The sequence below is a fragment of the Haemaphysalis longicornis genome, unplaced genomic scaffold, assembly GCF_048455015.1.
Source record: "Haemaphysalis longicornis isolate Haplotype H1 unplaced genomic scaffold, Haemaphysalis longicornis Haplotype H1 scaffold_5, whole genome shotgun sequence".
In the NCBI taxonomy this organism is placed as follows: domain Eukaryota; kingdom Metazoa; phylum Arthropoda; class Arachnida; order Ixodida; family Ixodidae; genus Haemaphysalis; species Haemaphysalis longicornis.
Window position 1 is genome coordinate 69022136 of NW_027526385.1, and position 71730 is coordinate 69093865.

Sequence of the window (71730 nt, forward strand, 5' to 3'; positions counted from 1 at the left end):
TACTTCAAACACAGTTCTGTTCTGCATGGAGTTTTCTTCTAGCCATGGCCACGACCGCAGAAAAGAAAGTTCCTGTAGTCTGGTAATGAGCGACGAGCATTATCGACACTGAGCACTTGAAGACCTTTTTACACAATAAAAGCCCGGTATCACGCATGTAGAGTCGTCCTAGCGGGTAATTGTCACGTAATTTGTTTCGTGATACTTTTGATAACACAAGAGTTAGAGCCGCTTTCTGTAATCCTACTGCCTCCGTAGATCGCCATACTTCTCTGCAGAACAGCCAATGTAGGGAAGCCAGCTTACAAAGACGAAGCTTACACGGTAGTACACCGATACTTCGGAAGTCGGCTTCACCTCTGTACACAAATGCATTGCTGGGAAGAAATTTTTTTAGGAGCAGTTTAAGCCGTTTTGTATCAAAATATGAAGGCCCTAGTACATTTACTTTCTTATGAGAGCTTTTCGGTCGACCGACCGGTCTATGGGGAAATGCAGTAGTTTTTTGACGGGGCGCCATCGTTCCCACTATTAAAAGAAATTCAGTGTCCTTCCGCTCTGTGAAGAAGGATGACCAACGAAGCTGTCGTGCCGAGCCTCAACGTGAGCGACAATTATATGCTTTTACCGGGGCGCAGTCCAAGGAGTACACAAAACAATAAACGTTTGTTTGCAATTTGGGATTGAGCATACTTATTGGTTAATTACATGAACGCAACTTGGACGGACTGGAGTTTTATTCCAGCGGACAAACAAGGGCCGCCCGTTTCCCTGCCATTGAAGCCTATATGTACTGACAGCAAACGGGAATACCCAGTATTTACAACTTAACTGTGAAGTATGTAATTTTGAAACGTAAATAAAATTTCGCGTAATGATAGAGCCATCTTAGCCCTTTCGGCCCTGGTGTCCTATATTTAGGACATTAATCGAAATTCTTCCAGCAATTTCAGAACAAAACAAAAACAGCTAGTTTTCTGGGAAACAGTTTTTTAAGAATCCCTCTTTCGATAGATATCCCTATTGTTAGTTTTTTGCTACAGCTCAACGCTAGAGAGAGGAAGGCATTGCAGTGTGGACCAAACTGACATCTGGGTGACTCCAGGGACTGAAGTCCTAGTTTGATTACACGGCTGTAACTCAAAGGATACTTTCAATGCCAGCTTTATTTTTTGTACGTTGGCTCAGTGTTTCTGAAAATTTAGGGAAACAAGCAAAAAAAAAAAGACTGTTTTGGAGTTGAGAAGTTTAATTGCCTAATGACCTAATCAGATTCCGCGCTCTAAATCGCTAATTACTTGCACCACAAGCTCGATTTTTGTTTGTAAGTTCAGAGGATCGCAATAATAAGGAAAATGCACACAAAAGCTTTCTGGTAGAAATAAAGAATTCAGAGCTGAAAGGGTTAGCGGCTAATTGTCATAATTTATTTCGGGATAGTTCCTATAAAACAGGAATTATAGCCATTTTCTATTGTCATACTCCTTCCGTAGACGGACGTCCTTGAGCGTACAGCAATGTGGAAACGCTGGCTTACAATTACAGGCCAATTAAAGTCGTCTTCACGTCTAAGCACAAATGCGTTGCTGAGAAGACATCTCTGCAGGGACAATATAAGCCCAGTTATATCAAGATAGAAATACCCTATGACATTTTTGCTAATTTTTTGTTACACTGAAGGTGTGGCACAGTTTTACGATTATAGGAATTTGAGTGGGCGTCTCGAAACGGCGCTACGCTCGCGTGGTATTCTTGTCTACATCTCTAGCCTGAGACGGTCTGCTGGATCGTAGCCATAGACAGCTGCACTGTAAAAATGAGTTTGACGAACGGGGGGCGTGGGGGAGGGGGTGCCTTGGCAGCAGTTCGCACAGCGCGCCGAATGCAGCAAGGCCGGCCCTGCTATGATACAAAGCGGGACGTTTGTTTCCGCGGCCTCGCACCGGTGGCGGCCATTTTGGCACCTCTCGTGTTGACGACGCAAGATGAGGGTGCACTGAAGCGTGGCCAGGGTACTAGTTTTGTGTACGTTACTGACCACCCCACACAGGAAAACCCCGCATGGTTACGCGAACACTACCCTCGTAGTTTCTGCCTGGAATTTACACGTACAGGTGCCGCCATAAGTAAATGGAGCGCGGGTTGGCGAACATATTTGCCTCGGCGTGGGCCTTGCCAGGAACCTTAAAGTGACCGTTTAAGTCCTAAACTAGAATCCGCCGTCTCGAACAAAATTTGTGCCGATAGCCACATACGGCAGAATGCATTTCAGCCACGAAGCCGTGATCAGTTTACTTCGGATTGAACCTGTGCTGTAGAAATAGAAAAGCCTGCTAGATTCTAATTACTTTGGTGTACATTCATGGTTTACAATGGTGCACAATGCGCGGTAGATGAAACGGGAACACGAAACAATGAACCGAAACACAAATAGCGCGGTTTCTTTCTATACAAGCCAAAACGACGCAGGGCTTGGTTACAAAAACAGTCCGGTAATGTGGCTTCCCGAATATACTAAGAGCGCCATTAATAGACCTCAACGAACAGTTTTTCAATTTTGAGGGTTCTGATTCACATTTTCGTGTTCGCGTTTCATTTGCCGCGTATTGTACATGTGGCCGCTGTCACTTACGATGGCGTGTACGCGCTTAAGACATGAACTGAACCACCAGCAAAATTTATAAAAACCAGATACACACCAGATAAACCAGATAAAACCAGATAAAACCAGATAAAACCAGATAAAAACCAGATAAAAACCAGATAAAAACCAGATAAAAACCAGATAAAAACCAGATAAAAACCAGATAAAAACCAGATAAAAACCAGATAAACACCAGATAAAGAACATTCATGCAAAAGTTGTTAACTATAAAATAACACTGCGATGTTCAAAGCCAGGACGTTGAAGAGAGAGACCACTACAATAGAAACACATACTTTTATTTGGAACCTGAATTCACTGTTTGCGCCATCTTGAGATTAAACCTGGCAGCAACAGCATGTTAAAAATACTAAAGCAAAAGAATTAGTAAACATGACAGTCAGAAGTTAGGTGGATCCAGGCACCGACTTCGGAATGAACACATAGTAATGGCTTCGCTGTGGCGTTCGGTTGTATTCCATCTTTCCTCTTAGCATATCTTGCGACCTCCTGCATGCTCTGAATAGCGAAATTTCTTTGAATTGGGTAACTTATTAAAAGATGGTCTAGTTTCTTCGGAATCAAGTACTGAACTGCTATCCTCGGACCTTATATCACGCTGCCGCAGCATCATTCCAGAATAAGTTTCGCCAAAGTAAACTCGCAGGGCATCTTGGGAGGTGCATACTAAAACCAGCAGCAAGCACCAACACGAACAATCAGAAAATGCTGCAAAAAGTTCATGCAAACATAGCAACAGCAATGCGCCCGGCTTTACACAAGACGCCTTGAAGATCCGTCCTCTAAGTTTCAGAAAAACCATCGTCGAGGCCGAGACGCAAGTTCACGCTCTGCAGGTACTTGCCGTACAGTGCTTGAAACTCAGGCAGCAGGCTCTGTCTCCGTTGGCTGCCCGCAACAGAGTCGTACTCGAGACTCAGACGCCGCAGCGGATCCCTCACGGCCTCGTAGACCTCCAGGAGCCGGTTCGTCACCAGCGGCCGCCAACCGATCTCGTGTTCGCGGAAGTACGAGCCCTGGGGGTCGGAACTCGCTCGCAACATGTGATACGCGAACGACGCAGTCGCCTTCAACTTCCCTTCGAGTATGGAGTCGAGGGTGTCTCGCAGCGCCATCTCGTTCCTGCGCAGTGTGAACCTGACTCCGACGTCCCTCGTCTCAGCGCGCGTTTCCTGCCCGAAATGGAAGCGCTGCACGACCACGAGGCTGCGGCTGGCGGTGACCGCTTCCGGGAAGAGCCTGTCGAACGTGGGACACACGCACTCGCCGTCGTACCGGTACACTTCGAGGCGAAGCAGGCTCGTGTTGACGTCCAGCGCGTCCCGGAGGGCCCACGCCACGTCGCGGTCCAGAAACCAGCGCCCGATCACGAGAACGGTGATGGACGAAGAGTCGCCGATTCCCTCGAGCAGAGTGAATGAAGACTCCTTGGTAGTTTCGTAGATGAGAGCCACCTTGCTGAGCATGGTAGCGTTGGCGAAGAAAGAGGACAAGTCGCGGGCCCCCTCTGCGGTGATGATATCGGGAGCGCAGATGTAGAGGGTGGTCAGGGTGCTCTCGTACTTGGGAAGGTGACAGAGAAAAGTCCCGACGTCATCTTGCCAGGCGTCCACGGCTTGCAGGTAGAGCTTTCGCAAGGGGGCTTCCAAGTTATTGCCGAGGAGCGGCACCTCGTCGTCCCTCCAGACGAAAGTGACGCGGTTCTGGAGCGACTTGGCGGCGATGATGTTTAGAACCTGAAGACGTTCCCCGGGCGTGTCGTTGACCGCCCCGAAGCACACTTCTCGGAGCGAAGCGTTGTCGTCCAGGCTGCCCAACAGCATGACCACCTCAGAGCAGGTCAGGTCGCAGTCGTGCAAGTACAGCTCGTCGAGGGTGTAGTTGAGGCTCAGGGCGTCGCTGAGCCCTTTGAGGGTGTCGCAACCGTGAAACGTCGAGCCGGACAAGTCGAGCACCTCTATCCTGCGGTTGTTGGCCACAATGCTCGCGAGCGCTTTGCCGTAGGCGCCGAAACGTCGCCGTCGGCTCACATTGATCGCCATCTTCAAGCACCTGAGAGTTCGGTTCTTCGCCAGCGAGTCTGCCAGAGCCAGGAGTGGCTCCGCATCGGACACAGGGTTGCCCAACTCTAGTTCGTTAAGGCTGCGGTTGTCCTGGAGTTCGGCGAAGAACTGGGTCATATCACAGTCTAAATTCAGCCTCATCCTCTGCACCGTCGTGTGGAGCAGCATAGAAATTGCTTCCCCGTAAATGTACTCCCCTTCGTCCACCCTCGCGTAAACGTCCAGTTCCTCGAGGTTCTGCAGGTAAGTGAGCCCGTCGAAGAGATTCATGGCAGCTATCGAGTCCACAGTGACGTTCACGGCAACCAGCGACCGCAGTCCAGGGTTCCTCGTCATAAGTTGGCGGAAGTTGTCGCTCTGTGGTTCGTTGAGACGCAGCGCGGACATGTGGAAGGTGTGCAGGAGAGTGGTGTACTTGAGGGAGTCGAAGATTTGGCTTCTCCAGGCGCCCGTGGGCTCCGAGTGGTGTGCGACGATGCCCGCGCTCACGTAGTCCGTGTGAAAGCGCAGCAGCTTGTAGAAGATGGATATGTGATGAGGGGCGACTATGCCGGCGTTGAGCGTGGCGGACCGTATGCACCGGTGCTCGTAGATGACCCACATGACGAGGCAGAGGGACGTGAGCGTTACGGAGGGGCTCAGGTTGATGCGTTCCATCATGTCGAGCGTCCGCAGAGATAACGCTCGGCCTCGCAGACATTCCAGAAGTTCGAGCCCGTGGCTGTTCAGTAGGTTGTTCCAGGACGTCTGGTGCTTGAGGACCCAGCAGGGTTCGCGTTCACCGTGGCTGCATGGTCTGGTGAGTTCCTCTCCCGATTCGCTCCTGAAAACGTCCTCGAATGAGCGGACGCGTTGCTCGACATCATCGGCTGACGGAAAGTATGACGGTGCATCGCGGCGGAGGTACCTGGCGAACGCTAGTAGTGCATTGGCAGATGTCGTGCCGGGCTGCAACGAAGTAACAAAATTGTAAGTAAAGGTTGCACAGCGATACAATTAAGGCAAGCGGCTCCGAACAAACCACACCATGTTTTCTCACTCGCAACGCAGGAAAGGCGGCGCCACAAATTCGCACCCACGGTCCATACATGTCCAGAACGTTAATGCATATAAGGCGCAAGTTAACAGCGCTGGCTCAGTGGCTAAGGTGTTTGGAGTTCGTGTCGGAAACCAGCGCGAACTTGAAGACAAAAGTGAAACATGACTTGCAGCGGCTATCCTTGTTCCACTTCTTTTACGTGTCTCTAAGTTCGCGCTGGTTTCATCCAAGAATGTCTTTCCAACTAGCCCAGCTTGCAACCCTTAAAAAGAAAGGCGCAGAAGCGAAGCAGAAACGGAAGACGGATACGCTGCGACGAGAAAAATCACGCAGTAACGCTCCGTGCTGGCGATAAGTATAGCTTTCACAGGGCTACCAGGCGCGAAGGAAAGTGGGAGCGTTTATCGGAAGGGTTGCAGAGTTCCTTTAAAGGGGCTCTAAATAGGGGGCGAAGGCACCCTTACAAAGCGCGGTGGATGCTATGATCTGATAAGCTCGAGCACACCAACCTAGAGACTTGCAGGGCGTATGCGCTCCGAGGTACAGTAGGGGACTTAATATTCCGGACTACGGGAGCGCGTGCACCAAACGCCACCGATGCGCACTCTGGAGGCCTCGCGCCTGTTGTCGAGACCGGCGCGGTGCGCATGCGCGTTCTTTACTCGCAAGCACGCTGATTTTCTCGTTTCCTGCAGGGGTGCTGCGGTCAGTGAAGAGCGACGCTTTTGCAGCATTTCTTTCATCCCGATGAAACATTTGCGGCCTATTATGACGATTGCGCCGGCTTTGGCGCAAGTGCTCCTCGAGTCCTGATAAATGTTTTCGGAGATTGTTTGGTGTGGTATTTTTCCTGTTTGCGCTTTATCGTGTATACACGCCGACTAGCGGCTTGCGAACGGCGTGGTCAAATTAACCCGTGTGTGAAGTACAATCGCAGGGTGCTGCGCTATCGACAACGAAATGCTAACCAGATGAATTGCGAACCTTTATTCAGTTTTTTTATTATGTATACTACTCGACCACTCAACTTGTCTTTCAGCTCGCTTTCCGCTACCGATAAAGTAGGCAATTTCCAAGTGCATGAAAAGAAATTATGTCGGTTTTGTTTTTTTGCTGTCTACTTCGTTACTTAAAAATGATCCAAAGACACTCATTTAATGGCCAGTTCGCGCTTCACGCCAGCATTCGTCAAAATGGCACATCGGGTTGCAATCGCGCACCCTACGAAAATTTCCTTCTATCAGGCACTCCTCAAAGGAAAATTTGCGGGCTTATTAATAGGTAGAGTCTTATTAGATGCGACTTCTCAATAGGGAGTTTTAGCTGACCGTTTTCGGCGGTCCGCTCCGGTCTCAGCGGCCCGCTCAGCGCAACCGGAGCCAATGCCGTTCGCGGCATAGCGCGCCACGCATGCGCAATGGTGCTCCCGCTTGCTATCATAGCGGAGCGGGCCGTGAAAAACGGTCAGCTAAAACTCGCTATTCACTCGCCTTGCCCCTGCATCCGGCGTCGGCGTTGTTGTCGGCGTCCGCCCCTCCCCCAGTCTCCTCGCCGCGTGAGCTGCGCTCTCCGCCGCTCATCCCATCTCCTCTCCGATTGCGAACACTCTCGCGAGGAGCATTGGATTGGATTCGAATGGATTGGCTTGGCTTGGATTTGGATTAGATTGTGTTGGATTGTGTTGCGTCATAGCCGCGGCAGACGCACTGGCTGGCACCGGCGCGTTACGCGCGCTATAAAACGCGGTGCCTGCGCCGCTCCGCTCCATCGTTCCAGCGCCGTTCCTCCGCTGTCCAACGCTGCAACGTGAACCCCCTATGCGTCGCATCTACACAGGGGTTTCCGCGAGGGGAAGTGGGAGTTTTTTAATAGGTTGAGTGATGATGTTACCCGAGCAGTTCATGCCTGCAGGGATTAAGAAGGCCGGCTTGCAGATGGACAGCAGAGCGGAAGGACAAGGTCCAAAACAGAAGACAATAAGGACGACCACACTGTTGCTGCAGTGGTTGAAGACCAACTACTTAGTGCCAAATAAATTCGGGAGGCCCCAAGCAAAGAATTGACAGTGTTTTTCGATGGGAACCCGAGGTGCCATTGTGACAAATACCGAAGAGCAGAGCGAACACAATATATAGAAGTATATATTTCTTTAGAACAATTTTAAATAAGGAAGTATACCATAAACAAACGTACTTTCTTTTACAAACCTTGCAAAATGCCTACTTTAGCGGCAGCGGAAAGCGTGCTGAAATATAATTTCAGTGGTCAAGCAGCAAACAAAATAAAGACGATAAATAAAGTCTCGCGATTCGTCTCGCCGGCATCTCGTTTTCGATAGCGGGGTACCCTGCGATTCTGCTTCCTGCAGCACCCTTCATTCGGCGACCCCTTTCGGAAACCGCTTGTCTCATTGTGCATAAACGATAAAACACAAAACAAAAAAGACCAAACAAAACAGTCCACGTAAGCATTTATCAGGATGCGAGGAGCATTTGCGCCAAAGCCGGCCCTATCGTCACATCAGGCCGCAAATGCGTCATCGTGATTGACCAAATGCTATAAAGGCGTCGCCCTTCGGTGCTTCAGTGAACCTCGCAGTACCGCTGCAGAAGCCAGAAAACCAACGTGCCTACGAGTAAAAAATGCGCGCCGCGTTGGTCTCGACAACAGGCGCCAGGCCTCCAGAGTGCGCATCGGTGGCTTTTGACACGCGCTCGCGTGTTCCAGAATATTAAGTCTCCGCCTGTACGCGCAGCCATTGGCGTTATGGTTGCGTTCACGCACAGCAGGGGATGAGGGGACTAACAGAAACAGCTGGCGGACAGGCCGATTTGGATTGTTTCGGCGAGTCGCTTTTTGCTGCCCTTAATATTGGGCGAAGCGATAAATGCAGCTCGCAGTCAAAAATTTAACCTGCACGACAAGCGACTGGTAATGCATCTTAGGATATAGGTATCACAGCGCACGAACGAAGACACAAAGAAACAGGACCTGCACCGCCCTTTTTTAAATGGGCACTACCAACTAGCCCGCCAAGCCATCGATTCATGGCGAAAGAGCGGCACAGAGCGCACTAAGACAACGGAAGAAAGAAGTCAGAACACAGCACTTTCTTCTTTGTTCCCTTGTCTTAACGCGCTGCAAGACCTTTTTAATGATACATTACCAACTAGCCCACTAAGCCGTCGTCGGTAATGCATAATGGCATAGCGGTACACATTCGGATGAAGGATATTTACAGAAAAGGAGACAGCACCGCCTACTGAAGAACTTGACTGACGAGGAGGGGCGTTAAATACCGAACCTACTCGCACCTGAACTACGACGCTCCCGGTAATGGATGACTGCGAATCAGCTAATTGGAGCACACAGCTAACTATGTTCTACGGGCGTTCTGCTGTACTTCGTCTACATCCCCTGCGGCACGCACCGTAAACGAACCCAACACCGTGCACGTTGTAGCAAAATTTAGCTATTCACCGCCGTGGCGCGTGCATTGCGTCATACGTTGTAACCCTTCGTAGCTTTTACCCTCCGCCAGACTAGACACCTCCAACAAAGGCTTCTGGGACCATCGTTACTTGCAAGAGCGCTTGGACGAGTTGGTATGACATGGTTCTGAACTATCGACAGGGACAGGAAAAAAAGACCACTACGACTGTGACTGTTGCTCTTAGTAGCCTCCACCCACCGCGAGCCAAATCGCTGCCAACAAAGGATCCCCGGACTTACACTTGACGGTCCGTGTTCTGCGGGCAGCGCCCCGGAGTCGGCTGTACTGGGCACGAAGCTGGCAGCCTCCTCCGCCCACATGTCGACGGCGGCCAAGCATGCAGACCTCTGGCTGCCGCTGCTCACGGAGAAGCGCTCTTCCGAAGCGCTCTCCGAAAGCTCTGTGGGTGCAGCATCGCCGCTCGAAGCAGACTCCGCAGTGTCGACGGAATCGTCCGCGCTCTTCTTCACCCAGGACGGCCCCGGTAGGCTTAAGTCGCGCCCGTCGTCGCCTCCGGAAGCCATGGCCGCACGGCTGGTTGTCCCTGCGGTGCTCGCGACTTCTCGTCTACCCTCCTCGTCTAAATGTGCGACGGCTCTGTAAGGCTAGCCGGAACTGAATGGACGGCGCCGCACTGGGTCCCCGCCTGGGTTAATCGCGACCGAGATGTGACGTCACAGGGGATATGGGACACGTGGTTCCTCAGCCTGCTGATGAGATTAAACCTTTTGCACGACCACTATCTGCGCACGCGCTTGCAGGAGCCGCCATTACTTTTCGTGGCTCGCTGTTATCTCTGATATCGCTTCTGACGGATGCAGCATGGACGTCGAGCCCAACTCCAGATAGATACTGCTACGCCTTCGGGGGCCGCTGCTGATGCGCTAAGCCATCGGACGGTTAATCACCCGCATAGGAAAACGTATACTAACCTTCGTCAACACCCATTCAAAGAGTGACCTTTGCGCGTGAAGTTTAAAAAGTGTGCGGCACAGTATGAATGCGAAGCAATCTTATAGCTATCACCATGGGCGGGCTCCGTGATTAGCAATATTGGACAATAGCGTCACCAGCAACCATTGCTGAAAGGAGCCATGAAGAGAAAACAAAAGTTTGTTTTATTCGAAAGATTAGGTGTTTCATAGTACCCCAAGCGCTTTCCCGGAAGCAAATGATGCTTTATTCACTGAGAAATAAGGCAATTTAAGCCAAAATTTTAAATCTCCCGCTAAAATTGAACATTCCGTGACGTGTACAATGGCGTCATAGAGCCGGTCCATGAAACAGATACTTAGTATGTCGACTCCATATCGCACCCACACGCGGGAGTCGATCGAGACGGCGGCCATTTTAAAAATACTAGTAAAACCTAGTGCACCCGCAGCCCTAGTCATGGAATCGCCTGATCCGGAGAACAAAACTCTCGCCGAGGAGCTCGGGCTTGCATTTAACAACCTCACACCACTAAAACGCTCAATGCTTCTAAGTGCACGAGCGGCAAGAGTTGTGGGATACGCGGTGGACGGGAAAGCGACCATTCCGCGATAGCCACAACAGACGAACGCCCAGCCGTCGGCACCGCTGCCTCGTCAGCCCCGTCGCGACGGACGAATATAGACTGGTACGTATGTGCCGTATTTTGATTACGGTTAATAATAGTTCAATTTCAGTAGCAGTATCACTTATGCCAGTTGGCCGGTGTCGTGTATGGAAAGCCGTTCGCGCGAGCTCTCTGATACGAGCGTCAATGCGCGGTGTTTACGGCATTTTTTCCCCCAAGGTCAGAGCGATTTGACGAAGTCGGCGACGAGCGCCAGCATGTCCCAGGAGTGAGCTAACGTAAGGGTCCCTGCCGTAATCACTTCCTCGGAAATGAAGCGAGCACACTCGTACTTCCTTTAGCTCTCTTTCTCCTCCGTTTGCAAAGTTCACAAAACGTAGCCACTTGCTTCGCCTAGGTTCGTCGTTGGGCAGCACATGAAAGGAGATCTCCTCACCGGCGGGGATGTCGCACTCCCTCGACGATTTGCCCGTACTACATGGGCATTTCAAAACGCAGCAACGAAATTTCATTGTAAAGTACTCGAACAAACTGAAGTTTTCAGTGGTTGTAAACTGGAAACGAGCTCGTAACGACAGCAGCAAGCCAACACCATTCGAAACTTACGCGACGACTGGCACTATCTCGTCGCTTCTTGCTGTTCCTTACTCCCCTCGTTTCTATTTTTACCTTTGCTGGTTGGCGATATGACGGCCAACCTCCTGTGAAGGGATTACGATACGAAGCAAGGTCGCGGCTGTGCGTGCTGGAACGGTTCGTTGGCCCCGAAGAGCCTCGAACCCGAAAATTCGTCTGCGCGACAGCGAGATGTCGAGCTCGGCCGGCGCTAGTTTCGTATGCATTGGCGCACACGCTTGCGTGTTTGTTCGGACCTTCAACCGTTTACTCCACCGTTCTTTGTCATAAAAAGAATGTGCAGTATGTTTCACGGGCATTTAGCTCGCTATGCAAACTGTAAGCCCTGCCTAACATGCGTTTGCTTTTGCCGGCCTCCGCCAATCGCAGAGCATTCCCAAGTGACATCACAGGTTCTGTTGCGGAAAATGAGCTGGTGGGTCGCATGGTCATTTCCTTTTTTCCTAATTATGTAGCTTATTTGAGCGAAGTTTGCGTTATAAGTGGTGTCGTTATGGTTCTAACGAGGCAATCTTTCGAATGAACCAAACTTGTGTTTTCTCTTCATGGCTCCTTGAAGAAGTCACCAACTGTACTTTTCGTATTCCCTGCTACGAGGTCTTTTCTTGGTCTGGATTGGAAAAGGTTCATTAAACTTCCTCAGTGCAATGCAAATGCTTGTGCTTGCCGAATTGTTTTTCAACACTCCCCCCCCCGATCCCCGCCATTGACTTTCTTTTTCTTCTCTTTTTTTTTTCTTGCTCAGTAACTGGCTAGTGCAGACTTATCTCTGCAGGATTTCTTTACCCCGACAACTCAGAAGGGCTGGTTTTTCGACAAATTTCTTTTTGTGATTGTGTGTGTGATTGCTATGTGACAGGGTAGTGATTAGATTGCAGGCATGAGTTTTACCCCGTGCCCCCTTTTTTTTTTTTCGGTCGAAGTGTGCTTCGAACACGTGTTGATAGGTGGCTCGCTGACGTCACAGATCCGTATACAGTCGAACCTCGTTATAACGAACACTTATATAACAAATTATCGGCTATAGAGAACCAAATACGAACTTTGGTTGGCTACGCTTCATTTAAGTGACACTTATTCTTTTTATTACGAAACTGAAACCTCCGGAGCCGCACTGTATCGGCTGTATATAACGAAGAAATAAATATTTGGCTTGCGAGAGGCTCAGAACTCAAAAGCTAGCATAAGGAAAGGACAATTGAAAAGATTGAAAGATAACACAACCATGTTTAGTAGCTCGAAAAATTACAGGCGTGAAAAGTCCCTTTCGTGAGCGGACAGTATGGAAAACTTCATTTAGCTCAGTGCTGTGATAAGCCACCAGAAGAAGACCACCTTCTTTGTCAAACGAACATTGTTCTTTTGTAATTTCACGCTATCATGTTCCGGTCCGTTTAGTTTTAAATGCCACACGGAGACACGCAAGGATTACTTCGTCTGTTGTGATAATAATGCGCTTTTGTATCTATAGGTTTTTGCGCCAGCGAGATTGCCGATTTGCTAGAGCCGATTTTTTCCTCTACGGTTACAACGAATATCGCACATAACGAAGTAATTTACTGGACGAATAATACTTCGTTATAGCGAGGTGCGACTGTACTTGCAGGCAGAGGAGATGCTCTAGTTGATAAGGACGGCAGGTTGAGTTAGTTGGCCTCCTGTCTCCTTCGCGCAGTTTTTTTTTTTTTTCAAAATGACTGGTTGATAAGGTTACAGTCTCTGTAGATCAGTTTCATCGCGGACATCTTTTTTTTTTAGTTGGTGCACACAACAGGCCACACGATAAACAGGCACGTGTTCATGGACAGCTTTGTGACGTCTTTGATTTGTAAAATTTTGTGCTGAAGAGAAAGTTTTTCCGATGAAAGGCTAGCATAACGGCACAGGTTCCCCCTGGTATTGTTGTTCGAGCCAAACTTTGAGTGATCCATAAAACTACTACAAAACTATAAAGAGTGATCAACCAGCACTAAAAATAATAATCCATTATTAAATGAAGTAGCTAATTTTCATAACAATGAATAGCCTTACCAAACTATAAATGCAGAGAAATGGAAGGCTCCAAAACCTCGGACAAATTATGGACTGCAAATTCTTAAAAAAACAGCCTGCCACGTTTGCTGAATCGGTTTGATAGCCATGTAATAGAGCTTACATCGCTAAGCACTGCTTATTTAGCTGATTTATTCACAGCCTCACCCGAAGGGGCTTTTATTACCTTTTGTTGTTATTGCATTTTGCTGGAACTCTCTCGCCCTTTATTGTTTTATTAAATTGTTAAATGTTTGCATTTCTTTTTGCATAGCTTCTTAAATGTTTGCATAGCTTCTACGACGGCGGCTTTCCATCCTCTGCCCCTGATTGAGATTTAATCCCACTGCCATCACTCGCTAGATGTACCACTTGCTTCATTCAACCTTCTTTCTTGAGTAATCCCAAATATGGTGCCGATTGCACATAGCATAACTCCATTTCCTTTCCTACGCCTCCCACTCGCGCTTCGCGTCGCGTACCACTGCCTAAAATGTCAAGCCACTAGTGCCAACCATGCCTTTTTTTGCCCCCAGAACCCTTTCCCTTCCTTCACCCTCCCTTGAGTGGTAGGAATGAGCATTGACCAGTTAGATCCTGAAGGAGCAGCGCGGCGGGATCCAGAAAGACATCTTCAGCAGCAGCGGTGCGCGGCTTTCTCCAAAGCCTGAGCATGCCGCAAACCTGTTTTAGATGCGAAGCAGCTTATGGTCGATGTTCCCTCCGCCGTTGTGCGGCGTCCACACCCCCACTGCGCATGCGCATCCTCCTCCCTCTCCTCTCCTCTCCTCTCCGGCATTCCTCCTCTCCTCTTCGACGCTTCTCTCCTCTCTGGCATTCCTCCTCTCCTCTCCTTTCCGGCATCGCGCAGCGAATGGCAACACCTGCGGCTCCGCGCGCGATAATGCGAAGCAGCTTAGGGTTAGAGACGCGACGGTAGCCGCTGCATACTCCACTAGGGGGCGCCACTGTAGCTCCACCGTATAAATGACGCGCGCGCGCGCTCCGCTCCCCTCATTCTGCTCCCGCAACGCCGCGATCGAACTGTAAACTAATGGGAACTTGAGTCGACCCCATTGCTGCTTCGCATACTACTCAGGGTTCCCCTACGCGAAAATGGTGAATTTTTTTTTGCTCAATTAACGTTCTACCCTCTTGCGATATATATGAACAAAAAGAGAAAACAACTTCATTTTTCTGACAGCTTACGCGCTCTTAGACATGTAGCCTTGGCTGCCGAGTAGGACTGGTTCACCAGATGACACTGGCGATATATGCTGGAGCTGAGCAGCACGGGTTCCCGTTGGGATGCGGTAGGACGTGGGATAGGGGTATCGCGGAGTTTCGTTGGTGTTCTTACGCAGTGTGTTCCATGCTGGCGTAATACTGTCCGAGCGGGCATCCTTTGGTGTATTGTTCGAAGTACCGGGGACGAAGCAGACTTAGAAGTTAGTGCTGGTTTGTATATGTGTTTGTATTGTATAAGTGCTGGTTTGTATATGTGCCCCGGGACAGCAACCTCCCCTTCCTCTTGGATGAGTGGATGAGTTTTCTGTGCTGGGAGATAGCTTTTGACGGTCCAGCTAATGATACTGTGGGATATCAACGTGCTGAGTATGTTGGCCGCTACTGGTAGGATCATATGTCCGCAGTCCGTTACTCGGAGGGAAATTGCTCGAGCGACAGCGTAAGTGCACTGACTGCCGGTAGCAGGTTGGTGTCGGGAGTCCAGACTAGTTTGATCGTATGGAGCTTGGTTTTGTGTTCCTGGAGGAAGTACTGTGCACGTTTGGATACATAGCCCGCCCGGTAGGATATGGGCTCTGTTTTGGAGTCCGTAAAAATTGTAGCATGTGCGTCACTAGTGGCGCACACTCTACAATATACAGTTACAATCTATAGTTGCCTCTTCACCTTCTTCGGGTCTTTTAGTTTTGATTGCCGCATTCAGGTGCGAAGGTTTTGAGATTTTGGTCGGTGTTTGTGGGCATATTCTGCGGCATGTGTGTATCACCCTGCTCGACTGTCCGCGTAGATTATGGTGTGTGCTTTGACCCTGACTTGACGTCTTCCTTTGTGACACCCTGGATGCACGTTCTTAGGTGTCGGAGCGACATCTATGAGGTCACTGACAGCTGACGGTGGTGGAAGTGTGGGATCGTTGTGTGTGGGGCCTGGGTTGCCAAGTTTATACAGCAGGTGTCTGCCGGTGTCGAACGCCTGAACTGGACACTGTTGAGTCGTCAGGTGGGCCTCGATTATTTTTCGTGTTATGTTGGTAGCTCGTGTGGAGTGTATGGGTTCTCGCTGGCTGTTGTCTATGTAGGATGCTTCTGAGTAGTATGTCGCCCTTGCCAACTTCCGGTGCAGTTGCGCAGTGCAGGTGCGGCTACAGTGCGCGTTGGAGTGCCTCCGCCTTTTCTCCTTCTAAGTCACGGGTTGTCCAGACGGTAAGATCGTCTGCGTAAATGGCGTGTACATTCCATTTGAGCTTGGGCCCGGCGAAGTTGAAGAAGGTTGGTGAGAGAACTAATCCTTGAGGTGTTTCTTGGCGCTGAGTGTCAAATGTCTCGGTGTATACGCAGTTACCCAATGCCGAGTGCGGTGGCTGAGAAAGCTCCTGACACGGTACCATATGATCATTTATTTACCTTGGAGGTCCCTGCCAGGGAATTAAATAGTCGGGTGGAGAGGGAGGGGGGGCGGCAAGATGAACGAGGAATTTGAAGATATATCGTTACATATTAAAACACGTTTGAAAATAGCCTTAGAAAATTTAGAGTTTTCAGATTTGAGACAAGCGTTTAGCGCACATAGAAAGCATTAAAGGAGCACTGACACGAAAATTTTATGTGACACTTTTATTGCTTTTATCATTAATTAATGGTCTGGCGAACCTGAAACAGCACTTCAAATACTTCAGTTCGCGATAGTTAATTACATTGAACGGCTTGAAAATCGTTTGTTTCAAATTCCCGCGCTTTCCTCCCGAACGGCGCATATGACAGCCTCCCGGTTTGACATCACCGCTTTGTGCGGACGTCACCGGCGCCGGCTGGAGAGGGCGTTGCGCCCGCTCGCCGCTCGTGGGGTTGCGCGCGTGAAGTGACGTCACAAGTTTTTGGCGAGCCCTGCGCGTCACTTCTTTTTCCTCTCCTGAAGTGATGTCACGCTGATGTCCATTTGCTGAGTGCCGCTCCGCGCGCTGCTCCGTCGGCGCGATAAATGCGATCCAATTGAACTATGTTCTTCGCGTCGCAGGGCGCTCATATTTCAGCCAGGGTATTCTGTTGAGTGAAGGAAGCGAACTGTGCAATAATATTAACGCCAAAAATTGGTGTCAGTGCTCCTTTAAGGTCAAAGGAGCCCTGGCCTCTTCTTGGCACTGGTCTTTCGAACAACAAGGCGGAACAGTGGTGTAATCACAGTAGTACCTAGACACGTCACTCAGTGAAAAGCGGCTACAACCAACTACCATTTCGCTCAGTAAGGTTGTGGGGAGCGCCTTGGCCCGACACCTTCTGGCCTAGGGGGTGTCGCCCGGAGCCCCTCGCCATGGGCTCCCTTCCCTCGCCCTCCTCGCCTACCGTGCGGCCCGGTCGCCGGAGAGATGGCGCGAGTGGACGGGTAGGGACGGGCGGTGGTGCTGGAGAACCGCGCGCGGAGACTGGGACTCGGGAGGCAGAGTGTTTTGGTGTGTGCGTGTGTATGCCCGGACGGGCGACAGCGTGGAGGATGTAAGTAAAGAGTTCTTTCACGCAACCGCAGTGTGCCTCATTCCTTGGCATGCCGTAGAGAGAAGGCCCACATCTGGCGTCCGAACGTGGGGCTGATGTCAAGCCCACCCGTGGACATTTGCTCTCTGCGGCTGCCGGGAAGGGGCCCACTGCGGTTTGGGACGGCATTCCTTTGTTCCGGGAAGGAAGCGCCATTTTGGCAGTGGGAGACCAGGGCTTTGAGCCGTGTAGATACATGTTTGCAAATTAGTTTTGAGGCCAGTGTTTTAGTTTGCTTAGGTTTTACGATGGCTGTAGATGCCTGAAGTTTTTCTTGCGTTCTTTTTCTTTGTTGTTTGGGTAACGGCCTGAGTGGTTACATTGCGAGTGTATTTAGCGTTTGTAGGGATATTAGTCGCTTGTGTATTTTGACGTGGCCCTACTGTGGTTTTTTTGTATTTTAATGTGGCTGTAGTTCAGCCCCGTTGGTCGAATGTATTGTCTTGACGTTCGTTTTTTGTTTCCATTATAGATTTGTGTGTGGAGTGTGTTTGTCGCGTTGCGTATGTAGTTAGCGCGGCTTCCTCTGTATTTCGCGTCTACAGTTTGGCGTGGTTGAGCCAGCTTTTTGTTGGGTAGTTCGCTGGAAATGGCTCCTACCACAAGGAGAGAGACGGGAGAGAAGGAGGAGCCGCAGGGCTCGGGGGGAGACTCAGCGGCCGCTGCGCAGGAGGCTGCTGGTCAGTTGCAGCCCGCAGATCTCGCCTCAATGATGAGGCAGATGACCGGGATGTTCGCGGAGATGACCCGAATGCTCGGTTCGGCGCTAGCTGCTCCCACCGCGGGTCCTGTAGTGCCGGTCTCGAAGCTGCGTTTGAATATCGAGGTTCCCTCCTATTCCGGCTACGGAGACGTGAAATCCGTTTGCGAATACCTGCAGCAACTGGATTCGTATCAGACTGCGGTAGGCGCATCGGATGATGACGTGTTGAGGCAGGTCCTGCCCGTGGCACTGGTAGGAAGCGCTGCGCGTTGGAGGCGCTGCCAACCGGCTTTCGAGTCGATGGCAGATTTTAAGGACCGCTTCCTCGCTGAATTCCTGCCACCCGATTACGAACACCGTATGAGGGACGAGCTTGCCCTTCGCACGCAGCACCCTGAGGAGAGTCTCCTCGAGTACGTGCGGGCAATGCAGGAGCTGTACGAACGGGCCGACCCCGAGGCAGCCGACGCGGTAGGTGGCGCGCGTGTGCAGGCAATGCCACCCGCGTTTCAGACCGTACCTGCGAGGCCGGAGTTTTCGCAACTTGGAGGCCCTCGCACAAAAGCCCTTGTAATTCAGGCGGATTTACTCGCCGAGCTTCACTACAGGTTGCCGCCGAGACCCGAGGAATCGCTCGAACCGGGTTGCGCCTGGTCGGGAGGGGGAGCGGATAACGGCCCCACAAACTCCTCGGTCGGAAGCAACGCAGGCGACGGAAGAGGGAGGCAGGACGAAGCAGCCCGCTTGTGCTGGTTTTGTCGCAAGCCTGGCCACTTCTCCCGTCAATGCCCCGAGAAAATGCGTAGCACGCAGGGAAACTCGGATCGCCGGCGACGGTGAAGGACGGTGGCTCGTCGTCGCCGGCGGGAAGCGAGAAGAGGGGGCCAGACAGGGGGGACGCGAGGGAGCCCCCAGGGCACCCAGAAGCTGGCGTCGACGGGCAACTGGCCCCCTTCGCATGCAGGGCGCAGGAAGACCCCTCTTCGTCTGCCCCATTCATGCGAGTGCAATTAGTCGGTCAAGAACTTTTTGCACTGGTCGACACGGGCTCGACGGTTTCTCTCATCGGGGACGAAATCTTCGAAGCCCGCCGGAAAAGAAGAATCCGGGTCAGGCCCGCCGAGACACCCTTGAGCTTAGCAGCGGGTTCGGCAAAAGCAGACGGAGCTGTAGCCCCGTGTACATGGACGCGACGGGGGCGGGGTGAGTTGAGTGGCGGGTTCAGCTTACCTCGACGCGTCCGAGTTTATATGAACCCCGTCCAAAGAATCCAGGTGAGGGGAGCGACGGGGTTCACGGAAAAGGGGCTACCGTATTTTCACGATTCTAACGCGCACCCTCTTTTGCTAAACGGTAGCTTAATATTTGTGTGCGCGTTACAATCGGGCTCAAAACCGAAATAGGCTTTAACTCTTTCGCTACCGCGCCTATCAAAATCGATCAATTTGATCGATACTTTTGGGAGCGCCTTTTCATAGCGTTCCAGGCGTTTCTCGAACAAGTAAAGCTGTTCGGAGTTAGATCAGAAAATGGCCTTTCAAAATCAGTTTTGTTTTCATTTTTGCAACGGAAACGTGATTTTTGACACGCTTTTGAATCACCTGGTTGTGGAAAAGGGGCGTGGTCATCGCGCCTCAAGGCTACCAACGAAGAATGCGTGCAACTCGTAATTACTCTGCACCAGCGCTTGTTTTTTGCTATCAGGGCGTGAATGGGGAACTAGCAAACGATTTTCAATCGTCAGGTTCACGCTCTGACAGTAATAATCCCAGAAATCGGCTGAAAATGTCAAGCAGTGCCTGGTTGCAAAGCTACTTTATGATTTTAGGCAGTTTTATTGCCTTTGCGCAAGTTGTCCTAAGTACTCTGGTAGTTCTACTTACCCCAGGACCATTCCCAAAGAGTTTACAACAGTTTCGGTTTCGTTTCTGCATCGCGAAATTCATATTTAGCGCAACTACGCAGTTACCCAACTTCAAGGCTAACTGCCATGGCGCCTGAAGCGTCCGCGACTGATCCTCGAACAAAGCACGCCGCTCCACCCTAACCCGATTTCTGCGATAAGAACTTCAGATGCAAGTCAAAAGGTCACACCCAGTCGCCAGATATCTGTTCCGCCGAGGACAGCGCTTCAAACCGGCCTTACACTGCCAGCTGTTCGCCTTCCAGTTTCGTTTTCATGCGAGGGTTTATCCGGGTGTCTAATGTTGCTGCTTAGTTGAACTGTCTATTCGGACGGAGTCTCTGATAAGTTTTTGTACTGTTTCATTTGAAAAATGTTAGGTGGCGCTGCAATAGAGGAGGCTCGTTGTGCTGATCTTTTTTAGCGCGCGACTGCTACTCGGCCAAAGATCGCAGGGGACGATTCTAGCTCATCGTACCTCATTTTTGCGAGCAAGGCTACAATTGCGAGTAAGAAGATGATAATAAAGCTCAGCTTTATGTTTTGAGAGATAACTGACCGTGAACGACAACAAACATCAGCCACGGCGTTCCGTTTTCAACTTCATGCATGTTTTTTTCTGCATCGCGTGCTTGTCCCAAATATTGTGCTCGCTGTAAATGCAAAGTCAGCAATTGACAAGATGTTTTTACGTTATGTGGGGGCAAATTGGTGCCTCTGATAACGTCAAACCGCCAGATTTATTCCAAGGAACCACCCAAAATTGCACAGTTTGAATTAGAGGTTGGGCTTCACCGCATGACACGAGCACCGTGCGTGCTAACATTTTTTTTTTATATCTGAAAAACTGTTCCCCGCAAGTCGACATTTTTTTTAGGGTGTGTTTTTGAAATGTTTCCCTGCAAAATGTATATTCTAATTTTTTTCTACTACCGGTGGTTTGATATACACAACTCCTTTTTTATCATTTTTTTCGACAACTTGACAAAACTTTTGATTTTGATATTTTTTTTCACAACTATGATATATGAAAACCTTTAAAAAACTGGTGTTATTGGAAAGGCCGTTAAATAATCTGCATTTTGTGCTCCTGCAATTAGTGCCTAAATAATTTTTTAGCAGAAAAAAAAAATGTTTTCTTGGACCCCCCAAAATTGGTCAATTTTCTGCGGTAGCGAAAGAGTTAAAGCGGCCAGAAGCATTGCCATGCGCAACGGACACGAAGTACCCGCAAAGTCCAACTCAATCCTATAAAAACAATCCGTCAACACCACGTGAGTGAATTTCGGCGCACTGATTCCTCAATGGCATGCCGCATACCCTGGTCAGATGTTGCACATTTTTTTTGTGCTTCTGCTTAGCCCCTAACGCTTAGAATTATGAAGATCAAGGCACTTGAACTCGCAAGGAGCTTCAGTGTTCCCCGCTGTAACTTTATTTCCAGCAGCAGCTGGATAAGCAACCTTGTGAAGCACAATTCATTTTTGGCTTCCAGAGCTGCATACGCCAAATAAAATCTCCCTCTTCCAGGCACGTGGTGTCATGTCTTTTCCATCTGCGCAGTACCGTCAGTGTCACATTTTTTTTTTTCGAATTTTCCTGCGCAAAGTTACCCGCACGTTACCATTAAGGGCGCGTTACAACCACGGAAATACGGTATTCTGCTCCCCGCGGCCCGCCGACTCAGCCCGACGAGCGAGCTAACCCACCCCCTGCCTCCGAGTCGACTGAACTCGCCGCGACGGCTCCCTGACCCACCCCGTCCGCTTATACATGGGGGTGTCGAGTTCAGAAAACCTGTTTATTTCGACTCAACGCGCCCTCGTCGGGTCAATAGGCCCGTTTACATTGACCCGACGAGGGCGCGTTGAGTCGAAATAAACAGGTTTTTTGGACTCGACACCCCCATGTATAAGCGGACGGGGTGGGTCAGAGAGCCGTCGCGGCGAGTCCAGTCAACTCGGAGGCAGGGGGTGGGTTAGCTCGCTCGTCGGGCTGAGTCGGAGGGGCGCGGGGAGCAGAATACCGTATTTGCGCGGTTCTAACGCGCCCCCAATCCTAGCGCGCGGGTAACTTCGCGCAGGAAAATTCTAAAAAAAAAATTTGACACTGACGGTACTGCGCAGATGGAAAGACATGACACCACGTACCTGGAAGTGGGAGATTTTATTTGGCATGCAGCTCTAGAAGCAAAAAATGAATTGCGCTTCACAAGGTTGCTTATCCAGCTGCTGCTGGAAATAAAGTTATAGCGGGGAACACTGAAGTTGCTTGCGATTTCAAGTGCCTTGATCTTCATAATTCTAAGCGTTAGGGGCTAAGCAGAAGCACAAAAAAATGTGCAATAGCTGACCAGGGTAAGCGGCATGCCATTGAGGAATCAGTGCGCCGAAATTCACTCACGTGGTGTTGACGGATTGTTTTTATTGGATTGAGTTGGATTTTGCGGGTACTTCGTGTCCGTTGCGCATGGCAATGCTGCTGGTCGCTTTAAAGCCTATTTCGGTTTTGAGCCCGATTGTAACGCGCACACAAATATTAAGCTACCTTTTAACAAGAGAGGGTGCGCGTTAGAATCGTGAAAATACAGTAGCCCCTTTTCCGTGAACCCCGCCGCTCCCCTCACCTCGACTCTTTGGACGGGGTTCATATAAACTCGGACGCGTCGAGGTAAGCTGAACCCGCCACTCAACTCACCCCGCCCCCGTCGCGTCCATGTACACGGGGCTAATGTAAACGGGGCTTGTGAGACTCACGCTCGGTTTTGATAGCAGAAAGCGCAGACAGCGTTTTGTTTGCTTGCCTGGTTTGTCTGTTCCAGTCATACTGGGCAGAGATTTCCTCTCGAGGGAGGGTGTTGTGCTCGACATGGGGAGGAACGGCTACCAGTACGGGCCGCAACCCCCTTTCTTTCCTTTCGCGAACGCGCCGATGCACGGTTCACACCCGCACGGGGCAAATAGACTCTACTGCGCCGCGGAAGGCCAGGGAGAGGCGTCAGGAAAGAGGAGCACTGATGTAGAAGCGATCGTCGCATCTTTTTCAGGATCCGATGATCAGCGCCGAATGTTGGCGGAAAGTTTGCTCCCCTTATCGGAAGGGGGTGGCGGAAGCGCGCGCGCCGAGTGCGGTGGTTTCATGGGCGGCGCGGGCCACCCCGAGAGGGGGAGGAAAGGGCCGGACGGAGGAGTCGAGGCCGGCCGCAAAGGGAAAGCGGAGCGGCATCTCGCAGCGGCGCTTTCTCGCCCCCCGAGAACAGAGGCAGAAAGGAATCTGTCTTGGGGGGAGGTAGTGAGTAAGGAAGAGCTCATTGAGGCCCAGAAAGCAGACGGTCTGTGCCAGCGGGTGCTGAAAAGGCTAGCGGGAGGCGTAGCTTGCACCGGTAACGCTGAGGGGTTTGACGAGTATCTGCTGGGCGACGATGGCTTACTACTTCGCTACTTTCCCCAACTGGACGACGAAGAGGCGGTTTCATCCCCCTTTCGAGTCGTGGTCCCGAGGAAGTTGCGGAAACGGTTCATGCGGTACTTTCACGACTCAGCGCTGGCAGGACATGGCAGCGGCAGTAAGACTTACGACAAGTTATGCCGTGTCGCGACCTGGCCAGGCATGAGGAGAGACGTAATGAGCTATTCCCGCGCTTGCCCTCTTTGCCAGGTAGCGAAGCCGCGCGCTGGGAAACCTGTGGGTTTCATGAAGCCGGTGGAAAGCAGCTACCCGTGGCAGATTGTAGCGTGTGACGTAATGGGACCCCTCCCAAGATCCGCGCGAGGAAACCAGTTCATTCTGGTTATAACGGACCACTTTTCTAAGTGGGTGGAGTTGTTTCCCCTTAGAAAGCTAGCGTCGGAACGGATCGTAGAGAAGCTGGTGGACATTCACTCGTTTCGGCTCCCCCTCCGACCTGATCACTGACAATGCTTCGTATTTCACAAGCAAAGTCTTTTCAGACTGTTGTCGAGCGCTGCACATTCGGCACAGGAAAACGAGTCCTTATCATGCTCAGAGTAACATCACTGAGAGGGTGAACAGGAACCTGAAGTGCATGCTGGTTGCGACAACCAAGGAGCATAAGGACTGGGACGCGCGTTTGCCTGAGCTGGCTTTCGCGACTAGGACTACCGTAAATAGGTCAACGGGTTTGACACCAGGTTACCTAAACTTCGGTAGAGAGATCGCTTTTCCAATGGAAAATGCACTGCTGTACGCGGCGGCGGGTAACGCCCCTTCTCTGTCGCAGTACGCGGCTAGGCTCCGGGAACGCCTTTGGGCAGCGCAACGCACGGCTCGGGAGAACCTCGACGTGGCGCGCATGGAGCAAGCCGAGCAGTATAACAAAGGCCGTCGTCACCTTGTGTACAACATCGGTGACCTAGTGCTAAGGAGAACACACCCACTCAGCAACGCTGCACGCGGTTTCACCGCAGCGCTCGCACACAAATGGCAAGGGCCATACAGAATTACGGCGCAGACGACTCTGCTCACGTATGAGATGCATTCGCTTGAAAGCGACGAGCTGGTGGGTCCTGTGCACGTTAGCGATCTCAAGGCCTATCATGTTCGCACTGGCGATGACGAACAGGTGGTAGCGGAACCAGAAGGTGGGAGTCCCGCTTCTAATGACAGAACGGCCGGCGATAGGGTTCGCACCCATCGTTACGACCTGAGGGTGCGGTAGTGTCTACCCCCCACGGGTCCGGGTCTCACGTGGTTCTACCACGGAGCAACCCGCAGCGAAGTCACCGCTTCAAGCTTCATCGCGCCACCTGTGCGGTGGTGCGAGGCGTGGTTTTGTGCCTGGTCGTTACGATGCCAGCCTGGGCCTGCCGACAGCGGGCCATTCCGGTGCGACCCGGGAGCTTCGCGCCACCGGCCTGGTGGTGCGGGGCGATACGTTCGTGCCTGGGCGTTGCGAGTCCGGCCCGGGCCTGCCGAGCAGAGGGCCTTCCTGGTTCGACCCGGGATCTGTTGCCATGGTCCGGGGGTCCTGCCGCCCTTCGGAGATGCGAGGCGGCTGCGGTTCGCCTCCTTGTCAACGGCGGAGCCCTGTTCGTGGATTGGGGGCCTGCTGGGCTCATCGCGGAGCTGTAACCCTGGCGCGGAGGCGCCGGTGGGCGCACAGAGCCTACAGCTCGCTCTGGGGCTGCGAGCGCCCGTCAACCGGGTTTGCCCCGGGCTCATCACGGCGTCTCCGGTTCCGGCGCCGAGCAGCGGAGATCGGGACGCCGGGGCGCTGTCGAGAGGAGCCTGGCCGTTCGGTGGAATCCTGCGCCGGGCAGCCGAGAATGCGCTCCCGCGGACGCCTACATGGTGGCGATGGCGACAGAGCAGCATGCTGCCACACTTCGGCGGGTGCCAGCCCACCCACAGCCGCACAGGGCGGCCCCAGGCGCCGACCAGCGGTTCCTCGTGCACTAGAACCCCGAGGGCGATCTTCAATGATGGACCCGTATCCCGTGTTTGAGGGGGGGAGAGATGTGGGGAGCGCCTTGGCCCGACACCTTCTGGCCTAGGGGGTGTCGCCCGGAACCCCTCGCCATGGGCTCCCTTCCCTCGCCCTCCTCGCCTACCGTGCGGCCCGGTCGCCGGAGAGATGGCGCGAGTGGACGGGTAGGGACGGACGGGCGGTGGTGCTGGAGAACCGCGCGCGGGGACTGGGACTCGGGAGGCAGAGTGTTTTGGTGTGTGCGTGTGTATGCCCGGACGGGCGACAGCGTGGAGGATGTAAGTAAAGAGTTCTTTCACGCAACCGCAGTGTGCCTCATTCCTTGGCATGCCGTAGAGAGAAGGCCCACAAGGTTTAGCACTCCTTTCAATTCCTGACACCACTCCTCCCTGCTATCCAGGAGGCTGAACTTGTATATTAACCTAGCACCCCGTTTGCGGGCAGTACGGACCGAGTTCAACTTCATCCACGGTCTGTTGTATTTGTCTACATGCACGTATTGAGATCATTCTTAAACAACGCGTCTTTTTAGCTACACTCAGCGGTGCTGGACACAAGGTTGCACACTGGTATTTAACGAGCCTGTGCCATTAGCCTTTTTCTCAGGTGCGCATATAGCTAAGAGTACACCATCTCCGCGGAGCCTAGCCATGCCAGAAGACTCACTACCGGCAATAGTTCTGGAAATACCTCGCGGCACTGTTAGGCACTGGAACCTGTTAGGCACTGGTAATCGCGGGGCTCCATTCTTCATGAGCCGTGAACTGAGTTTTGTTAAATCATCGCCTTAGCGTGCCTGCATGACCCACTGTAAAATGATTTGCACTTTTTTTGTCTATTACTAACACCCTATCGAAAAACAAAGACACGTCTTGAAAGGGTGTAAGTAGTGATAAAACTTTCTTTAAAACGGTGTATTCGTGTGGTTTGGCTAGAGTGTACGGTTGTCATAAACGACAAAGCACCCTTAGAGGTGTTTTCCTTTGTTACTCGTTTGCTATAGGTATAAGGGTGTTAGTTAAATCGTTTTACAGAGCGGATAACAGCAAGGCCGAACTGTACGGTGTCGTCTAACGTGATTTTGTTACCGTCATTTGGTTCAGCGTCTGATCCATCGAACTCCCACTTTAGTTGCTGCCTGCTGTTTGTACCGGGTTTATCCCATTTTAAAGCGAAGCTTTTTACCTCTACCCCCCCCCCCCTAACGGTTCCTCCACGACCGTTGGGGTCAACAGAAAACTCGTGCGAACAAACAAAAGAAGTTACTGGCATCGCCAAGAATCAAACCTTGAACGAATAAAGAAACGGAGCGAGAGCCTGTTGTCTTACCTATTGAGCTACGAGCCCACGCGGAGACGGGGGAGACAGACGGTGCACTCACCGAGCACATCTGCGGGATTACCCCCTGCGTTCTCGCTGAATGCCTCATGTTAGCGTCACGCGACCTCTCGCGCCACGGTGCGCTCCGTCCACGGCACGTGTAGCGTCCGTGTGCGCGCCTTGCGCATGCGCTAGGAGCTAAAAAAATAAAGTAAGCTCACACCAAGGCATGACATCTCCCTTCTCCCTTCTCGTCGTCTCCGTCGGTGGCGACGGCGGAGAAATGAGATCGTCTAACACCGGGTTTGAGCTTCCTTTAATTTTATAAAAAGTTTTCACTCATGTGCTTCACCAATACAACTCAACCAACTACCGTTCATGAATCATGCAATGATTTAACCTTAGCAAAGAATGTCTCTGTAGTAATAAAGGGTAGGTTAAGTACATTTCACTTGTCTCTGGCTTCTCTCTTTGCGGAGCTGCGTGTGGGAATTCAAGTGACGTCGCATGGGTAATCGTTGCGCGTGTCGTTTACAGCTTCGCTTTTCAGCCAGCTTCACAGGGTGGATTGGCGCGCTTTTTTTTTTCCTTCGGCGATTTACTGTACATTCCGTAGTGCTAGCAGCAACCACAAGGGGTGCGTCCTTTCCGATGCCATCGCAAAGCTCCCGCTATTGCTGGAAAACTGCACCCGCACTTCCGAAAAAGATTCCAAACTACCGCGGCTATGCGATGAGCCGCAGACCGTGAAGAACCCCCTGGACCGTGCAGAATTCGATAGCCGCCTGCTGAACGGAGATCTGTCCTTGGAAGTTAGCGTGGGCAAGGCCGTGACTGCTGGTTGCCGGAGTTCGCAGCGCACAGGGTGATTTGAAGGGGTCATGGAGACTAAGTTCAACTTTGTTAAATGCGAAAGAACTACCTGCCTTTCGTAACTCACTCATCTCCATTTCCAGCCAGAAAAGACATTTTTCTAACATAAAAAACGCAACAGATGTCGAAATAATTTAAAATTTCCCGCCGCCGTGACTGGTCAGCATTTAAGACATCTTTTTTTTTTTCAGTGTTTCAAGTGTACGTTAGCACTCACGTGATACGATCAAACGTAGCTAGGTTCCACAACAGTCCCCGTGTCATCTCTTTCGGTGGCCGCCAATCGCACAAACAAGATTCTGTGACGTCATAAAAAATCGCCGGAAGGAATCTGGGGAGTCGCCACTGGTTTTCATGTTTCCTCTAATATCTTGATTTTCCCCTGAAGTTTGGAGTAAAAGTCGTGCCACTGTTGTTTGGAAAAATAATCTCTTTAATGAGCCCAACTTGTATTTGGTCCTCGCTTAATGACTCGTCATGGCCACCCTTTCAAAGCCCCTCCATACTGCTATCGACCGCCGTCAAAGTTGTCGTGGGTGTGACGGAGGGCCTTTAGGCTGTTTCTGGCGGCGGATGTACAGCCGACGGTCAAAGCGTTGATATCGGACGGAATTATAGTTGTGTCCATTCAAAAATGTCCATCTTGCGTCCATTTCCATCGTGGCGTAGCTGCCCTTGCGGGTCCTCCCACCTGCGACATCCACAGAAACAGACGCCACGCCTCGCTTGTGTTACGTCACATCCGGGTCGCCTACTTTCAGCCAATCAGGGCTCGCTGCAAATGCACGCTTGGAAGCGGACATGAAATGGACAATACTCAGAGTTCCTTCGCAAGGGACTCAGCTTACGCGTCAAAGCGCCTAATGCCTACTACATCGATTGTAAGAGAGGATCCTTACGGAAAACAATGATAAATAAAACCAGATACCATGCACTATCTGTTTATCTGGTTCTTCGCTTTCCTTACCTCCTCTGGGGATGTCTAGCTTGGAGAATCGTCATCATCACACGGCCAGACTCGACTCTCTTCCTCCCGCGCTCAGGGAGGGGGAGAGTCGGGTCCGGCCGTGGTTATCGAGTAGTAGTACAACGGCACGTCAATTGCCGTCGCTGCAAGTAACATCACCGTGAACGGAGCGTCGTGTTTTTTATTGAGGTAGTTGAATAACACAAAAACATAAGCACTTGACGCGTTTTCGTTCTTATTTAAATATGCGCTGTAAGACGGATAAAGCGCTAGCTGCCGAAAAAAAAAATGAACGCAATCAAACATATAATCCTGTAGGATTCGGATATAAGTGTCAAGATGCCGTCGCGCAGTCGCCATCACAAGAGAGCAACGTGTGCCCCGCAAATCACCGCCATGCGACCAATCGCACGCTGGTACGTATACCGCACTTTTTCCATCATCCCTGCGTTGGGCCCAGTTCGTCTAAATAAATCAGTCACCAATCTTTAAGTGATGCTCAAAGAGGAAAAGAGCGCCAGAGACAGAACAACGGGAAGACTTTGGCGCTGTTTTTTTGTTTAAAGGAGCCATGAATACAAAATACAAGTTGAGTTTATTAAAAAGACTGCTTAGTCCCGATAACAATGATACCCATATCACCGCAATCTTCGAACAAATAACGGATATATGAAAGAAAACGTGTGAAGCAGTCGCGACCACCTAGCCAATTTCCCGCAACTTTTCTATGACGTCACGGAACCTTGTTTGTGCGATTGGCGGCCGCCTAACTGACCTGTCGCGACGACACATGACTGGACGTCTGTAATGGGGCCTCTAGTTCCATTTGACCGCATCACTTGAATGCTAACGTGCAGTTAACGCACTGAAAATTATGTTTTATTGTTGGCCCGCATGACGTCATTCTTGCTCGTAACACGTCACTGGGGCGCAAAATTTGAAAATTTTTAAATACTTCTTGTATTTTTTTTCGTTAAAAAACATCTTGTGTGGCTCTAATGGAAGTGAGTGAGATACTGAATCCTATGTCTTTCATATTAAACGAAGTTGTATTTTCTCTTCATGGCTCCTTTAAGGATTATGTACCAACTGACCCGCGTTACCCCCCTTTTACAGTTCTTTAAGGGATGTTTGCAAGTAACATGTTGGCGAAAACACAAATGATTCAGTAACGCGCCTGCACCAAGACAACGCCTCATTGATAAACCAACAATGATGATGATGATCATCAACAGCCTATTTAGGTCCGCTGCAGGACGTAGGCCTCCCCCACTGTTGCCCTCCAACCGCTCCAGTCCTGCGCTGTTTGGAGTCAAATTCTTTGCCCCCAATGTCCTTATTTCATCCCTCCATTTAGTTATTGGCCTTCCCCTTCTTCTAAACCCGTCTCTCGGTATGTGTAGGAAACGACTGACTGAACACGTAAAAAATGTTGTGATGTCTGTTTTCAGTTGCTTCCTTTAATTTGACGCTGCAATGATTTGCAATGTTCATTTTTATATATTCCTAAAATTACCTAGTTTTAACGCCAACTGTTTTAAATGGATCATCACATTGACAGATTTGATAGGTAACATGTCTTCTGTGTTTTTTTTTGTTGTTGTTGTTGTTGCTGCGGTGTTTTATAATTGCTGCGTTACGGCAAAAGCGATTTTATTTTTTTGCGCTCCCTGTTTTCGTTTAGCTCTCATTTTGTTTGAAAAAAAATAGTCCCAAGTGTGGTCTGTTGAACTTAAAATTCATTTCCCTTCGTGTGAGCACAACGATGCATTACACTCGCTGGTTTGCTCTTTCGTTATTATTGATTGATTGATAGTATAGGGTTTAACGCGCCGACGCAACGCAGGCGATGAGGCGCGCCGTAGTGGAGGGCTCCGGATTAATTTTGACCACCTGGGGATCTGTAACGTGCGCCGAAATCTCGTACACACGGGCGTTTTTGCTTTTCGCCTCCATCAGAAAAGCGGCCGGGAATCGAACCCGCGACTTCGTGCTCAGCAGCGCAACGCCGCAGCCACTGAGCTCCCGCGGCGGGTCTTTCGTTATTATCCACGGTGGATTGGTTTAGAAGGACTTGTTGTTGGGCGAGTTGGTGCATTCTCAAAAGGGGTAAAAACTGCACTAGGGAAGACGCCACACCGAGAGAGATACACAAGGAGTATACCCCGTTTGAGCACAGCGGATCTGTAGCATCAAAAAATAAAAGTGAACTTTCCGGTGTAACACCTTTCAGATAAAGTCCAGCACTAAAACACATATGAATAGTGCATGTGTAATTTCCAAATAGCAAGCCAACGACCTGTTCTTGAATCTGTAAATTGCAAGTTAAGAATCCAAAATTGCTAAAAATCTGTTAATGTGCAAGCTAACAATCTGTTCCTGGATCTAGGGAATCTACGTGCTCTGAGTAGTGCAGCCCGGCAGCAGGGAACCGCTGTACCCGACGTTGGTGCTGTTTTAACTTCAGCCGCTAACTAAAGCGTTCGGTGACGAGCCAGTAGGTGCAGATCTGTCAGATAAGGCGTAGCACTTGAGCATGTGAAACGGCTACATCTATTAATTTCTTTCAGCCACTTCCCCAGAAGCCTGGAAGGTAGCACTCATGGCCCCTGTCTTTCTCGAAAACTGGCGCTGAAAGGTACTCTGCAATACTTCCGATAAACGCTTTTACTCTTTCCTTCCCGTATGAAAGCACTGCGGAAGCTATAGCTATCGCCAACACGGGGGTCACTGCGCGATTTGCTCGTCGCAGGAGAACTCTCCGCGTTCCGTTCCAGCTTTGCTGTGAGGCCTTTTTCTAAAATGGCTGTCGAATGCGTCTATTGCTGCAACAGAAAGGGAGCGGCCAATAGCCGCTACATTGCTGTAAGGACGTAAATTCGAGCGCTCAAAGAACGCCAGGACCCGGGAAAGAGATGAAAATCTTTTGAGCAAGCTTCTAGGTTATCTGACGCGCACAGAGCAGTAATTTTTGGCTGAGGTGCTTTGTGACCCCCTACTCCAAGTACTGGATGTGTTTTGTTGACTACGCGCAATTTAAGATTTAGAAAAAAAGTTGAAAAGTGTATTTCAGGGTCCTGCGGAAGTAGATGTTCATCCCCAATTTAGCGATGTTGTTACTCAATCTAGGGAATCTAGGTACTATTCTGGGTACAGCTTCGCAGCAGGGGTCCACCACACTCGAAGCTACTGCTGCTGCTCGAACTAAACGCTGCGTAATGAGCCACAATTGAGAGTCAAACTGCCAGCTGCTGTCTTCCGGGCAATCTGATGGCACGTCGACGTTCCTGCCTCCTACGAGCAACATTCGAAAAGGAAACATCCGCCTCAGCGCAGAATTGCCGGAGAATTAATTGCGTACTACGTCGCCGTCGCTGTCTCGGACGGTGACGTTTTCTAAGCGCGCTCTGCTGTTGTGTCATCGGCTCGAAGCAACCACGGACACCCCCGTTCACCTTGACCGGGCCAGTGTATGTATGCGCACTGGCGTGCACCCAGCGGGCAGGTCCTCTTCCTTTCCACATACCTTGTGCCAGGGGGATGATCTTCTCCAAGCGCGCGCAAGCCACGCCGAGAACTTGACCGGCGTTGCGAGAGGGCCTTGGCAAACACTTTCGCGATTGAACGAGGAGGCCCACGCCGTTAATTTGTTGTTGATCATTCACGCGGCTTTTATTTCGAAATCGCTCAACACCACACGGTACATGATTCGCTCGAGTACAAAGAAGAATGCGGCAAGTGGAGGCCCCTCTTGGAGCCGAGGGTCTGTGCGTACACTTGTGATGCCGCCGCGCTGCTTCGATGAACGCTACTTGTTGATGACGCTACATGATCGAAACCAGGGCAGACCGAACCTCGATTCCACGTGGTTAGTCGACCCACCGTCTCCAAAAAACATTCATTCACTGAGGTCGCACCTTTTTCTCTCTCTTTTGAGTAACACGCTGTCTAGTTACTGTCTAATTAATCTTCCAATAGGCAAGGTAGGTTTATTCTACTCAAGGATGCACGGTCGTGTTAATCTTTGCAAAAGAGCCGGACTTACTTCAGCAGTTGTATCTCTACGCATACCATAGCTACCCATACACTCTTGTTAGTAAATGTTCATCTCGCACGTCTTGTGAACATCATAGTATTATTACAGAAACGCATGTTTTTTTATTGTTTTTTTCACTTGTTCCGTCCAGACGGTGTCGTCATTAAGCTCTCAGTATCGTCTGCTCACGCTTGCGCTATGTGGTCTGCACGTTGAGCGGGAGCGGCAGATTCAAACAGTCAACAATACGTAACGTGAACGTTAAAAAAAATGCAAGCAAGAATGAAACACCGAACCCTAGTGGTGAGTAACGTCCTTAGGACCTGTAAAGCAAACTCTCTACACGGGTGTTGCCACACGCACAGGGCTGATGCATCAAGCGACCGCTCGGGTCACTCCACAGGTGGCGCCACCAGTACATCATCGCGAGCGTTACTGCACCGGACACCGTTGAACTACGCAATCCCTGGCGCGTTACTTATTAATTAAATTACAACCATCACAAGAAAAGACATAACTCTGAACCGTTGGTGCCGGTGCTTCCAAAGCCTCTGGCTCGGGAACAAGGGAGCTCGACGTGGCGCGAGATTTGAACAGCTGGTCTTGACGAATCAACTGATTCGACGCTCCAGGAACAAGCGGTCCATTCTGACGCAATTAAGACAAATACAACCGCCTCCTTTGTCTCTTGGTGTTGGCACAGAGAGAAATAAGTACACACAACATGATAAGAAAAAAGGGAAATGAGCGACATTTGTTATATTTCACATTTCCAGAACATAAGAGCATGTGGACCTCGCGAAAATACTATGCGAAAGGCCGCCATAACTGACTTTTGGGCTAGTGGGTAGGGCTTAATGGTGTTCGGATAGCACTAAGAACACGTTCTTACTTTTTCCCAGTTCTCACCGCTATCATGCCACCGCGATTCTGAAGGAATGTTTTCTGCTAGCCGTGAGTAACACTTGTTAGGACCCGTAATCACTACTTAGTTGAACTGGGCGAACTAGACACGCGCGAAGCGGAAAATGACATCTTTGTCTGTCTTGTCTTGGCGGGTATTTTAATCTTGATTTTTCGCAGCTTTTAGTCATGCCGGCATTCATTGTAGGGACGAGCTACCGTTGCCGACAATCACCGAATTAAGCCTAGCTTTGTTCATGCATTACAAGCTAGAAATACGCGATTAGGGAGTTACTTTCCGTACTGCGGCAGCATGGTTTGAACGCTGCGTCCAGCATCGTGCGTGGTGACACTATAGGAGATGGAGTCGCGAGACAGAAGATAAGTAGAACACAAACGCGAAGTGAGGAAAACTATGTACAAAAGTCGCTGCGCGAGAGGATATTTTACATCGTGCGCAGACATGTCGCCTGCTTGTTAACTCGTCCTGACAGGGAGGCAGTCAGATGGTTTACCTGCCAAACATGCCGAGGCACTTTCTACTACGCTGAAGGAAATGTCTGGCAGTGACTGCGTGACACCGTACACTGCGTTGCGTTGCGCTAAGCATACCCCGCCTTCACCGCTTGTTCACATCACCTCCGAAAGAGAAAGCTGGCGTAACGCTGCGCGGGAGTTTTGATTTCTTGTATACGTGCATCTTGAGCAGTGTATGTACAAGAATCGTCGTACAAAAAAAATAATAATAATGACCACGATCAGGAAGCCGTCACAAACATTCGCGCCGCTTTGGCTTTGGCAACGTGCTGGCTGCTAAGCCTAATGCTTGTCCCCTGTTCCAGCACGATCCCCAGATAACGTCAGCGATCGCCGCCATTACCTCGTCGAGATCGTGTGGCTCCGCCTAGCGGCCTATTTTAATACGGTTTCCGCGACTGCTACAAGGTCGGCCGCAGGCGCGCACGTTAAATTTGAATGCCGCACTCGCTAGTACAGTTTTCAGTCCGCTGAAGGACATACAGGAGATGTGGACGTCGCATTTGTGCGGTGGTGAACTTCTTAGGAATCGTGAGTCGTCCCTGGTTGATTCGTTTCTTGCAAGTCGCGGGAGGTTGACCATAGTTGTCACACAGAAAAACAAGGCACGCCTAAGAGATTTCTGCATGTTTCTGTAAGCCTTGGGGGCTTACAGAAACATAAGCATGACAAGAAGGAATTGAGTCAGGCGCTTCACGCTTAAAGGCAACCTTAAGCCTGAAGGAAGAGAGCAACAGCAAGCCAGGCCGGCCTACACGTATTGTAATAACTGCATGGCCATAAACGCAACCTATCAGCTGTAAGTACGCAAGCAAACCTACGGACATAGATGTAGCTTCGAATAACAGCGCTCAAAGACATGGCCGGCAGCAGCTAACGTTAAATCTCTACCTCCCGCTTTCTTTTGTCTCCAGTCCGACAAGAGCTAAAACCAGGGCATAGACACGACGACGCCGAGGGGCTGCCAGCTGGGACGTCACAGCCAACAGGACGTTCCTTTCAGTGACAGTTAAAGCTACTCTACTGACATCGTATTTGAATGATTAGCGCCTGCTGCAGCGAGTTACAACATTCACAGCGTACGGCAACGTGTGGTCACTGAAATGCGTTGAAACGTCAACTAGCCTCAAGCGAAGCTTCGTCGAAGGTTATTTCGGCTAAGCCGCTAAGCGTGACGTCACATCCGTCAGTCCCCAGTCGGCGGAAGCGAGGAGCAATGCGGCGCGTAACGGTCTCCCTTCTCGTCGCTTAGTATCCGTACGGCCCGTACTGCTGCCCGTGGTGGTAGGCGTAGGGCCCCGGGTAGGCCGCGTAGCCGTACGGCTGCCGCTTGTCCGGGTAGACGGGCATGAGGTACTGCATGTTCTTGGCCTGGTCGGCCTTCTTCTCACGGCGCAGGCAGCGCGCCGACGCCAGGAAGAGGATGCCGGTCAGCAGGCTGGTCCCCACGCCCACCCAGGCCAGCATGTAGGACCAGCCGTAGGCGAACTCCGTCACGCCCTTGCGCCGAAGTATCTGCGAAGGGTCAGCGAGAAAAAGCACGCTGCGCCGTAAGCGGCAGTACAGAGAAGACAGCAGTCGTACAAACCATAGAGTTTCATGCTTATATACACTAGAGTGCTATCGTCTGCCTTATCTCACGTAGTTTGTTCCTCGACACTGCAGTAGTTTAATAAGCATGTTAAGTCCAAAAAATCACGCAAACGGCTCGTGCCATGTTCCAGATATTCCCAGTAACGCACTACATGCGCCGCGCGGAGTAATATCCGGCGGCGGTGATGAGGCACAGCGGCAACTTGACGCGAAGAGGTGTAACAAAGCAGATATTCTTTGCAGAAAACAGGGAATCGAATAATTTCTCACAACAGGAACGTGGGGCACAGTTTTCGTGTTTGTATCTTCAATAAAGCGCGAAATCATGCTCCTTATGTTTTCCGTTATACGGAATTTATACGGAAAGTGATTTGGCGTTTTGGGGAGTCTGTGTCAAATGTTTCTAACGTTATACGCTATTCTATTATCAAGTGCTTTTCAAAAATATTCATCTGTTTATTGTAGCTGTGTCGGGTTAGGTAAGAACTCCGCATTCCGGAACGTTTCAGCAGGGATGTTTGTAAACAAAGTGCGGGCATTGCAGGCTGTACCAATCAAAAGCTGTGGGCATCCGCCGAGTTGCCTTCAGTTTTGCGACCGCTGTTATTTCACGGGCATCGCTACCGACAGCAGCGCCACACGTCACAGTGACCCTGTACCGTTGTGCCAGCTCGTGAGTCCGGGCCCGTTCATCAGAGTTTAGTGCGCAGGGCCGAATGTCGTTACAGGTCGTTACAGGGACAGTCTAACGAACACAAGCCAGAGACAACACTTGGCTTGTATTCGTAAGTGATGCGATGTCACCGCAGGAAATATTCTTTAGAAATTATCCTTGAAAGCTGAAAGCCATGTTTCAATGATTTTCGCCCCCAGCAGTACATGTGCGTTCTCTAAACCTTCTACAAAGTACGTCACTCACGGCGGGCCAGGAGTAGACGGACATGTTGTCGTGCAGCTTCTTGAAGTCGTAGTACTCGACGCCGTGCCAAAGGCCCATGGCGCCGGCCACTGTCAGAGCTGGAACGAGAGGAAGATGGGACGCACAAAGCGAAGCGTCAGACCATGCGAGTAGTCAGGCGAGTTTCGATTTGCTTTGAGAAGATTGTTCCGCGGCAAGGTTGTCCCATGATTTAAAGCGCAACAAGCAAACAAAAAAACACGGACGATGAATACAGAGTAGACAAGACAGGCGCCAAAGAGAGGGCGAAAAAGAAGAATGGTACACATTCACAGATGATAACAATAACAAATATGTTTGCAACGCGTTTTTCAGAAAGTCCATTTCGCTACTGTACAGTGCAATCGAGGTATCATTTACACAGTCATTTGCTCTCTTCCTTATTTAATACGCTTTGGCTAACTTCCTCGCCTCCCTGTTCTTGCTTTTGTTTAGTATTTTTATCTAATTAAACAAGGCTGCCCAAGGAAAAAGAGCACTTTTCATTGCGTTCGTACCATTGACAATCTAAAAACTGTGGCTGATTCCTCTGTCATAGGAATCGGTAAAACACGACAGTGAAATGTGCAGCGAAATCTGCAGCTGAGCATGATTTGCGGGTCGGCGGCTGTCTTGTGGTTGCGCTTCGTGAGCGACGTCCTTCTGGCGGGTCGCTTCGGCAAAGGTGCACTGGTGTCATTTCCGTGACGGATATGACGTCAGTGAAATCTTAGTGTATCCCGGCATAGAACACTTTCTTGTTAAAATTTAAAACCCGAAAACGAACAACCCGAAGTATCTCTGGTTGCTTCCCCGCAAGAAGACCCTGTGTGCAGGGGTGCACCCTTTACAGGCCGCTTGCGTCGTTGTACTGGCGTCACTTCCGTGACGGATATGACGTAAGATCTTCGTGAATCCCGGAATAAAAAACTTTCGTGTTAAAAAAAAAGGGTCAATGCGCTCTCGCCTTGAACAGTTCGCGTTGCTGCTGATTCCTGCTTATCTGTTGCGTGGTTCAATAAAATACTTTTTTGGCAAGTTGTAGTTGTTGCTGCGCTCTTCCCCATGATGGCTGAGTGTTGTTGCTGTACAGCGGACAACGCGGTGCAAGTGGGCACCATACTTCGTGAGGTCTGGAACGTGAAGATGAGCCTTCATGCACGTGAACAAGGACATCGTTTTTCGCCTACAAAAACATTACACGTCGAGTACAAGGTCGAGTACAAGAACATTAACCTTCGGAAACATTCACAGTATATAGACTTTCGTGGAAGTTAGCGATGTATAACCATTAACATTCATCAGGTCGAATACGTGGACACTAGCTATTGACGACATTAGCCTTCGCCAGGCGTGGACATTAACCTTGGTTGGGACGCGCACATGGAAATTAACCTCTTCGAACATTAGTATTGACTCGGCGTTAACCTTCGTCGTGTCTAGCTACGTAAAAATTAGTAGTCATGAACGACATTAGGAGTATGTGGGCAACATTCTTCGCTAGGTCAATGTATCGGCTTTTTACTCGGGGTTGTCTGACAACACGTCGCACCTGAAGGAGGCATGCAAATGAAAAGGACAAGCATAAAAAGGTCACTAGTGAAGGGGCATGCAACGGCGCGCGACTATGCGGTGGTCGCTTGCTGGGCGCGGCAAGCGAAGCGCCGGCAGGACAAGTGTACCGATGAAAAGCGACCGTGTGTGTTCTGTAGCGCGGCACAAGAGTGTGCGATGGCGCGTTGCACGTGTTTGTTTACCACTGTCACCAGCGGCAGAAAGGGAGGGCATCACGTCTCGGCGCCAGAAAGTAGAGGGTGTGGTGTACGACACACTGAAAGGGTGACCCGGTGGAGAGGGGCGAAAGCTGCCTGTCTTTGTCTGCTCCCTCGTTTTGCACCCCCTTTCATGTGGGATAAATGTTATTATTATCATTATCATTATTATTATTATTATTATTATTATTTACGATAGCTTTTGTGAACGATTGGCAGACTTCGAGCGATCCTGTACATTTACCAGGAATAAACAGCGCCGAAAAAACTACACTTGGATTAATTCGGATATTATGCAGGCTATAGCTAATAGAGATTGGCTTTGGAAGAAATGTAAACGTGCCCCTCAGAATGAACCCCTTCGCTTGGAATATAAAATCGCAAGAAACAAGGTTGTCGCTCTTTTCCGTGCTGCAAAACGTCGTTTTTTTTTTCGACAAGTTTAAGGAATCGTCCAAAAATGCTGGCAAAACCTGGTCCCTAGTGAACCACCTCAGGGGAAAATCTAACGAAGAAAACTCTGTGGCAGAACATTTCCCTGGAAGTACTGTTGAAACAGCCAATTTGTTCAATCATTTCTTCAGCCAGGCCTCAAAAGCGGCGTCCGCAAAGTCTCAAGACTTGACGCTGAGGGATTCTTTGGCAGCATCCGCTTTTTTGCCTCGGCTTTCAAAATCGGACCTTGCACGGATCCTTTCTAGTTTTCGAATAAATAAACCACCAGGAATAGATGGAATATCCGTAGGCATACTGACAAGAAATTTTGAGGCGCTAGCAGACGTTGTTCTTTTCATGCTGAATGGCTTCCTCGACACGGGAGTTATTCCTAAAAATCTAAAAACTGCTTTAGTTAGACCATTACACAAGGCAGGTAAGAAATCAAATTTTGAGAACTACCGCCCCATCTCAATTCTGCCGGTATTATCCCAGGTTCTAGAAAAATGTTTGCTTGAGGTGATGAATTCGTTTATTCATAAGTTCTCCATTATGTCTGACAGGCAATTTGGCTTTGTGCAAGGCCGGGGCACAATTGCGCTTTTGGAAGAATTTGCAGATGAGTTGTGTAAGTCTTTTGAACATAATCTGTTTTGCTGCGCCTTGTTTCTCGACGTATCCAAAGCCTTTGAAACAGTTTGTCACGACATATTACTCCGCAAATTATACCTTATCGGCTTTAGGGGCCCCTTTCAAGCTGTACTTAAGAACTACCTTGCTGACAGGTCACAAATGGTTGTTATAGGTAATACATACTCTAGCACCAAACTGCCGCTTGATGCCGGTGTCCCACAGGGGTCAATTTTATCTCCTCTCCTCTTCAATGTGTTTGTAAATGATTTTGTGTCAATAATCCCGAACGGGGTAGTGTTTCAGTACGCGGATGACATTGTCCTCCTAACAAAGCATGTTAAATATAAATCGGCAGTTGAGCAACTACAGCAATCAGTGTACAAAGCTATGTCTTGGTTCTCGAAAAACAACCTCACCGTCAATCCTGGCAAGACTAAAGCCATGTGTTTCAAAAATCCCCTGAAACTTTGTGAGATGGACTTGCCGGTATTTCTGCATCACCATGACGGCACATCCTGTCAATGCTCTCCCGTGGAATACACAAATACAATTAAGTATCTCGGAATTCATTTCGACAGTGATTTGTCGTGGCAAAACCATAGTGCTTACGCCTGCTCAAAACTTAGATCCGTGGCGTGTTTACTCTTCAATGTAAGAAGCTTGGTGCCTTTCCCAATTAAAAAGATGATAGTTCATGCGCTTGCATATAGTGTTTTAAGATACGGAATAACGGTTTTTGGTTTCTGCTCCAGAGGTTGGCAAGACCGAATCGATAACCTGTTAAAAAATATATTAAAGAGTGTGGCTTACAATCGAACTTTATCTTTGGGCAAAGACATTTTTTCCGAACTTGGTTTTCATTCCTTTAAATCTTTATTCACTTCTACGGTTGTACTGCGTCATTACTGGACTGATGAATTTAAGCTCCCTCACATCGCCCCGCGTCAGCTGCGCAAAAAAACACGGTTTGTTGTTCCGCGCTTTTCAACTAAATATGGAGCAGCGAGACGACGTGTGTACATCCCAAAGATTTTTAACAAATTGCCCGATGATTTTTTTTCTGTGAAATCGCGATCTGATTTGAAATTGTTATTGCTTCTGTCCCAAGAGTACAATTTACGTGTATAGTCTCATTTTCTTGCATTATTGTCTGTGTTCACTACTGTTTAGAGTATACGATTGCTCTGCTTCGATTCACTGTGAATGTAAGTTCTGTTTTCTCATCACTTTTCTCTTTGCAAGGTTGAAGTGTTTATTATTTCTACTTCAAGAGTCGCATGTAAATAAGTAATTCTGGTATTTCTTGTTTTCTGATGTTCTACTACTCCGTATGGAGTGTGCTGCTACTTTACTCAGATTTCCTGTAAATATATCCAATTTTACTAATTACTTTCTGTTTCAATGTTGAATATTGTATATTTATAAAGAAACCACATGTCTTCCTCATGATGAAGGGCCACATCACACAAGCCGCTATTGGCTTAGATGGGCCCGTTTCACTGTAGCTTTTCTTTGGTGATTAATAAAGATTATTATTATTATTATTATTATTATTATTATTATTATTATTATTATTATTATTATTTGCCTGATACCCGCAGCGCCTTTCAGCATTACAAAGGGGGGGGTGAGAGGGGGGTACATACACACACACACACACACAAACAACCCGTGTTCTACAACACTATGTAATTCAAGATGGACGTAATGGTGGAACGAACAAAACAAAACATACAACTATAAAAGCCATCAGTAGTGTGACAAAAATGCTTCACAAACATATAGGAATAGTGCAGTCGAAAAAGAAAAAAAAAGAACTATTGAATATTTACATTGAATATTTACAGTTACGACGAACTCGGTTAAGACGAACAGTATGGTTAAGACGAACATTTTTGCTCTCTTGTAACGTCCACAATGCTAAAAAACTTCCGCTTACGACGAATTTCTGATAATACGAACAAATTTTAACAGTCCCTTCGAGTTCGTCTTAACGGGAGTCTACTGCGAGTCTACTGCACATGCATACATACTATACATATACAAATACCTCATATCACACACACATAACGTATACTATATACCATATACATATATACACATACCGTATACGTATTCGCAGCGCAAATCATTCCATAGTTTCGTTTTAAAAAGTAACAAACTTTTAATGCGCTGTGTGAGAGCTATAATGAGAGGAAACGCTGGCGATGTTTTCATGCTAACGCACACCATCATCATCATCACTGCAGATCGAAGCACCGTCATTTCTGTATATGGCCCGACCTCCTCCAACGGTACCTAAATGCACGTATGCCATTTTAGCGCTCGGAAGTATTCCCCGGGATCCGACAACCCGGCTTACGGATGAACGCAGCTGTATAAAGCCACGCACCTGAAACACGTAAAAGTGAGGCTGTCTCTCGGTGATGTCTACAGACGCCGTATATGCGTTCGGATTAGCGGAAAATTGGGAAACACTTTGTTTTTCGAGCTGCGACTATTCTCTATGCGAAATCGCCTGCACGCTCCCATTTTCTCTTGCAAGACACGTTCGATCGTCTAAAATGAACAGCCCCTTACGCCTCGATCGCGCCGGAAACACAGCTGAAAAAAGGAAGAAAAAAATAGGCAGCCGATACTATACCCCTCATCAGGACGGCATGCCCTTTGTTTTCAAGCGAGCAAAACAGAGCGACACGTAAATCCGGTCGACTGTCAATGGGGGCGGCAAACAGCTCGCTAGTCGGAATGGCGGACGCATTGTGCACCCAGCGTGTAGGCAGACATGCAACCATCTATTCAGCGTGTTTGTTTGTTTATTTGTTCGTTTCCGTCAGCGGGCTTTTTCAAACTGATTTTGAAACGTGCGCTGCGTTCTCGGGCGCCGCTTTGTTTTGAGCGCGCTAAAAGGCTGGCAGCTAGGGCAGGGCCGCCCCTGCCAAAAGCGAGGGTGTTTGGCCTCATTGCAGACGATAAACTTCGCCGCACAGACGACGGCAGAGTACGGTGAACGCGCGAGTATACGGTGGCAGACGCAACGCCAACCTCTACTCTCAATTCGTGTGGGTCTGTTACGCTGACAGACGGTGAAGAGTTCAGTGCAGTGCGGAATTGGCCGCGCCGTACTGCCGTAGTTGGCACCAGCGAAGTGAGACATCTAACAACAAGAAAAGAAAAACAACCAGAAACTGACTAAAAATGTACGCTACATTCCTTTTTCATTCTTCTTTTCTTTTCTTTCTTTCTTTCAGCTTTCTGTGCACGTAAAACACGTAAAAAAAAGGATGACATGATTGGCTTGAGAACATACCGAGCCCTTTATTTCGCAATCTTGAGTCAAACCGGATTGGAGGGCTACACGGTGTTTTCAGCTGCGTATTGTTGTAATGGGCTCTCATTTTGAATGCTGCAAGCCCTACCGTGTGATAATATTCGTGCCTCGCAACTACATCTGCGCCACCTCCAAACATGCAACGACATCATTTTAACCCACGCCCAAAGACGACATTCCCTCTCCGTTAAAAACCCACGTTATGAAGCTCCCAGCATTGCGTATACCCGCATTCCTCAGAAGGCTTTTGCTAAAGCCTGCTAATTTTCTCGGGTTGCGTGCAGTGGCTGTCGAAACGAAGTGTCATTCTTTGTCCTGCACATTGGAGGGAGCGCAGTGTCGACCGAATATCCCAACACTGCACGCAACTCTAATGTAACGGACCTCATCGGATCCGGCCGCCGCCACTACCCTACTACGCTGACGCAGCTTGAGGTGTCAAGGTGATCGCAACAACGTGCATGCCTCGGTGCACAGAGGCCGAGGAAATGAACGCGCTCGCGCAAGCCTTATGTGCGGGCGCGTTCGTTTTACGGCACATTCTTCGCGCCTTTTCTATTTCAAAAATTTAAAACCAGGAAAGAGCTGCAAGAAATGCTCCTCCCACAACCCGTGCATTGTCTTCTGAGCCGTCTGTAGTCGTTGTTGCGCGTTGTGCGTTCATTTTGTGGCACAGTTTTCCCTCTTTTTTTTTTTCTTTTTTTTCAAAAATTTAAAACAAGAAAAGAGCGGCAAAAAAGGCTCCTGCCACTGTCCGTGCATTATCTTCTGTGTTGTCTGTTGTCGTCACGTATTGCACAAGAATGCGTCTCCGACCAACGGAAGGTCGAGTGTAAGCTTGCTCAGCGCCGTCCCCGCCTGAATAAATCGATTAGCGCCGCTGAGGTCGGCGCCACAGAGTATTGCGGAGCGCCACTCCATATTTGGCTTACGCTGACTTCAGCGTAGCGGGCCATTTTTGTGAACCGCAAGCACGGGGGTAGGCTCAACTTGTCTAATGCTTTACCCCGGGAAGTGCTGAGAAGCTTGAAAACGATTCCTGTGTGAACTATATAAGTGTTCGTGTACTAACTTGTTGATCCGGAATTCGTTAAACAAGGCCCGTGTATGCGAGATTTCGGCGCACGTTAAAGATCCCCAGGTGGTCAAAATTAATCCGGAGCCCTCCACTACGGCGCGCCTCATCGCCTGCGTTGCGTCGGCGCGTTAAACCCTACAACCAACCAATCAATCGGAATTTGTTAAATATCTTTGTCTCCATAGTGGGGACTATGGAACAATTCAAATTTTTAAAGCGAAATCTTTCTTAATGGGACCGGTGGCGTCCTGTCAAAAAATTCTTGCATTTCCCCGTAGACCGGTTGGTCGACCGAAAAGCTCTCATAAGATCTCTGGACACACGGCGCATGCGTGAAACTGGCCTTCCATTGTGTCGAAACGGTTATATGAAAATTGCGAAAAAGGAACGGTTCTAGATAAGACTACACGCGCATTGAAGAAGGAGTATAATAGTATACAAGTTCATCTCATCAACCACGTATCGGTATACATTTAGATCGTTCTTAGATGCGTTTACTTGGTGCGCGAAAAATCGTCGCGTCGGTTCGTTCTTAGTTTACAATTTGGGTAATTGAAGGTTTGATGATCGATCCGACTCACTTTCAGCGAAGGTTGGACGCACTTTTAGCTTTCGCGCTTATCAACTTTCTTTTGAAGGGATGGCAATTTTAAATGCAGAGCATTTCAGTAACTCACGATGTCACCCGCGTTGACGTCCGTAGTCGTAGTCCGCACCCCTCCCCCTACACTATATAAAAAAAAATACTATCCGGCGCCTGGTTTCGATCCCTCGACCCTGCGGGCGGAACGCAATGTGCATGGTGCTCTACCCACTGCGCCACAAAGCCGACACAGAATGGAAGGCTACGAACGCGCCTGATATCCTTGACTCATTCAAACTACGTCAAGAAGCTGCTGATACAACGCATTCACTACCACCATCTCCCCAAACACTAAACGTTAACGCAATACACCCACCCCCTATGCGACGCATTTACTCGAGTCCCCCTCGCGGGGAGATGGGCCCAATTTTTTTTTAATAAAGATTTCGAATAAGGCGAGATTTCGAATAAAGTGATTTCACGGTTCCTGGGACATAGCTTTAACCAGTGATTACTTAATTAAAGTGCACCCACTTTCAATCCATCACTCCTCATCCTCGTGCGGGTGAAGAGATGGGGTGACACGAAATTGGGGTTGTAATTTTCTCTCCTCAAGGTGAGGTTACGAAATCACTCATCAATCATTCTTCTCTAGGTTCTTGCGTAGTTGGTGGGAGAGCACTGTTCCTCTAGAGTGAAGACCGTGGTGACTTGAGAGGAGAAATTACATTAGTGAAGGGCAAAATAAGCGTCACTACGGTTTTCCCAGTGAACCGTTGCGATTCTGTGATCAAATGATGATCAGCTTCGCTGCACTATCCTTTCTTCGTCACGGACAAACGTTCACCCCCGTCTACGCTGTTTCCCGCCATAGATATTTATGGCGACTACAGAGCGGTCACCTACTCTCTGTTGCGTACAGATTGTTTACCAATATTTTAATGCATAAGCGACGCCCTAGACTTCCTAACAAGATGGGGAACAGGCTGGATTTAGGAAGGCTACTCAACGATCACATTCATATCACCAATCTGATGATGAAGAAATCCGCGGGCATTTTAAACGTATTTACATGGCATCGACATTTCGATTAACACTGTCCCTCACTTCTAGCTGCTCATAAATTCGTCCTCGCTCTACGAACGGCTGGCCTCCTGGTTAGTTCAGTTGGTAGAGCGACAGCCCTGGATAAGCCGGGGTCACGGGTTCGAATCCTGGGCCAGTACAAATTATTCTTCAGCTCCGGCGGCACCCATCTCGATCCGACAGGCAGACCGCGACAAGAGGTTTCGAATCAAGTGGTTTCCGGCGCACGCAGGCGCAGCGTCAGAGAAGAACACCAACCGCAACGAAACGGCACACGCCCGAGCGCGAGGACTAACCGACCGCGCCCAAAGCAACGGCCGCCCGCTGTGGTTCAGCGCCAAAGACAGGATGACCAGCTATTACGAGTTTACCAAGGGCTTTTCGGTTGGCCCGCCGACCACTCCCGTCGCCCTGCAAAAGGCTGAGCAGGTCACAGACCGTGCTGTTCAGGCAATCGCAAACGAGCACGCTTCCGCGCGATACTGCGCGGGATGTACCCGGAATCGCACCCCGACGACGAGTGCAAAGCGTGCCGCAGGGAGGCGGGCACATTCGAGCACATATAATGGGACTGCTCCAAACATCCAAGCGAACTCAGAACGTATACCGCCGCAGCTTGAGGAAGCAACGCGAAGTGACCACCAAGAAACACAACTCCAGGCCGTCCAGTAGGTCAACGAGGCGCTGGCTATAGGCAGGAACCTAGCAACCCGGCAACGGCGAGCGAAAATCCTCGCAAAGCACCCGCCAAGAAGACGACGTAGGCAACGTCCGAAGTGTGTGTGCGCGCGTTACTGCAAGCTTAATAAACGTTTTCACAATACAGTCCAATCAACCTCGAAGTTTCTGAGAAAGCTGTGTAGCTTTTCTTTGTAGCCGTACGGCTGTATTTCTGGTGGATGTCAAATTTTGCCCCGCAGGTGCAGAAAATGTACAGGTACAAGTATGTGTCTATAAGCCACTACATACGCCTATGCTGGAGTATAAAAGGGTTATTCTATTTTCCGCAATAACGGTAAACTACACTACTAATTTCCTCGGTTGAATTACCCTTTTTGTGCCCCAAGTTTATTTTTTTCTTTTCTGGTTTGCCTTCAATGGCACCGTTTCGACTGGCACCTAATATTTTCATTTCAAGGCTTGATAATACCATAAGCCCTCCCGACTGGCCTATACTCTCATTGTGTATGTGCCATCATACTCGGGATATCATCACAATCATCCTTATAAAGAGAAGAAGAAAAAAAACCTGCACGTTCCTGATTGCGTATGTGCCATTCACCAAGGAGCATTATCAACATCATCATCCGCTGTGGAACCAAAAGCGGCGTCGGGGGAGTTGGTAGCCGACCCAGCAGACGTGAAGTGAACCCCGACAAGTGCCGCCTCCCTCCGAGGGGGCAAAGACGGCAGCTTGACCCGTCTTCGCGGTCATACGGGGCCACTGGGCTGGTGTTCGTCTTCATACTCAAGGGGCCAACCGCTCCACCAGAAGATCAGGGAACCATCGGCGACGGTCGGCGGCTTCGCTGCTGCACACGGGCCAAGACGACAAACGCGGCTGTTCAGAGTCAACGCCGACGCTGGCTGCACAAAAACGGACAGGATCAGATCGGGAAGTGCTGGTACGAACAGGACAGGCCACCCCTGAGCCATTCTACCAGGTGAACGTCAGCTGTAGTCGGTGACCGTGCTGCTCCCAAAGAAGGCGACGGCCAAAGGGACAGCTCGGAACCAACGCCGACGCTGGGCGGCACAAAAACCGACAGCAGCAGACCGGGCAGTGCTGGTACAAACAGGTCAGGCCACCCCTGAGCCGCTCCACCAGGCGAACCTAAGCTGCAGTCGGCGACCGTGCTGCTTCCAGACAAGGCGACGGCCAGAGGCACAGCTCAGAACCAACGCCGACGCTAACGTGCTGCTCCTAAAGACGGCGACAGCTCGGAACCAATGCCGACGCTGGGCGGAACAAAAAACCGACAGCAGCAGATGGGGCAGTGCTGGTACGAACTGGTCAGGCCACCCCTGAGCCGCTCCACTAGGCGAACCTAAGCTGTAGTCGGCGGCCGTGCTGCTTCCAGACAAGGCGACGGCCAGAGGCACAGCTCAGAACCAACGCCGACGCTAACGTGCTGCTCCTAAAGACGGCGACAGCTAAAGCGACAGCTCGGAACCAATGCTGACGCTGGGCGGAACAAAAAACCGACAGCAGCAGATGGGGCAGTGCTGGTACGAACTGGTCAGGCCACCCCTGAGCCGCTCCACTAGGCGAACCTAAGCTGTAGTCGGCGGCCGTGCTGCTTCCAGACAAGGCGACGGCCAGAGGGACAGCTCGGAACCAACGCCGACGCTAACGTGCTGCCCCCAAAGAAGGCGACGGCCAAAGGGACAGCTCGGAACCAACGCCGACGCTGGCGGCAGCAAAACAGACAAAACATTGGTCCGTTTTGATGTAAGAACAAGTGGTTCCTGGGCTGTTCCACCAGAATGGCATCAACGGTTGTCGATGGTCGTGCTTCTCTCACAGAAGACGTTCAACCGCGACAGCTCGAGACCAGCGCCGAATCTGGAAAAGACTGGAGGGGGACCGGGTTTCTGTGCTGCGAATGGAGCGAGCCACGTCTGGGCCGCTGGACCAGAACGGCATCAGCTGTGGTCGGTCGCCATGCTGCTCCCAGAGAAGGCAGCCAGTGCGACAGCTGTCCCTCTAAAGCAGACAGGAAATGATCTTGGTAGGGGTGTTCCGGTACGAACAGAGAAGGCGGCTCCGGGGGTGTTCCTCGAGAATGCCGCCAGCAGTTGTCGGCGGCCCTGCTGCTCCCACAGAAGACTCAGAAAAAGATTGGAAGGGATCATGTTGTTTTCTTCTACACCGACATTGCCGTGGAGGAAGAACGCAAGCTTGTCACGGGTTCTGCACCATCCACCCCACCAAGCCGAGGTCTGTGGCTGCATGACGTACAGCTCGGGGCCAGCTGACCATACGCTGCAACAAGCTGGTGCTGGCACCGTTTGTACTTCGGATTAAAGCGTCTAGAACTCAGTCCTTTATCCTGGAAAAGCATTGCCGCCGGGGACTCGCACCAGCCGCTTGTGGTGATGCCTCAACCAGATTTCGATCGCATACATTCAGGCTTTGGCGAATCTTGGTTCCACCAGGCTCCCACTGGTCCTAAGAACATCTCTGTCGTCTTCCTTGCATCGCACGCCGTGCCACTTCGCCGTTTCTGTATCGAAAGTTGTACGTCGAGTAGTGGAACATGCCCATTGCACCTTCCCGGTTAAACAGCGCATTTCATAAACAAAGGGCAGGTCTTTGCGTCCTTCTGACTTATTTGGTAGAGCAATGCTGCAAGAATGACATCAAGGGTTTGTAAGAATAATCAATGCAATGGCACTCGAATTCTTATAATCCCTTCAGTGTGGTTCAATGTGTCGAAAACAGACGTTTCTGACGTGTACTTCACCCTCTTCGCACTATATGTCCGCCCCGTATCGCTTCTTGCGCTGCGCCATCCGCGCGTGTCAAGCGTCGGCGAAAATAGACGGGACAATGTGTCGAGGACGATGGAGGCTGCTGAGAGGGAGTTGTAGAAGATAAAAGTGAGGGGTTGAGGAAGGGGTTGGTGTATGGGAGGGTAGGTGAAGCGAATTCAGTTCGCTGCTAGCGCAGTGCGATACTGCGCTAGTGCAGCAATGTATCAATATGCCAGATGGTATCGCAGTGCCACAGTATGGTATGTATGGTATGTATGGCATGGTATCGCAGTATGGTATGTGCGCACGCGCAATGAATCTCGTGTAGTAGGAGTTCTCCGTTACCTTTGATTGACAGTTAAGGTGAGGGGTTAGCGTATACCTCCAGTGGCCCCTCCAGTGGTCACGCAGGGGTAACGCCACCTATTTCATACCCACCGCCACCGCCAATACAAGGCTATAATCAAGAGTCAAGGGTCAAAAGAGTGCACTTGAGTCTTGATCGCCCAAAGAAAGGGTTATGCCTCAATTCTTGTCTGTAGTGACGAGTGTGCAGGAATAACGCCTAAAAGTATGAGCGTGACCGCGCACAATGTGGGTCCCTCTTCCAAAAACAATACCCCTTCCCGCCCAACGCGCACTTGCACCACCATCTCCTCAATCGTCTGGCACTTAAAATTACCCTAATGCTAGCAGGGTGGATTACCCAATCTTGGGTAACATAATAAATGGCTTTATTTGCTAATATAATTTTTAGAAGTACTTGTAACAAGGAGACGATGCACTATAGAAGAGAGAATGGCATCTGGCCGATAAGTCTGGAGTAGTTTTAAACGCCGAAATGTCGCCCCCGATTGAAAGCTATCATTTGGACATCGCACGACCACGGGGCCACCAAGAGACAGATTGACTAACTGATAAGCCACTTCCTTGTGTGAGATTCCTGCACGTCCTCGAACTCACACTAGCCTAACCTCACAAAGCGGAGGAACAAATGAGCAGAGTGTGAGGATAATTGAAGAATCTTTTCGGATGTTAATGCGGAACACACAGAGGTGGAGTCACAAAGAATGACCACATGCGAAAATCTATGCTGAAGTTTTTGAAGAGCCAAAATCGTTGCCAATAATTTCACCTAACTAAACCACACAGGAGGCTGGTGTAACTTTTCTTGTCCTCTTTGTCCTGGTTTCCATGCTTCTAAATGGGGTATCAGGTAGTTATCCACACTTCAAAATTCTAGAAAACAACTACACCGCGAGATAATAAAAAAAAGCAGAACAAAAAATTAATGTTACTTCCACGCCTGTCAAACCCGCTGAAACAGCGATGGCTTTTGTACGATGGCAAACACCTCCCGCAGGGGTGGGGGTCGCTCACAACGCCACTCGCGGCGGTATGTACGTGCTCGAAGCTGACCCACGGAGGTCTGGTAGTTTATCTGTGCCTATATACCTGCGCCGCGTGCCGAATTCGCGCACTGGACGGCCGTCGAGGCGGTGGCGACGTCTGCCGGCCCAGTGGGATACCTTCGCCTGGCGTGATGGGCATCACCTCCGCCTGGCGTGACGGCCATCATCGCCGGACAATGCGAGCTTCTAAACATCTCCGCTGTTAAAACGTTTTTTAAACATGACGAGGCTGGCCACGCAAGCCGACCATGGGAGGCATGTATCACCTGACCCTGCTGCGTTGACGCTGCCGACTCAATCCAAAGCCACCCCTCAAGCCGTTTCAGAAATAAATAGTAACAAAGAGGGGTGTTGGGGCCACAATGCAGGCGTGAGGTGGGGCATAACTTACCACACTGGCCGATGGTCTCTTTCTTCTAACAAAGGTCTGTCACTACTACTGCTGCTGCTACTACTACTACTACTACTACTACTACTACTACTACTTACGACTAGAATTCATTCTAGGACATAACGGACCACAAGACGTCCCGGACCAGTGACCACAAACACCCCCTTCCCCCTTCACTGCCTTCCTCCACTTGACTTAAGGTCGTCCTGCAACTTTCTCTGCCTCTTTTAGCTTACCTGCGAGTATCTGGAGAAGTCCCGTGGCGATGATGTTGCTGTTGGAGCGCTTCCAGCATCCGGCGATCCCCGTGAAGAATGAGAGGAAGGCGAAGAAGAACGAGATGATGAACAGCGCCACCACCGAACGGGCCATGTCTGCGAATGGTCAGAGAAGATTACAGGAGGGAGAAGTCAGTGGCGATTCGCACGAGGCAGCTGTCATAACAAAACTTACGGCATTACAAAACAACAGTATTGGCTGGCAATACTGACAACAATTTGTTATCTTAACACGGGAAGATGTTCCACCTGGTGGTCGTGTGGCCTGCTGTGACAATTTGTCTGCAACGGCGTCATTGATCGTGGTGGTGCGGTAACGGTTGTAAGAAGACAACCGGTGTCCCATGTGGCGTCGTGGAAGCCGCTGTCGTAACCCGCTATCAGGAACGCACAAATTGACTGTACTGAACCCTCGGCCGCCACGACGAAAGCAGCGTCACACATCTGTCGTATCTCTAAACGCTGAAACCTGCAAAGTGTGACGGGAAACTTATGACGACTTCAGCCGGGCTGAAGTTCAGTCGAAGGTGATGCTGGTTGTAATCCATTTGGTTTGTGACGCATGTACGGAGGCCTGCCATCTCTGACGACGACGCATCTTTTCGGCACGCGCTCCTAATGGCTCACGAATGGTCGTCGCATCGGCGGGGCCGTTGCCAGCATGACGACGTCTGCCAGCAGGCAATGCCACCCGTCTCAGACGCGGTATGGCAGGCACGGATTAACCACCGTTCGCCTGCGTCCGAGGTGTGTCTGCTTCCGCCTGCCTCTTCGCGTCTGGGAACAGTCGTTAGCAGAAAGCCCGCCCCGCTCACCGGTATGATTGGACACACGGACAATAGCACCCCCGTGTACGTGATGGCCATGCGTGTGCGCGAAGAAACGCCGCAAGGCACAGCCTCCAGATTTAGGTTAAAGGGGCCAGAAAGACCAAAGACAAGTTTGCTTTATTCGAAAGATTTGGGTGGTTTATGGTGCATCCAGCACTTGCCCGCCAGCAAACGATGATTTATTCACTGAGAAATTATTAAATTTAAGCCATTTTTTTATTTTCACGCTGAATCGTGTGCTTCGTGACGACTGCGATGATGTACCCAGGGCATGCAGGTACTCAAGCGATAGTATGCCGACTAGGGCTGCAGCGAATGGCGAAACGCCTAGCTTACCGTTAGGGCTCTATAGATGGCGCCACGATACCACTCTGGACCGCTGGTTGCCCGCACTCTCTTTGCTTTTTACCGTATTTATACCTGGATTGCTACGGTTATTATTGGTACTGTTGGCAGTAATCGTTTCGTGAAACACTGGGTATGCTTGACAAACAGAGTCACAGCAGACAATGTCGCTTATACCAATTAGCCAGTGAAGCTCAACGCGCCGGACGGCTGTGCTGCTGTAACAGGCATAGTGCGCGCAGTAAGCATTTGTACTTCTATGTTTACGTGTGCGTTTGCAACTTCCATTATTTCACCCACCATGGTTACTGGTATAAAAAGAACATGCATTAAATTTAGGCGAGAATAGCTCGTTCTGCAAACTTATAAGCCCTGCTTTTGCCGTCCTCAGCCAATCGCACAGCGTCCCACATGACGTCATAGGTTCTAGTGTGTGAACATGAGCTAGTCGGTCGCATGGACATTCTCTTTTTACCTAATTACGTAGCTTATTTGAATGAAGTTTGCGTTAAAAGTCTTGCCAGTGTTATTCTAACGAGGCAACCTCTGGAACGAATCTAACTTGCATTTTGTATTCATGGCCCCACCAAAAATAATTGAAGGAAGGCAACATTGAGGCGCTGTCCACGTGGCTCTCAATTTCAGCTCATAGAGCATACACGAGAGAAATCTGTCGCTGCGATTCCGTGCTGTCGTAGGCGCCGCCATAACAGCTAGCAACGTTCCTCTCCTACTTGGCTTGACTAGCCCCATGGCTTCTTTTCGCCGTTGAAGCCAAAATCAACAAAAAGTGTAACAGTTTCTTTTTGACCGTTTTGCATAAAGCTTCTAAATATAACCTGAGAACTGATCTTTTAGAGTTCCACTGTTCTACTGATAAAACCACTTTACGTAATATTTTACAATAATACTGTTTCTTTTTTCTTTTTGCAGCCACAGACAAGATTTAAGCTTGTTCGTAAGCTATGCCAAGGACAAGTGGAACATTCCTAGCCGGTACATGACGGAACGCTAGTTGAAGCGCGGCTTACCCGGACAATAGCACGAGATTTCATATTATCATGAACCTAAATGTTTCTGCAACGGCAGACTGATTTCGAGAATGGTTTTACACGCCCACGTAACGCTTTCACGCCTGTATAGTGATGTACAGACAATGGTGAATAAGAGCGTATTGTCTGTTCTTCCGCTGTCAGTTGCTCTTGCGCTTGTGACGACTGTCACTTCATATCCAATGTGTGGTGGCCGTCGCGAGAGAACTGACAAAGGACGACGATTGACAAGCGACCTCGCAGTGCCGTACTTTATAGCCGATGCCAAAACTGTGGGTGGAAGGCCGCGTCGGCTATAAATTAACCACTTTTATACTTCCCGCGCCATTTCTGTGCGACGGACATGACAATGACGGCCTAAATTGGCCGTACAGTCGACTCCCGTCAATATGAAGTCCACGGGGACGGCAAAAAAAAACTCCGCATTAACCGAACTTCCGGCTAAACAGAAAGAACAGTAACAGCATTGCCATTAGTCCGCAACACGTCTCCCTTCGTGATTTTGTTCAGAATATCGACTTTCGTCGGCAGTTTGAGCGTGCGACAGGGTTTGCCCTGACAGTTCAGACTTAATGTTAAAATCGAAGCCTGAAGCGTCCACCCCGAAAACTGCTGTGCGCAATAAAGAAAGTTGGGGACCTAAAAATTGGCCACGTATCTGCTCCTCTCTTTGCAATTGTCGACGAAAGACGATAGTCTTTCGTCGACATTTGCGAAGTAAATGCCTGAACCAATCTCAAAAGATTGGCCTCCTTCATCCCCACATGCTTGTTAGAAATGCGCTTAAAGGAGTACTGACACAAAATTTTTATGTTACGTTTTTTTCGCTGCTATGCGTACATACCAGCCCACTAATCATAGAATGACAGATTAGACGGTCGAGCGCAGCGTAAACATTCATTTACGGCGTCGTTTATTCGTGCCAGTTTCGGTTTCGACTGAAAAACGCCGAGCGGCCTCCATGACAGCATGTATAACATGACGTCACCATTCTTGCCGTATCGCTGCCTCTCTGGAAGCGCGCGCGAGCGAGCGCACGCGCGCGCCCAGACCGGCCGAGGTTTTCGCCGTCCCCACAAGCCCGGGCAGCATGACGTCAGTCCCAAAACCATGACGTGTACACACGCCCGAGCAGCGCGCGCCAACCACAGCCAGCGCGTCGGCTTCGTCACGGGAGCCCCGACGTCGGCAGTTTGGGGCACGTAGCAGATGATGTCACGTCGGCCCGCTCTGGGCTTTCTCGTGCGGGCGAAGATTAAAATGGATTTTAAATATGTTTCGCTGAACGGTTGCTGTTGAAACTTGCTGGGAGATATCTCCTGATAAAAAGGAAGCGTTTTACATAGTTATCTCAGCTTTGAAATTTCGTGTCAGTACTCCTTTAAGTAACCGGCACGTCTGGCTGGTACTCGCTTCAAGTCTCCTGATAGTTTCAGTTTATTTATTTTTTTTCATTTGTATGCGCATCCCCAGGACTTCACTACAGTCTACGGTCGGAATCGGAGTGTTAGCACAAGGGGCATATGCTATATGCATATGCGCACCTATTACTACATTACTAAAACGCGGAGCTGGGGTTTGGCCTGGCTTCTTCGCCTCTGTGATCCGCTGTCAGCGTAGGGGACCGACCGGAACCGCCTTGTAAAATCCGGCTATACTTGGCCTCACCCCTCAACATTTATCCTTACATAGCAAGAACATCGCAAAACATAGCAAAACTTGGCAAAACCGGAAAAGGCTAGGTCGACCCCAGCTCCGCTGTTTTTCCAGCCTAACGCCACTAGTACAAGCTGCGGCATTTTTTTTTCCCGTCAGGGCGAGTATAAACTGTATACATTTCCCTCGCCCGCTACGGCCTTTATGATCGCCGCTACCACCACCACCACCATCGTCATCATCTTCATCACCATCGTCGCCGTGATCATCACCATCAATCTACTAAAGGGCTGACCAGCTCCTCATCAACGTAAGGGAATGGAACGATCAGTGAGATCCCCATCTCCCTTCGCAACCCGTCCTCAATTGTCCCGTTACGGACTAGATGAGAAGATTGACGGCGAGATTTTGTGTTCCTGCGCTTGCGCCCGAATAGATCCGCTACCTGTCATCGTATTCTACGTTCTTTCCAATTACTCCGAGGAAAGAGTTAACCCCGAATTTTGTTCTTCTCTCTTTTGCGTGTGATGTGTGCAGGGCCAGACGGCAACGCGTAATATGCGCTGAATTCCCTCGCACATACCTCACACATGCGGCTGCGCATGTTTGGCCTATGTTTCTTCTTTTTTTTTAATTTTAAACCTAAACTCGCCCCATCACGGGAGTTGACCTGAACTGACCGCGATACCTAACTTCACGACACACATACGCCCTGAGGCAAACACGAAATTGGGCACACACAGTCTGGTGCTTGCGGTAACCGAGGGCGAGTCACGCGATGCACATTTCTATCTTAGCTTCTCAAACCAGCTGTCGAGGCAAAGGAAACTCCGTTGAGTGCACGGATGCACCATCCGGCCTCACCGTCGATTTGTCGCTGCGCGAGCCGTGAATTTGTACGACACACTCGTGACTCGCCTCGTGCGAATATCAAACGTTATACGGTCCGTATTTTTTTGTCCCTCTCTCTCTCTCTCCCATGCTGCGAGATCCCCCGTGCGTGAAATCTATTTACGGGTCGAGTGAACCGCGCCCCTTCCTGTCTGCAAGTGCATGATAGCGGGAGGGGTCATACCTCGCTCCGCGGCGATTTCGGCACAAACAATAAGGAAAAAGACGAAATGCAACGCGAAATGTAGGAAAAAGGCCGGAGGACGAGCCAAGTCGACGCCGTTTCGACGTTCCGGGCCAGCGCCGACGACCGAGACACGGTTCGACGATTTGATCCTGGCCTCGCAACCGTCGGCTCCAGAAGCTCGCAGGGGGCCCGGGACCCATCTTCGCGAAAGAACGCCCGACGCACGCATACTCCTTGATATTGAGAGCCGAACGCGCGTATCTCAAGCTAGGCCTAATGGCGAGGCCAACTTTTCCGCAATGTCCCGGCTTTGCTTCCCAGGAAAGAAACGACGGCGTGGATGAAGGAGACGGAGGAGGAAAGATGCCGTTAACGGCGCAACCTTCGGCGACCCCTGAGCGCTTTCGTGGACAAGAGGGCTGCTAGTATACATAGCTGCTGTCGCTTCACTAAGCGCGTGCCGTTTCAATAATCGCCGGGGCCCCCGCGTCGTCTTTTGTCCGCCGGCCCTGTTGTGCTCATGCACGCGTAGTTCTTCCTCCCCGCGATGTCTCCTTCCCTCATAACCTCGACGCCAAACTCCAAACGCCGCCGTTTACTGCCCCGCGTGCCTCCCGGATGCAACGGTAGCACGGCTACACCGTTAACCCCGCCGCCGCGGACATCGCCAAGTTTGGATGTTTTGGGGGGAATAAAACTTTTTCTCTTTTATGCGTTGGCGTCCTCCCGGAGTGCGCTTCTTCCTGTTCCCTCCATCTCGTGTTGAAGCTTGTGCCAGACACGCTTGCGCAGACGTGAATGGCCGCAGACGACGCGTGCCCGTTTGTCGTCTGTTAGTGCGCCAGCAGGAGGGCGCGCGGTAGCGCTAGTCTTGAGACAAAGAGAGTCTTTGTGTCTTGTTTTGTTGTTCTGCTGTTTGTCGCTCCTCGAGGCTCTTTCGCCTCCCCACCTTTTTCTGTAGCCCGCGCTCTTCATTGTGCAGTGTGCCGGCCGCGCGTCGTCTGCGCATTATTTTGTCGTCTGCTTATTCTTTGGTCGTCTGCTAACCGGGTCGGGCTGCCGAGCCTGCCTCCAGGCGTCGTCACCGTAGCAACCACCGTGCGTGGATGAAGCCGGCGGCTGCGGCGGCTAATGGGAAAATGAGGACAGAGTGCGGGGGTCACAATGCCTCCGATGACGTCGCCGAGGCCTCCGCTCAAAGGCGAAAGTGGCGGCGGGGACGGCGTACTTGCGGAGGACACAACAGGATTAACGGCCGGAATGCGGACGCGCGCGGTGTGGGTTATCTGCGTTCGCACGGCCGTGTCTTGCATAATTAATGAGGGGATTAAACGACTTTCGGAAACTATGGCGCCAATAAAACTAACCACGCGGTCGCCGTAATGATACTGGGGGGCTTGAATTCGCTCTTGTTTCTAGAAGGAGCGTATGTAGAGCATCTACGATGTCAGGAGATTTGTGTTGTAGACCATCAACGACGTTAAAGAGGTCGTTTCCGTCGTCTTAACGCTTTTGAACGCTTGCGTGGACAGTTCGTTTGAAGGTGCCCCTTCAGAACTAAATTCGCCAAATCTCCTACAACTGGCGCGCGCGAGAGAATAAAAATGTTTAATTTCGCGATGATATCTCATAGGACGTGCACACAGCTGGTCATAAGAGATTTTAGTGGCTGGTTGTATGAATAAAGAAAGAAAGCCAGCCCTCAGAAACGCCAAGGAAGGCACAGGGAAGTTTTCGGTCTTTTATGCACCCTTTGTTTGAAATAACGGTTGAAAATGACCAACTAATGTGGGGAAAATGCGTTTTTTTGAAGTTGCACCGCAACCTAAAACCTTCAAATTACGTATGCGAGGTTCTACCATTGTGCGACCATAAGCGACTGTACTCCATTCTTTCTCTGGCGTGCTTATGCGGATGAAAATGCGTCTTTTAAATATCCGAACCGGGCAGATATCTTTAACAATCGCCTGGCTGCCCTGCACACGCGCGCACACAAGCGTGCAAGTATAATACGCTTGCTGAAGGCGAAACACGAAAATGGCTTCGTCGAAATGTCCGCTCACTTGATTTAAACCAATTTCTAGCCCAACTATACGCGCGTCTCAAAGACCAGCTGTTGCTTCGACAGTAAGACCCAAATTTGAACTTGAATTGCTTTACGCTACGTACACGCATATACAATATTAACACATTTTCCAGAAGAAAGATTGAAGCGCCGTACCTGCTTTAAGGATGGCTCGGGCAACAATGACCCACATTGTAGAATGCTCGCCCTCTGTGTATAATATTCTCAAAGACCGGGATCGATTATTGGTTGAATGCATGCCGTGCCACATAAAAGAAAACTTGAACATCGCAGCGTGCGGAAGATGCTGCTATTATGGCAATGTAGCCACCCGTTGTCCTTCAGAGCACGTCTACTGCCCATTCAGCGCGGAACATCATTGCAAGCGGACTGCGAGCGAGCCGATAAAAACATAGTCATCTGCCGTGGGTGTCCGGTGGCGGGTCGGCGATATGAGCACCGATTCAACGCACCGCAGTGCTACATTGTGGCCAATCACACATTGCGCGCAAGGACGGGTTGCAATAAAACACCGTACCCGTGCATTTTGCTTGACTGAATCGCGGTGCATCATTCCTAATAATACTCCAGTGCGTGCTGCAGTGCGAACAAAACTCTGCGAACGTGTGCGCGAGTTACAATTCGCGTGCACTTGCACGGGTTGTGTGTGCACTCCTTCATCTGGTGATGCGTGTATGTGCATTTTTTATTATTGATTGATTGTGGTGTTTAACGCGCCGACGCAACGCAGGCGATGAGGCGCGCCGTAGTGGAGGGCTCCGGATTAATTTTGACCACCTGGGGATCTTTATCGTGCGCCGAAATCTCGTACACACGGGCGTTTTTGCTTTTCGCCTCCATCAGAAAAGCGGCCGCCGCGGCCGGGAATCGAACCCGCGACCTCGTGCTCAGCAGCGCAACGCCTTAGCCACTGAGCCACCGCGGCGGGTATTTTTTATGACTTAATACGTGTCTTCTCCTATTTTGCCCCTTTGTCGTTTTCATGTCTCTGCTGTCATTTAAGTTTCTTCTCTCTCACACATTACTAGATACGAGAACAGTTTTAGGGGAGAAGCACCTTAGGGGCTCGGGCAGTCGGTGTCTCCTGTCGTCGTCGTCGTTTCGTGTAGTCACGGTACTAAAACACCGGGGCACTCGTTTTCCAACGCCTAGCGCTAGACTCTTCCTGCTTCATAGACAATAGACTTTTACAGCAAACTGTATACCTCTCCCACTGAACGGTTTTATCTCCGTGGGCAAAAACGCCAAGGCGCCAAGAATACACTTATACACTGCATGCTTCGCCCTTCCCCAGGTTTCATGTTAGTGGAGATATCCTGGGGTTTTTTTTTATTATTCTTGCAAAACCCATTCTCCGGCATAATAAGCGTTTAAAGAATAAGTTAACTTTTTGCAGGAGTGGAGTGACCGCATCTCTCTCTCTCCCTCTCTCTCTTTAAAGTTGAAGACCCTTCATGGCAAGATTGAATAAAAGGGGTGAGATCACTGAGCCCTGCAGGGTGCCACGTGAGATAGCCTTTCGTGTTGAAGTAGATTTATTTTGAAATGAAAGAAAGTGGAGAGAAACATGCTCTCCAGATGAGACCCGCGCCAACGACCTTCGGAACAGCCGGTCCGATGCCATACCAACTAGGCTACTGGGGAGGCTATGTTCCGTTCCACTTTATTAGGTATTTATGCGAATGTAATTGCATCCCTGGGGTTAACAGGAAGGTCCCCTTCGCCCCAAGTTGTAGGAGCGGCACTGCATGGCGCACGTACACACGTACTCTATGTCCAGTCAGCGGACACTAAAATAACCCGGTATGAACAAGAAAATCGTTCAGTCGGATGTGCGTCTTAAGCCCGTTCTACATGGGGCGAATTTCGCCTGCGATTTCGCAGTTGCGGCGCCGCCCGTGCGGCTAAACGATTTATTTTCCTATTTTCACTGCTGCGAAATATTGCCAAATGCTATGCGGCGTTCACAAGAGAAGTTAGACTCTTCCAAACATTTGGAAATTCGCCACAGCAACGAGAATAGATCGTTTTGGTACACGAGCGGCGCCGCAGCTGCGAATTCGCAAGCGAAATCCGCCCCATGTAGAACGGGCTTTAGATTGTTATTTTTTTTCATGCGGTGACAAAGAAAAGAGGGGAAGGCACTCACGCATCCGTTCCCAGCGCTGCTCGGAGAAGTGGTCAGACTGCTCATCCTCGGGTATGTAGTAGTTCACGTTGACGCAGTCCGTCTGCACCGGCGACATGAACGTCTCCACTGCAATAAAAAAAGGAAGAGGGAAAAAAAGGGGGTGAACAACATGTGCGGGCGCCCTCTGTTGGACAACGCCACGGTGTTCGCTTACACTTCGAAGACCAAACAGGCATAAATAAATTTACCATCCCTTCCCAGAGAAAGCTGAGAGAAGCGCGAAAATTCAAAGTGCGTCCAACCTTCGCCGAAAGTGCGCCCGATCGATCTTCAAACCTTCAAAGACCAAAATCGTCAACGATGAACGAACCCATGCGAAGATTTTTAAGGGCGGAACCCCTTAGTGGCTAGGGCTGTTGGCGTCTCCTGTCGTCTCCTGTCGTCGTCGTATTCGTCGTTTCATGTAGTCACGGTACTAAAACACCGGGAAACTCGTTTACGCCTCGCGCTAGAACGTAACGCGCGCTAAAAAAACAACGGGACACTCGTTTACGCCCCGCGCTAGAGAGCTTAGAGACTTACAGCAAAGCTGTATACCTCTACCCCCAATGGTTTCATATCCGTGGGCAAGGACGCCAAGGCGCCAAGATTACACTTATACACTGCATGCTTCGCCTCTCCCCAGGGTTCACGTTAGTGGAGGTGGCCCGGGATTTTCTTTCTTTTTTTCTTTTTTTTTCTTTTTTTCTTTTTCGCTCACTAACTAAGCACATCTACCAGCGATCTAAATGTATACCGATGCGTGGTTTATAAGACAAAAGATTATAGTCGTACTCCATGATAGACGCGTGCATTTTCTCCTCTATAATCGTTCCTTTTTCGCGATTTTCAAGGACCAGATTTCACACATCGGTAATATTCACTTTTTCTTGTAGCGCTTCCTTGCATAGCTTCGGTGTTGTGCAAACAATGCCAACGTGACGCGCGCAAAAACCCCGAGCGACGCAGATGCGATGCGGCAGAGCCGACTTTCTGCATCGGCTTCGAAGTTCAGCCGAAATTTAAAAAAAAAAAAAAAAACAAGAGCAGCGTTTTCGCGACCGGTGTTTGAAAACTCTTTAACAGTGGAGCTGTTTTAGTGCAGGCCTTGGCGACAGACTCTGCTGGTATCGTGTCACGCTATCCGTGGAGCAGGTTTCTCTGCCGCGAAAAATCCGGTTCCCCGCATAGAAAAGAAAGATAAAAACATATAAAATGTCCCAGGGTCTTCATAATTTAATATGAAGCCTGATGTTTCCCCTAAAAAAATGAATTCCTAGTAATGCATGCGTGTTCAGAGGTGAAGCCAACTCTAAAAGTATCGGTGTAAGCTTGGTTTTTATAAGCTGACTTTCCTGCATTGCTTGTTATGCAGTGAAGCATAGCCATCAACGGAGGGAGTATGATTACACGAAAAGAGCTCTAACTCTTGTGTTATGGAAAGTATCCTAAAACAAACTGTACGAAAATTAGCCGCTGAGAGGACCCTATCATTACACCGGGTTTAATTTACATGACTCGATTAGTTACTTCACAGTGAAGTTGTAAACGTTACAGAATTAGTTAGCTGTCAATACATTGCTATCTACAGAGGGAGTATTGTTACAAGAAACGGCTGTAGCTATTGTTTTAGCAAAACTATTCGACAAAAATAGCACTAAGACACCAAAAAAAGTCGAAGCTAAACAAAATCTTCGCAAGGACAACCCACAGCTCAGCAGATTTCACAATGGGTGGAACTCCATGAGAGAGAGAGAGAGAGAGAGAGAGAGAGAGAGAGAGAGAGAGAGAGGGGGGGGGGGAGGCAGACACACAGACAGACAGACAGACAGACAGAAATAAGGGTAGGTAATCAAGAAAGTCAAGGAGGGCAAAGGGGGAAATGTGGTAGGTCATTTATTCTTCTTGAAATGGACACAGTTTTTTGAAAGATAGAAAGCGGAGAAAAACATGCCCGCCGGGTGGGATCCGAACCCACGACCTCCACGTAAGGCGCCAAAAGTTTGCGGGAGCAGTCTCGCTTCCACGAACATACCCGCTTGTCAACACAGCAATAGTTCGTTGACAGGACAATTTTATTTCGCTTTCCTGTGAAAGGACAAAAGGACTCCAGGCGTCGCGGAAAGTTCAAGGCCACTCTTCATTCAGATGTCACTTCCCTAACCTTCTATTTTATTCACTTGTTTACAGACAAAGAAAATTCGATCAACCGGGAAGAAATCGCTGCCACATTTGCATATTGATGACGCCCCTGCGTCCCATTTCAGGCAAACAGCACAGTCGGCGTTCTGATACACTACTCAAGCTCAATGACGTTATCAATAGTCTGCGAGCGCTTCGAAACTGGCTACGAAAGGCCTACAGTGCTGTTCTTTCCTCGTGGCAGTTGTTTGGGCGAGATTCCGTGGATGTTCGGCATGCCTATTGTCGTGTTTTTGACAGGGTTTGTCGTTGCGCTCAGTGCTAGTGCATCTGCGTGAGAGAGTTTCACAATTTTACAGTCGCTGCCATCGAGAGTAGGAGACCAAAACTCGCTGCCAGACTGACCTTTCCTGTCCATCACAGCTTCTTTGTTCGCTTAAAGCATTACAAGAAGCAAATTATACGGAAGCCGAACTTGTACTATTAGTTCCTAACATATGCAAACAGTGCTTCCGCAACTTTTCTCTACGATCACCCGAATCCTTTGACTGAATGGCTAAAAAAAAAACTTTTTTGTGTTTTGTACGACCGTACGAGAATAAAGCCCTGTGCTACGAAGACGACCCGGTGACTCGACATTGTGGATGTGAAAACTTTATTTTTCTCAGTCAACTCCGAGGGAAGAAGAGCTTTGTCCAATCAATGAACTCTAACACTGTAAATATACAGAGGAACTGCAGCGGAACTGCGCACTTCCGCTCTGCTCCAATCAGATCAGGGTTCATGACAGCGGGATGCCGGCTGATATATGCAAACCTTGACTCGCAGTGTTTGTTGTCACATCCCTGCTCATACGGAGAGACTCCCTCGCGACAAGGTTACGCGCGTGCGAGACACAACAAACACAAGGGAGAGGGAAAGAGAAGCGCTTAATAAGGCGTGTCCGCAATGCTGGCCGAGCACAGCGGAGCTCGTACGCAGCGGGGTGGCGGCGGCGGCGGCGGCCGCCGTGAACGCCCCGTAGCGAGCAGCCTTCAGCGTCCATGCTCTCTCTTTCTCTCCGTCTCTTGCGTACCGGCGGAGGCTACCCTACACGACTCCGAGGCCGCCGCATGTCCGACTCCGTGAGAACACGGCGCCCTTGCGGCCAAAGAAGCGAGTTTCCTGATGAATCCATGACCAAGCGGGCCGTGCAATGACATCAGGGGTGGTATTCTCGTGTTTTGTCCGTTTCGTGTCTGTTTCAGAAGTGCCCGTTTTGAGCAAGCCCTAATTGGCTAAATACGAACACCTCACAGCGGAGCTTTGAGCCGCGGCTTCTCGGAACAACTTTGACAGGAATAACTGACAGGAATAAACTAGGCTGTAAATAATCATTCACACTGCTATCGACCATCTAATCTGTTATTCCATGATTACTGGGTTAGTATTCACCCAAAGCAGCGAAAAAGCATAACACGAGTATTTAGTGTGAGTACTCTGTCAAAAAGTATGGCTTGTGAATGCGCAATATTAACTACAGCCATGGTTCACACTAAAGAAACAATGTCACCAAGCAGAAACAGGCAACCGAATCTCAGTGTAAATTGTTTGACATTTCGAAGTTCTTTTAAGGTCGAAGTGCTTTTAGAGAACTCGGTTTTGGTTTACATTCACAATCTTATGCAATCCCTAGAACAGAACGTATGCCCGAAGTGTTCTCGTTATGGGAAGCGCCACTGAGGAGATTCTGTGTTAATATGTTGTTACAGAACTTTCTTGTGGCTTACATTCAACCCTCACCATGTAATTGTCCGTGAAGTTTGCTATCCCTCATTACATACATGCTTGCAATGAAGTATCCTTTACAGGAGACACTCCCATTTTGACGACGCACATTTGTGGCAGCCTCGCATACACAACCGTCGTCGCGAAATATATCGTGATTCAGATCATTCTTTAGTTCCCTTCATCGCGGTACGCCTTCTTACCCCGTAAAAGAAGATTGAGCTAAAATTTTGCCTCGCATGCACGGAGCGGCAGTAGGTACTCCTTCACAATCGCACCCAGGCTATGAAGCGATCACTCAAAACCGGCTTTCGAACTGACACGCTGCAGTCACGCTGACATCGATAACTGCTTCGTAAACATTTTATAATGTACACTAATCTCAATGCCAGCAACCAACCATAGATACTACTGTTCACAGCGCGCATTAATGCTGTTACTCATAATTTACTTTGGAATCGCAATTAAGATGACGGTAAGAGTATGGATGAATAGTTTGCTCAGCGTCAAAAATGCTGCGTCGTGAATGTCATTCACGGTGCACTTCCATGTCGCAGACAACCAGCGTATTTTCTTTTATCTCGCCTTTTGCGCTGTTTTCTTTCGATGTAAGAAGCAATTCAGCGGTGAGGGCCTGCAGTTCTAACTACATAGAGACGCCGTTCCCGTCCGAGGTAAATACAAGACCAGACTTCCTGTATACACATAGCGCCATCTACGGAACCAATTTAGAAACTTCCACTATTCTCTTGTGTAACTTCTACAACGTGCCGTGTAGGTAGAGCCGCGTATTATATCTATTAAAATAGAGTCGAGTAATATTAAAGGGACCGTATAATGGCTAGCCACGTGATTACACTCCAGCACTGTCTGAAGTGCCAGAAAGTAATGTCAAAAGTCCAAGACGGAGCGAGAAAGAAAGAGCGTGTAGCACCAAACTCAATTCAAGCTCGCCCATTGCACCGAGTAGAATCGTTGGAATTCAAATTGGCGGGAAATACCGCCGCTGTTCTCGGTATTCGCGCGGTCACACAGAGTACGTTGGCACGGATTCGTTGAAAGGGGTTGCTGTCTTTGAGAAACAGCGGAGCGTAACCGCGAGAGCGGTCGGTCACTCGCAACGAACTGTCTGTCACGCACGCACAAGAGCCGCGAATCCCGCCACCAAAACTGCGGCCGTCCGTGTTTTCTGTCTCTGAATAATCCCCTTTCTCGTCCGCTGCTAATGGAAGGCCTAGTCTCGTCCGCTTCCAAAACTCCCTCTCCCCCGTTCTTCGTCTCCTTGTCCAGTATACTTTTCTTCCTTCGTGAACTCGCAACACGCTTATCACCTTTTCTAGCCTGCAATTTTCGCGTATACCGTTCGGAATTGGCGAACAATTCCTTCGTTCTTCCCCGACGCAGACAATTTCAACCCTCGCTAGCAGACGATTTTCAACCGGCCGCCCTGTAGCACCGTGCCCTGTACCGCCCAAGTGCGCCTGTGTACTATTTCGCCGTCCATTTTTTTTTTATCGTTTTTTTTTCGACGTCCCAGGACGGATCTATCTACACCGCGTGCGCTTTTAGCGACGAAATTGGGGGCTAGCGACGAAAAAAAGAGAAACAGTGATGCGCTAAGGTTGAAATCGCGTCGATGAAGAAGAAAACTGGTTGGAGAAGAAAAAGTAAAGTACAAGAGGCTGAAGTGATTAGGGAGGGAGGGTAGTCATCATTTGAGGGTCCTCCCCTTCCACATTTTTCGCTTGTTTACCCTCTCCGAGCAACCTCACGCAGCGAGTTATGCAGTGCGGGCGAAACGGTGTACGGTCCAGCGCGTCCGTGCAGCGGCATGACCGAGAATGAAACCAGCGCCAAGGACAATGAGAGGAACGTTCGCTCGTTGCACGCTCTTTCGCTTTGTTTGCTTCTTTTTATCGCACGCTCCGCTGTTGCCTCTTCAGCCCCGTTATTATTATACGGCGATGAACGAAGACGCGGCCCCGCTTCTCCGCCTCAATGAAGAAGGGCGCGCTGGAGGACGTTGATGGTTGGCCGAGAAAAACGGCGAAACACGGTGGAGCGAAAAGAAAACGGAGCGCGGGCCGTGAAAAAAAGAAAAGCAGAGGGGATAGCGTAGGGGCGTGAGGTACGCCCAGCGTGCCTTGCCGCACCGTCTCCGCAGCCAAGTGGACCGGGTCAGCTGGCTTTCGTTTTGCAGCTTTCGAAGAGGAGACGAGTTAATCGCCACGCATTCTCTTTTGACGGATCGTCAGAAAGGGGTGCGTTACGCGTATTGCGCTCGCGGTTACGGGCACGACGTACTACAGGCTCGAAGTCCTGCCAGTGCAGCGGGACTTCGGCTGTCGGGTAGGCATGCTTGTCGACTGGCGTGGCTTCGTCAGGCGTACTCCAGTTTCGGAGCGTTTAAAAGTGTTAGCCATGATCCCCCAGAATACTATGATTCCTACACCCCCCCCCCCCCTAGACAGTTATGACGTCATCATCCACGTGATACCCCGACACCGTTAAGAAAAAAAGCACAACGTCAGCGTTTTGCTAGGATGTGGTGGCTGCCTCAAGAACTCTACAAAGTGTCACCAGCGTTATTATGTGCTCTCAGTGTTATGCCGCGCGTAGCTAATCGTAGATTTGTAGACACTGCAGAGAAGAAATCTACGATAGGCCGTATGTCGACGCTGGCGTTATCGCGTGCTCCCATCGTATCTCACACGCAAAACAAGTACATTTCAATGGCACGGATACGTGCTGCTGTCTTTGTTGCATGGTGCATTCAAAGGATGCGAGTATATTGCGGGTGATGCATGCATGCGCAACGTATTTACAGCTCTGGCTGCCACGACACACACGCTCGTTATCAGTTTGAAGCCCCCTGGTGATAGCATGTATATTCCGAAACTTAGGCTTCATACCTACGCACCCAACCCCCTCCACGTTTTCACCTGCTTAATATTATTTTAAAGCAAAAGCTCTCTCAGCGGGACCTAGGGCGTCCTGTCAAAAATCTAAATGAATTTACCCATAGACCGGTTGGTGGACCAAAAAGTTTTAATGAGATCTCTAAACACACGGCGAGTGCGTAAAACAGGGCTTCCGTCGTGTTAAAACGGTTACTGAAAAATCCCGGAACAGGACGGTTCTAGATGAGAATATATACACGCATCCATCGTGAAGAAGGAGTACAATTCACACCTTTATCTCATAATCACCACGTGTCCGTATACATTGAGGTTGTTCGTAGATGCGTCTAACTTAGTGCGCGAAAATCGTAGCATGGGTTCTTTCTTGGTGTGCGATTTGAGTCTTTGAAGGTTTGACGGTCGATTGGACGCACTTTCTGGCAAGGTTGGACGCAGTTTAAGCTTTCAGGCTTCTTTCAACTTTCTTTACGAAGGGCTTTAAAGTCTTTTTTTTTTAAATTGGTGTGAGGTGAGCGCACGCTGTCAATAGTATCACATCCAGGAAAGCCAGAATATGAGTAAGTTAACGAAACTCACCCATGCATTCCCAAAAGGAAATGTCTACAAGGAAATACCGAACGTGCTTAGTAGTAAACATATATATATATATATATATATATATATATATATATATATAGAGAGAGAGAGAGAGAGAGAGCGAGAGAACTTTAACGAATGCCAAAGAGGTTGACCCCACAAACGGCAGGGCTTGCTACTTCAGATGTAGCGAAAATAGTGAGGCGAACAAAGTAAAGGGGAAGAAGTAAGTATTAACAATGAATAAGAGGGAGAGAAAAATGAAATCAGTTCGGAACGTAGAAAAAATTTACAGCATAAGGAGAAAAAATCTGAGGATCCCAAAGTCTGAGGATCTAAAGGGCTGAGGACTAATTCCGAGTCAGACAAAAATTCCCGGGCCATCTACATTAAAGTGAAATCTGAGGAAGGGCGAAGCGCGCATGCAGTGTGTAAGTGCAGTCTTAGCGCCTTGGCGTTTTTGCCAACGGATATGAAACCGTTGGAGGGAGGGGGTAGAGGTATACAGCATCGCTGTAAAAGTCTCGTGTCTTAGAAGCACGAAGCGGTCTAGCGCGAGGCGTAAACGAGCGTCCCGGTGTTTTAGTACCGTGACTACATTAGACGACGGTTACGACGACGACATGAGACGCCAACAGCGCCAGCCCCTAAGGAGCTTCGCCCCTAAAAAGGCAAAAGATCCTGAGGTGGCGGAGGTCGTGGCGTATACCTTTATTGAACGGCGGCTGTTGATCATGTCTGACCACCGAGTATTGGGTGAAGCAGGGTTTGTGCTGTTGCAGCCGCATGTGTACGCGAGGATTGATGACGCGTTGTTGCCTACGCGGGTTGATTGAGGATCGAAGCTTGACAATGCCTGCTGCAGACCGAGGGGGGCCGGCAGTGCTCTCGCGAGAAAGTGATGGAGCTGGGAGTTGTCTGCCAGCGACTATACTCGTGGAGTTACTGAGTTGCATCATTAAGGCGAAGGACGTACAGGCACGATCAAAAGTTTACGTACCAGGGAAATGGTAGTTTTCGGTTATTTCTATTCCTATAGCAGCCCGACAAACAGACGAATGCGTTTCTGAACGAATGAAAACAACCGCACATAGTACTCCGGGCTGCCGTGCGGCAGAGAAATAACTCAAAAATTGCTGCTTACGTGGTCCGTAAACTTCCGCTCTTGGGTGTACATGCCCCATTGTAACGTGACACTCGATGATACAGGCGTCGAATGGTACACGAAATGCACGAATGGCACAAAAACCCACGTGACCCCAGGAAGGCCAGAAGCCAAAACCAAAGCAAAGCACGTCAGCCGTGTATAAGAGATGATTAATAATTACCAAAGATGTTTAATAATTACCATACCTAATTACCAAAGGTAATTAGGTATATGATTGCTTACTGATTGATAGTAATGATTAGTAAGGTGGAATTAAGATAGATTAAGGTAGAATAATGTGGTTTACTATGATTTAAGATAGATTAATGTGGATTGAGATAAGTTGAGATGAATTAAGGTACGGATTAAGGTGGACCTAGGTAAAGGTCTACTCAGGTAGATTAAGACAAATTAAGGTTGATTAAGATGGATTAGTAGAGGAATCAAGGAGGATTAAAATTGATTAAGATACTAAATTCGATTACAAACGGTAAAATAGTGTGGCTGCCGTTTCGACGGGTGGACGTATATAAACAATTCCCACCAGGCTTTCGGCTTCAAAGCACGTTAGCAGATTCAAGTGCCCCGAGAAAATTGATCAGGTGGTGCTGGCCGGTTAACAAACGACAAAACCATCTGGAGACACCGACATGGCTTTACGCTAATCAATGAGACAACATTTCTGCCCTCATGTAGGGTGATGTCTGGCCTTTGCACGACCGGGAGATATCGGAAGACACCTACATCCCTTCGTTGTGGAACACAGGGACCCAACAGTCTTTCGCGTAAGGCCGGGATCAGACTGTTGCCGCAACTGTCGTAATAAAACATTAAAGAATTACATCATTTCACGTCTTAGCCAACCGAACTGCATGATATGCCGTTTTTCTACGTCCATAGATCACGATATGGCTTTTGCGTCGGCAGTCTGAACATAGCCTAAGAAACATGGGAAAAGAGGGCGCCAAAGGAACAACTGTTGTAGTTCGCGTAGAGCGCTAAAAACGAAGAGACCATTTCCGCCGCAAAGACCTCATGGGAAGGCGGAGGGCAGGGTCACAGACCTGGTGTTGGTATAAAACCAAGAAGTGCAAACACGCACGAACGATCATCAATCCCTATCCTGGGGCGTAAGAAGGGGCTCGCAGCACGCCCGAGCGCCGATGAAAACACGAGGAAAGTCACGTCCCGGGGAAACATCGGGGGCCCTAGTTTGGAAGCCGAGCTCTCATTCCTCGACCTGCCCGCGCTCTTTTCTGCGTCTCCGACTCCTCCCAGCCGGAGCATGGCTTCCGCCATAGTTTCATACTCGTATACACTACAGGGAACACTATTCAAAAAAGGTAGTGACACTTAACTAACAGAACACTAACCGGTTACTTGTCCCAGTATAAACTACGCACTTAGTGGATTTTACTAACTGGTCATGCATAACATAGTAAAAAGCTACGCGCCGCGACAATGTGTATCGGCTAAGCGTTCAGCGCGACATAGACACATTCAACACGCACATATCAAACTTAGACAACCAACAAATAAATTGCCCTAACGGAAATGCCATATATGGCAAGAAACCGAAGAAATGCACGAGGAGAGCGAGTACAACTCAGTTACCTTACAAAATACATCTGCTCTTTTTGATTTTATAGCCAGCAGCGGAAAGTCATTTGATATAGAATTGGTGGGCTTGTCACAAAAATCAAATATTTTAGCAATAAATTTAGAATTATGCATTTCGACCCGCCGCGGTGGCTGCGCTGCTGAGCACGAGGTCACGGGTTCAATTCCCGGCCGCGGCGGCCGCTTTTCTGATGGAGGCGAAAAGCAAAAACGCCCGTGTTTAGGAGATTTCGGCGCACGTTGAAGATCCCCAGGTGGTCAGAATTAATCCGGAGCCCTCCACTACGGCGCGCCTCATCGCCTGCGTTGCGTCGGCGCGTTAAACCCTACAATCAATCAGAATTATGCATTTTAATGTGAGCATATACAAGTCAGCATGTGGATTTGCAAAAACTTTTTAATCGTGATTTGGAGTGGGCAAAGTGCTGTAGTTATTACATTCAATAATTCATAGACTTGAGTTACCGTCAGTGAACCTTAGTATCGAACAAGCAGCAGTTACTAAGTGCATGGTCTACACTCCACACTTAGTGGCAGGACCTACGTGCCGTTCTGGCGGGTAGTAAAGTTCGTAAGGAGTTAGTAAATACAGCCGTTACTACCCTTTTACGAGCTTTTCTGTTAAGAGTGAAATCTGGCGCCAGTGGCCAGGCGAGCCGCGCTTCACTGAGCGTGCCGTCACATGTGCCGGGTAGGAACGGTCTATTCGTTCTTGGCTTGGCATGGCTCGTGAACCAAAAGTAGTCAAGACAGGACACCCCGGCCACTGAAAATGCCTGTAAAGAGGCACTGCATTGAGTTTACGTTAATCTTGGGTAATTATTGCGTAAATTAACGAATTTCTTCTTATTTTGTGTTTGCGGCTTAGCAACGGCGTAGTGCAAAGACTCTCCCCCCCCCCACCCCCCCCCCAACACTTTGCATATTAGTAACGTGTACCTCTGTGGCGCAATGGCATAAACATCACCTTCGTAGGGCGAGGTAACCGGATTCGATCCGGACCAGGGGAAGCGGTTATCTTTTCGAAGCCTCAGATTGGGTGCGCGACGACGTGACTACGGTGACTAGACATCGTGACCCTCGACGAGCTGCGGCGACAAGCCGGCTCCCTGGAGTGCTCCGAACTTCTGAGCTATTGCTGTTCATAACTTGTACCCGAATACAGTGTATATAAAACTCCGCGGCTTCCGCAGCCTTCGATCAAAGCAAGCGACCGCCATGGCGGCGAGTGCACGATACGAATTTCCCGCCGTTAGGCCAGCGTCGCGCCACGCCCGCTGACGCGGCAGTGACGAGGAAACGTATCCGCACTTATCTGGGGCTTGAACGGGCAGGAAAAAGCCCGAAGTGCGTCCGCGTATGCGGGAGTGGTGGCGTACGTT

General features: G+C 49.7%; 2 protein-coding genes across 2 annotated transcripts in view; both read right to left on the reverse strand.

Annotated features, from left to right (window-relative positions):
• Positions 1-3214: 3214 nt before the first annotated feature.
• Positions 3215-9898, reverse strand: LOC144138396 (uncharacterized). The gene is made up of 2 exons (XM_077670659.1): positions 9500-9898; positions 3215-5676 (listed from the first exon to the last, which is right to left on the reverse strand). The coding sequence occupies exons 1-2, from the start codon at positions 9782-9784 to the stop codon at positions 3448-3450; spliced, it is 2514 nt and encodes an 837-aa protein (XP_077526785.1). The 5' UTR covers positions 9785-9898; the 3' UTR covers positions 3215-3447.
• Positions 9899-32122: 22224 nt separating this feature from the next.
• The window catches only part of LOC144138397 (transmembrane protein 114), a 134948-nt gene continuing 95340 nt past the window's right edge, over positions 32123-71730 (reverse strand). The window contains exons 2-5 of the mRNA XM_077670660.1: positions 60155-60262; positions 50917-51054; positions 36465-36562; positions 32123-35467 (exon numbers count right to left, since the gene is read on the reverse strand). Of these exons, the coding sequence (XP_077526786.1) occupies positions 35201-35467; positions 36465-36562; positions 50917-51054; positions 60155-60262 (611 nt within the window). The 3' untranslated portion in view covers positions 32123-35200. The remainder of the gene's footprint in view (positions 35468-36464; positions 36563-50916; positions 51055-60154; positions 60263-71730) is intronic.

Bases quoted from the DNA above. Each gene is read 5' to 3' on its own strand.
- LOC144138396 (XM_077670659.1), bottom strand. From the start codon at position 9,784: ATGGCTTCCGGAGGCGACGACGGGCGCGACTTAAGCCTACCGGGGCCG. The intron at 5,677-9,499 runs GTAAGTCCGGGG...ACTTCGTTGCAG, and splicing joins CAGAACACGGACCGTCAAGT to CCCGGCACGACATCTGCCAA.